Source organism: Hibiscus syriacus, unplaced genomic scaffold (assembly GCF_006381635.1).
Source record: "Hibiscus syriacus cultivar Baekdansim isolate YM2019G1 unplaced genomic scaffold, ASM638163v2 tig00110895_pilon, whole genome shotgun sequence".
Taxonomy (NCBI): Eukaryota; Viridiplantae; Streptophyta; class Magnoliopsida; order Malvales; family Malvaceae; genus Hibiscus; species Hibiscus syriacus.
Window position 1 is genome coordinate 3,953,307 of NW_024062903.1, and position 72,089 is coordinate 4,025,395.

General features: G+C 33.4%; 1 protein-coding gene and 2 pseudogenes across 1 annotated transcript; all 3 read right to left on the bottom strand.

Moving 5' to 3' along the window:
* Positions 1–5,176: 5,176 nt before the first annotated feature.
* On the bottom strand, positions 5,177–7,700 carry LOC120145883 (annotated as a pseudogene).
* A 22,100-nt stretch (positions 7,701–29,800) lies between these two features.
* Positions 29,801–31,597, bottom strand: LOC120145967 (annotated as a pseudogene).
* A 21,446-nt stretch (positions 31,598–53,043) lies between these two features.
* LOC120145994 (protein MALE DISCOVERER 2-like) lies at positions 53,044–57,291 on the bottom strand. Its single transcript, XM_039159672.1, has 13 exons — positions 56,778–57,291; positions 56,512–56,644; positions 56,230–56,301; positions 55,972–56,115; positions 55,743–55,886; positions 55,167–55,304; positions 55,050–55,102; positions 54,543–54,974; positions 54,245–54,435; positions 53,992–54,124; positions 53,744–53,901; positions 53,458–53,649; positions 53,044–53,381 (listed from the first exon to the last, which is right to left on the bottom strand). The coding sequence occupies exons 1-13, from the start codon at positions 56,920–56,922 to the stop codon at positions 53,121–53,123; spliced, it is 2,196 nt and encodes a 731-aa protein (XP_039015603.1). The 5' UTR covers positions 56,923–57,291; the 3' UTR covers positions 53,044–53,120.
* Between the last annotated feature and the right edge of the window lie 14,798 nt (positions 57,292–72,089).

A 72,089-nucleotide genomic window follows, 5' to 3' on the forward strand; every position in this document is an offset into this window, starting at 1 on the left:
CTTTGAGTTATCTGATCTGGTTGGACAGAACCAATCATTGAATTTGGAAGATGAATGTGCTCATAGAATCTTCTGGAAGTGTTCTTTGAGTTATCTGATCTGGTGGACAGAACCAATCATTGAATTTGGAAGATGAATGTGTTCATAGCATCTTCTGGAAGTGTTCTTTGAGTTATCTAATCTGGTTGGACAACCAATCATTGAATTTGGAAGATGAATGTGTTCATAGCATTCTGGAAGTGTTCTTTGAGTTATTTGATCTGGTTTGACAGAACCAATCATTGAATTTGGAAGATGAATGTGTTCATAGCATCTTCTGGAAGTGTTCTTTGAGTTATTTGATCTGGTTTGACAGAACAAATCATTGAATTTAGAAAATGAATGTGTTCATAGAATCTTCTGGAAGTGTTCTTTGAGTTATCTGATCTGGTTGGACAGAACCAATCATTGAATTTGGAAGATGAATGTGTTCATAGCATCTTCTGGAAGTGTTCTTTGAGTTATTTGATTTGGTTTGGTAAGAACTACATAACCAATCATTGGAATTAAAAGATGAACTGCATGATCATCTTCATTAAGAAGTTTCTTTTCAAGCTTCTTTGCTTATTCCTTTCCTAAAAATCATAGCACAAGTTTCGCCCTTTTGTAATTGGGATCATCACATAATGGCTTCCCATCTTTTACCGGAAGAAGTGCGTCAGCATCTTTAGTCATTTGAGCAGCACATATAAAATTTATCAATTCTGCAATTGATGAATCTGGACCACGTCTCTACATGGCTATTGAAGCATCAACATCTGAGAATCCCATTTTTGTCAAGTATAACAGTTTATTCTCCTCAGCAGAATCAGAATTCAAGATTTCTCGGTATTAGAAGAACTATCGATATCTGTGAAATCATCTTGAAAGGTCACTTCATAATCAGATGAGTTGTTATCAGAATCAACATGTTGTATGAATACAAGTTTTTCAAGAGCCTATACTATTGAGTTTTATTCTCAAGAGGTTTTGTTACATAATATCTACATCTACATTTGTCAAAGATGATAGATTCTCTGATTTGAAGAAGAAAGATCTATTGGGTTTTTACAATTGAAGAAATACTCAATTCACCGTCTGAAATCAAATAAATTAACATTCATGCATCATATTTTAGGTGTTTACAAAATAGGTGCATTTTCATTCATTTTCATCTATGTTGAATTTTTAACAGGAATTTCAAAGATTTAGCAAAGATTCAAATCTATCATTTGATGTATTGACATTTCAGAGAAGGTTCATAATGAGAAGAACTCATCTGAAGAAGGAGAAGAAGTTCATAATGAGAAGAATTTGTTCAACCTTTTGTCTGAATTCATCACTTGATGGATTATTTTTGCCAGAGAAGGTTCATAATGAGAAGAACTCATCTGAGAAGGAAGAAGAAGTTCATAATGAGAAGAATTTGTTCAACCTTTTGTCTGAATTCATCACTTGATGGATATTTTTGCCAGAAGGTTCATAATGAGAAGAACTCATCTGAAGAAGGAAGAAGAAGTTCATAATGAGAAGATTTGTTCAACCTTTTGTCTGAATTCATCACTTGATGGATTATTTTGCCAGAGAAGGTTCATAATGAGAAGAACTCATCTGAAGAAGGAAGAAGAAGTTCATAATGAGAAGAATTTGTTCAACCTTTTGTCTGAATTCATCACTTGATGGATTATTTTGCCAGAGAAAGTTCATAATGAGAGAACTCATCTGAAGAAGGAAGAAGAAGTTCATAATGAGAAGAATTTGTTCAACCTTTTGCTCAAATCTATTACTTGATGGGTTATTTTTTTTCAGAGAAAGTTCATAATGAGAAGAACTCATCTGAAGAAAGAAGAGAAAGTTCATAATGAGAAGAACTCATCAAAGCTTATTCAACCTTTTGAATGACTCTATCACAGAAAAAAAGGAGGTCATCATCATCCCCAGCAGAAAGTTTATAATGAGAAGAACTCATCTGGAGAGAGAGAAGAATTTATTCAATATCTCCATTATGATCAAGTGAAGCCAAATGGATAAAAATTTATTATCTTTTCATCTTTGCCCTATTCTTGTTAACAAGAATGAGCAAAGAGGGGCAGCTGAAGATACTAATTTTTACCCATATTATTATTATTATTATATATTATTATATTTATATTATTATTATTAATATTATTTCATTATTATTATTATTAAATATATTAAATACATATATAAATAATTAATTACAGACCCAATTACAACTGGACCGACCCAGTTACAAACAAACCAGAACCGGTCCAGACCAACCATAAACCCTAAACATTTGGGGGTTTCAGTTAGGGTTTCCTAAACCCTAATCCCAGCCGCCTCAGCTTGCTGCCGTTGGATCTGGCAAGATCCAACGGTCCAGATGGCTCCAGATGGAAACCCTAGGGTCTGATACCCTAGGGCCACGCGGCCGCCGTTGCTGTTCTCGCCGCCTCCGCCGTTGCCACGTCCCAACCGAAGGCTCCAGAAGCTCCAACGCCAGCCGTCCACGCCATGGCTACGGGGTGAGTCACCACTGGTAGTCCGGTGACTCACCGAGACCCCCTCTTCGGACCGGTCTGATGGCCACACCGGTGGTGGCTATAAAAGCCACCACCCGAACCTGAAAAAAAAACCAGAGACAGAGACAGAGAGACCAAAAAGAGAAAAGACAGAGCCGGAGAAAGAAAAAAAACAGAGAAACAATAAAAAAAAACTACTACCAACGATCTCAGTCAACATCCCACAACCAGTAACAAAAAAAATAGAAGAAAAAGGAAGAGAGAAACTCACCGAGGAAGCCGACCGTCGGATCTCACCAAAACCTTCGAAAAACCGAAGGTATTTTTTTTAGATTTGCTCCAATTGAGAGCCGTTTAAAGGAAAAGATCATCGGAACCGTCATTAGGACGGTCCGATCTACGTTTCGATGTAAAAAAAAATTTCCGGCCACCGAAGACGGTGGCCGGCGGCGGTGGTTGACGGCGGACGAACGCCGACTGACGGCTGCCGGCCGGCTGGCTTCTCTCTGTTTTAGAGAGAAGGAAAATGAAGAAATGAAGCTGGCCCTTCGGGCCAGCCGTTTTGGACCTTTTATAGGCCTTCCCGAACGACGTCGTTTCGGGAAGGACTATGCGCGTAATTAGACAATAGTTAAACCCCGTCCGCCGTCCTCCTAACTTGTAAACTTTACATTCTAGTCACTAAATCGATTTTATAATACTTTTAATTCATCTTAAATTTTAATTTCTTTTATTTTAGTCCTTTTTTTAAAAAATATTTAGGATAAATAACAGATTAATCCCTTAATTTTAATAAATAATATTTTAATCCCTAGTTTATATTTTTAATTTATTTTATTCTAATATCCGAATTTTAAATAATTTATTTTAGTCATTAAATAAATAAATAAAGAAATAGCATGTTTAATCCCTATAATTTTGATTAATTATAAATTAGATTTTTAAATTTTATTTTTACTATAATTTAGTCATTTATTTCATATGTTTTCATTATTTTACTGCTTTTAAAATATATTGTTTTAGTGGTATTATTTGTTTATATTTTAAAAATTTTTATATTCATAAATATATATATAAATAGTAATTTTTAAATATTTATTTTTAATATCGAAGAAAGGACAGTCTTAATACAACTGGATGTCCTATTCTGATATTTTAAAATTAAAATTAAACAATATTATTTAAATTAATATTTATCAATCAAAGAAAGGAGCTCTTAAGGCACCTAGAAGTTTTTTTGATATTTTTAAATAAATAAATTTTTTATATAAATTTGAAATAATAGGATTATAAATTAAATATATTTTTGAATTTTTAAAATTTTAATAATAGAGACAATTTATAATTAAAAAGTACCAATTTTTGGGCGTTGTAGGGGTGCTAATCCTTCCCTAAACGTAACCGACCACGAATCCCTTTTTATTATTAAAAAGAACGAATTTTTGGTTATAAAACGCAGATCAGTTCATTTTTTTTAATTGATGTTTTCTTAAAACTCTTTTAAAGAAAATAATTTTTAGGTATTCGACCTACCTGATCCAAAGGCGATGGCGACTCATAAATTATTTTCAAAATTATTTATTCACATCAATTTCCCTGCCAAGTATAATATTTCGTGCCCAGACAAAAACCGGTTACGACACCCACATTTATATGTTTCTAGTAGAGTGTCTTATGGGGTCGGATAATATGGATAAATACAAAATTTAATGTTAGAGGCGGATTTATAAAATTCTAAGACTAAAATCAAATTATCAATAGAACTCATCAATTGATTTTAATAGTAAAAGAGAATATTATTCTTCTTAAAAATTTTAGATCCGAATAACTACATATTTGTTGAGTGTGTATTTTCGATTGTTTAGAGATTTTTAAATAAATACCACATTTCAGAGTTTGATGCGATTTTAGGAAATCTACTGTTTTCATTCAGGCAAAGATGCTTTTATTACTGATCTCATCTGATTCAGTACAGAAGGTCTCAGATGAATTCCTAACTCCTTTCCCTCCTGTCTTAAAACATTATTAATATTTTACAGTGGAACAACAACTTGGTCGGTTAAGATTTATTATAACTCCCTCCACTTCTCATCCATTTTTAACTAGTCTTTCACAAACATTCTTGAAGGACTCCGAATTCTTTTCAATGAAATCCCTTGTTGCATCTTCCAAGTTCAGCCAAACCGTTGGATCCGTCTCATCCAACTCCATTCCACAACGTTCGCCGACTGCAACAACGGCATGCATTTTATCAATACACTTTACCAAGGGTTATAACTAACAAACCCTGAACGTGACACGGCAGGATCCGATACTTCATACCTGGATTAAACCGAAAGTAATGGATCTCAGTGTGCATAGGCAACAGCGTCCTCGAGGCTTCCTCTGCATGATCAACCGAGCATGCACCCACAATCAGCACTTGCCCCGCATCGAGATATCGCCAACCACCTTTCGAGCCTACAATACGTCAGATACTCATAAATCTATGGTGATTTAAACTCGGAACATTATTGAAGGCACCATCATACTCATATTCTGCATGTATATCCTAACAAAATGGTAATTTAAACTCCAGCTGGTCATGGTAACTGGAAAAGGTTTTATATGCATTTCGAGAAGATCTAATGACAAGTCCTTTAGATGGCAAAGACACAAACACAAAACAAAAACGATTACCTTGGTAGGCAAGGAACCAGAACCGATTGAAACTATACAGTCAATTTTAGTATCAGGCCATAAAAGTTATGCTTCTCGTATGGAAAAGATAGTTGGATTGTTTGCTAAAGGAGCACCATCGATCCAGCAGAATACACCTATTTAAAAGGTTAAGAAGCTTAAACATACATAAATAAATTGTTAACAAAATCAAGCAGAAGAAAATACCGTCGGAAAAGTCATCAAGATAGTATGGAGCAGCACAAGATGCTCTTATAGCTTGCCACAAAAGATGTTTACAACTTCCAACAAAAGCACTTCTTTTGCAGCCAGCCTGGATACCTGTAGTTGGAGATCCTGGCATGGTGGTTCCGGAACTTTCAGATGTTCCAAGAGGCACCTCCGGCGTTCCCACAGGGTACTGCACATTAAGAAAAATCAATGTATTAACAAACTACTACAGCTACAAAGATATTACCATAATAGACAACTAAATAGTCTACTTATATCTATAGGACCAACATAATACTTGAACTCAATTAGAGTTCGTATGATATGATAGAAAAAGGAACAATTGACCTCAAACCTGATAATTGCGGAATACAAAAAGGCTGAGCGGGTGTAAAACTCGCTAAAGTTGACACAAGAAAAACTTTTGGAATGTTTTTCACAGTTGTTTCGATTAGTAGGTCATCACCGTCTTCATCACCACACATGTCCTGTAGCAACCTCTCTAACTTTTCTGCATCGTGCTGTTATACTAGATGCTACAGTTTGCTGTTGAAAGAGAAAGGACTACTTTGAAAGGTAAACAAACAATAGTTTCAATTGTTGAATGCACCACACCAAAACACCTTTACAAAATAAGAAATATGTCGCAGCAGATGTGATTGCGATGTTTAATGGATTAAAGGCAATATAGATAAAATTTTCATTATTTTGGGATATAGTTTCATATAATTATTCAACCTCTGTTCATACAGATGCACATACATTTTTTATGAAAGACATGAAAGGAACTCTAGCAGCAGTACCCAATAAAGAAGCACAAATTAATATACGTAAGAAGAGAAAATCATACTTTAGATCCTTTTGCAACAACCCTGAAATTCTGCGATGAACTTCTATAAAGCCGGTCCAACTTGTTTCTCCAAGATGCAACTTTGTTATCCTTTGGCACAGGTTCAGAGAAAACAACTTTTCCTACATAGTCAACACAGGAGAAGAGAATAAACAAAGTGAACTACAACCACATATAGAGTGGATGAATAATGATTCTTTATGTAGAGCATATACTTACCAAGGTTTCTGTATATTTCTTCCAATTGATCTGCGCTCATCAACTTAATACCAAGTGCAGCAGAGAAAATGCCACTGGTTGATGTCCCGCATATAAGGTCAAATAGCTCATGCATTCGCTTACCAGTTCCTTTCTAAAGTTTTATTTACTCGTGGCTCAGGTGTAGCTGTCAAACGCACGAGAAGTTACCTCTCAAGCTCTTAGAAGTGACAAGAAGCTGACGATTCTCTCGACAAAATGCCAAATTTCCAACAGCTAGCAAAGCAAGCCTTTGCACCTGATTACACTCAAAAGGCTAATCAGACATAACCTCTAAGAAAAAGAGAATCAACTAAAAACCAAAGAGTTACCTCTGTATTTTTATGGTCGAACAGTTTTTCTAATGAACTCATAACACCAGTAGTTAGCATCTTCTGAGCTACAGTGTCAGACCCATAGGCCAGTGTGGCCACTAATTGCAGCACAGAAACCGGATCCTCAAGGACAGGAGATTTCAAAATAGTTTCAATTGGTTGCACGATGTCGCATCTTATTAACATTTCACTATAAAACATCTCCAGCAAGATTGGCTAAAGAAGAGAAAGCTTGTTCAACCTGAAACAAATCAAAACTGTTAAAGAGAAACAGCTCACATTAAACACTCATAAAAGGAACGTATATGAATCATACCAAACGGAGATTATCACTATTAATCATCCTTATGAGCTGCCGCGCAGTATTCTCATCTTTACCAACAATTAAGCGATTCCCCTGGTCTTGCATTATTAGTCTGGACACTGAAGAGGCTAGCAAAGGGTGATAAGAAGTGGGAGAACGGAATATGAGGAAGAAAAAGGTACTCAGCTTGTGCTTAGATGCAACAAAATAAGAAGTATTCTCCATCTGCAACCCAACTAAAGCAACAGCCTTATAGATTTATCCATGCTAATGTAAAGGCATGACCAGGAAAAGAAGAAGAAGAAGCTAGTCTTTGTTGAACTTGCCTTCACTCCAAAAGAAGACATTGATCTCCAAAAGGTCTCAAAATCACATACAAAAAGATGGCTTTACTATCTCGCGATCGCACTTCAACAACAAGCGTAGCTTTTTACCCCCGATCCTCACTCTAGAAGCCTCAACCACTCTCCCTGGATAACCCGCGCCGCCGTCTCCGTCCTGAGATCAAAGAAAAAACCCCGATTGCAATACCCCTAAACGAACTATGTTCCCGTCCCCGACATACAAAATGAGTCGTGTACATTCAAGCCAAGAAGTTAAACAGTAATTAGACCGCCGTTGACGACTTTCATCCCAAGGTGCTAAGCCCCGCGGACAATAATCGTTAAAAAAGCTATGCTTGTGAAGGCCATTTAAGCAAAGAATTATAAAGAAATGGACACGATTAATCTGGAATTAGATGAAGTAAAAGCAGCCTTTGCATTAATGAATTTGTTGATGATCTGATTCCCACTAAAAAACAGTCAACACTTTGTGTTTGGTAAAATAAACTATTAAGCACTTTCTGATCATTATTACATAATTTAACGAGACAATAAAAGAGATGATTATCTAGCTCATTTGGTAGAGCACAAGGTTCTTAATTTTGAGGTCGTGGGATCGAGTCCCACGGAGGTCATTTCATAATTTGGAGGTCTTCTACGGAAGTTGCTCTCAACCTGGTGTTGGGGGCAGCCTACTATCTTACCTCCCCCTTACCCCATTACATATGGGAACAAGGGACAACCATTTTAACGAGACAATAAAAAAAATAATGGCCAAACTAAAATTTTAAAAATGATCTGATTCCCACTAAAATTATTTCTTTATTGATTTTGAGTAGTATTAAAAATCAATAAAAATTAATTTTAATATCATAGTAAATGTATTAAAATATATGATAAACTACAAATTTAGTAATTAAACTATTACTTTTATTCAATTTGATACCTAAACTTTACGTTTTTTTCAAAACCATGCCTATCGTGGTAATGTTATGTTATCATTTAAAAAATAAAAAAATAATATGTCAGCAATTTCGTTAATTTTGTAATGGTGGAATATTGAATTGAAAATTGAACTAAACGTTAAGTATTATTTTGAAAACAAATAAATATTATTTTGAAAACAAATAAATACCGAAATAGAACGAAAATAAAAATTTAAGTATTAGACGTTTTCTCTCGAGTTGGACTGCTCCTTACTTTGATTTTTTTGGGGGGGGTAAATTTAAGACATTTATTTCGTAGTTGAAAATAATATTATTATATAGTGTATTGATAATATAAATATTTTATTTATATCGATGACTTTTTATAGATGAAAACAGCAAAAATTGAATAGTAGAAAAACGTATTTGCGTTATGTTGATTTTTTATACAAATATAGCCGCTAGTTTTATTTAAAAAATATTAAAAATTATAATGAAATTCAGGAATTAAACATATAATTAGAATATTTATTATAGTTAATAATATAAGATAACTAGTCACTTGAGATCATAGAATACAAGGAAAATGTTAAAACTCATCTATAAAACTAGAACAAAAAATGATACAAACAAATATAATTGCATTAGCAAATGAGTCACAACAAGAGATTAAACTACTAAAAGATTACCGAAAATCGTAAATCAAGATGCAAACCCTGTATCCAAGTCCAAGCCGAGGGTCCGAAGTAGAGAAGATCAATAGAATAATAAATAAGCGATATCTTAATCAGTCGTTAAAACGTCAAATTCAATCTTCAAAAAATTAAACGAAAGAAAAAAGGACCAAATGACCGATAAAGAAAATGAAAAACGTGCTAAAAGACATATGAAAGTGTGCTATAAAGATAGAGAAAAATATGTTATAAAAATAAAATTATTAAAATTTAAAAAAATACAAAATACAAAATACAAAATACAAAAATATAATATAAAATATAAAAAATAAGAAATACAGACTGTAACACCCCTAACCCGTATCCAACCCGGATTCGAATCCGAGGTGTTACATTGACTTTTCAAAACTCTGTTCTTTACAAATTCACTAAAAACTTAATTTCATCAATTGAGAAAATGAATACTTTACAGTAATAAATACAATCAAATTATTTTACAACTCAATCAGAGCATATTCAACTCAATCAATTAGTACATGCCAACTATATTAAAAAATAATCAAATACATTAATTCATCTATTTTCTGATCTGAAACTTTGTAAGGGAGATGCTAACTTGTCTTGCTTCTCTTAGCTTCTCTTCTCGCTTTTGTAACCTACGTGTGAAACAATCACACGCTAAGTTTATGACTTAGTGAGGCATTAAATTTATAAAAGAACTCTAACTATTTAAACATGCATAAGCACATCATCTCATGATGTCACACCAAAACAATATAACATTACATACAATGTTATATACACATATACATATCTCACAATATTTCCATCACTAACCTTATTCCACTATCCATATTCTTATTATTTATGTCTTATAATCATATACTCATATATTCATTCATTTAAACCACATATGATTCATTTAATCAAGCAATATACACATCATCTCATAAATCATATAATACAATTTATATCACAAAAGCATATACTTTACATGTAAGACATATTTATTATTATCTCTTTGTTAGCCCGTGTACACTTTTGAGAACTATAGATATGTAAGTCTATTGAGGTTGTGCACTATGTTGTCAGCCCGTGTACACTTTTGAGAACTATAGATATGTAAGTCTATTGAGGTTGTGCACTATGTTGTCACCATAGCTTGTATAATTGTCCAGAAGGACATATCCAGAGGTTATAAAGAACCTCGGCAACTGTCCATAGGTCTCGAAGAACCTAGGTAAACTGTCCATATGTTCCTTAGAATATAGGTATACTGTCCATATGTCCCGAAAGACATAGGTAATTCTTTCCATATGTTCCGTAGAACATAGGTAAACCATCGACTCTTGGCATGCCAACTATACCACTAGCTCTCATATTACATAACATGGGCATTATCATTTATAACATTTCACATATTCATATAAACACGTAGTTCACTGTCACATATCACGTAGCTTATGTCGCATAACTTGTATCACATATACACATAGACACATGGTTCACTTACACGTAAAACGTTTTCATATGATTCACATATCACAAAGCTTATCACAGATAATTGTATTCTTTTTCGTATAATCACATAGTTAAATAATATTTCATATGGTCTCATAGGTCATATATGTTGGGTTATGGGGTCCAGCGATCACCCTTAGGGATTCTATCGTGTATGGGCATGATATCAGTGCGTGACTGCCCAACTTGCCGAGGCCCACGTGTGCCTTGTGAAGCCCCTAGGCCCGCTCACAGCACGCTATAGATGCGGGGCTCTGCAATGCCGTGGTGAACTGTGGGGGGTGCCCCACAAGAATCCACATTGGCTTGGGGGAACCCAGTGATCACCCACTACAAAGATATGAGGTTAAAATGACACACCTACTTATCACCAACTAGTTTTAAGAAGGAATGGTGATCATTCGCTTTAGAACTCTGTGGTTAAGCGTGCTTGGACTAGGGAAATCCAAGGATGGGTGACCCACTGGGAAGTTGTTTAGAAATGAATGACTCGATCTTAACAACTGGTATCAGATAAGGTTGCAGGTTCGAATCCCCCAAGTGTCGCTGGGGGTGATTGTTGGGTTATAGGGTCCAGCGATCACCCTTAGAGATTCTATCGTGTATGGGTGCGATATCGATGCGTGAGTAACCTGCCGAGGCCCACGTGTGCCTTACGAAGCCCCTAGGCCCGCCCACAGCACGCTATAGATGCGGGGCTCTGCAATGCCGTGGTGAACTGTGGGGGTGCCCCACAAGAATCCACCTTGGCCCAGTGATCACCCACTACAAAGATATGAGGTTAAAATGACCCACCTACTTATCACCAATTGGTTTTAAGAAGGAATGATGATCATTCGCTTCAAAACTATGTGGTTAAGCGTGCTTGGACTAGGAAAATCCAAGGATGGGTGATCCATTGGGAAGTTGTTCAGAAATGAATGACTCGATCCTAACAATATCACATAGATACGTATTCAATACTTATAGTCACATATCTTATCTCTTGTTCTAATAGGTTCATATTTATCATTTAACACATAGATTCTTATTGCATATTTTATATCATATTCTTATACCACTAATTCATAATATAATTTAGGTCATATCGCTTAACTTATTTACTCTTTCACTTATTCATATAATTCATTACACCAATTTCTATAATTTATACAACATCATGCACTCATTTTCCTATAATTGATACATTAATGCCATATACTTTATATTTCTAATTGTTATAACATCCTCATATGATTTCAAGTACTTTGATACTATAATTCATATCACATAATAATTTCACCTGACTATATCTTATGTTCATTTCAGGCTTAAATCGTATAATATCTAAGTCTCTGTTATATAGTTTACGCTACCTATACATATAATCTTATTTGAATCTTATAGGTAATTGCTACTTCTCTTGTCTCATTTCCCTTTTACAAGTTTACATGATTTATTACACTAACCTTTACAATAACATATGACTTATATCACTTATCTCACCATATTTAAATCCTAGTTTACTCTATTTATTTAATTCAGTTTCATATAACACCTATAATCCTTCTCATAGGAATTTTATAGTTCTTCATTTTATAACTCATATATCATAGTTTCTATAGTGCTTATCCTATAGGTTCGTATCACCATTATATAGTCATGCACATATACAAATCATGTATTACATATAATCACAAATATCACATATACTCATCTACACCCCATGATCATGCTCATGATTTTGCATACTACCATAGGAAATAGATCATCGCGAGTCTTGTTTCACTATCAGTATCACATTTGATATACTTTAATATATCATTTCATTAACTGAAATAATAATTTATTCCATTTCCCATTAAAGTGCATCGGTACATTCTACAGTGTATCGATGCATCCCTTAACATATGCATCGATGCACTACCCATGCATCGATACACAAATCACCTTCGATGTTTTAATCTTAAGGGGGTGTATCGATGCACTCCTTATGCATCGATGCACTAATTGCATTCGATGTTTCCATTTTTAAGGGGTGCATCGATACACACTGAAAATTTTCTGGAAATTTACCCTTGATGCATCGGTACAGGTTGAATGTGTACCGATGCACACTAGCCCAGAATTCCATTTCGTGCACGAAAATCCACTCAAATCAACTTAAATGCTTCATCTTTCATCCCCTTTCATGTTCTTAACTCATATAAACCATCTTTAACCTCAAATTTCTATTCCTCATATGTAACTCAAGAATTATACCAACTTTGCAACATGTTTTAATGCCAATTATATGGCTTCTAACTTCTTAATTAAACCCTTGACAAGTCAAATTTAACTTTCAATTTAACTTATCAACTTTCATTCAAGATTTCATTTAAAAACTTCTAATCTTTAATCTCTCTTGACTCCTTTATCTTATAGTTTTAAGATAAATTAAGCTTTCCTTAATCTTAATTATCATCTAATGATCAAAGCCCAATCTTAAATTCGGCTAAATATCAACCAACAAGAGATCTTACCTTTGCTTATGGCTTCACGTGAAGAATAAGAAGAAAGGAGAAGAAGAGAACTCTGGAGAAATCTCTCATCTTCCACGTGGTTCCCTTATCTTATAAAGGAAAAAATAAAAATCTTACTTGTCAAATGACTATTTTACCCTTTAATTCATTCAATAATTACTAAACAGCCTTCAACATATATTTCAAATAAGTCATTGAACTATTCATTTATCCTACTTTAATCACCAATTTATGAAATTTTTCAATCTAGTCACTAACCTGGTATTGAAGATGTTACACAGACAATCGACAACCAATACTTAAAGTAATGTTGTCGTCCATCAAACAAAGAAGAAAAGAATGAGAATAGGGCTAAAGTACTTATAATATAGTTTTTTTAATGTTGTGCAACTACTTAAATGATAATTCGATTTTTCCATTATTATAATATTTTATATTTTATATATTCTATATACAATTACTCGAATTAAGATTTAACTTTTTCAAAATTTAAAGTATTTTGTATTTATATATTTAGATTATTTTTGTATAAAATAAAAAATAATTAATAAATAACAAAAATAAAATATTCAAATACACGTGTCAAAGAAACTAGTATATATTTATTTATTATGATGTTGATGTAATTTTAATATGAATGACCACTTTGATTTTATTTTATTATAATAACTTCGCAATGTATTATAAAAATTAGATTTAATTGCATCAAATTTCTTTAAATTTGATTCCGATTTTAAATTGACTTCTATAGTTCGAAACATTCTGAATATTGCTACAATATTGTCTAGTCTTCTTTATTGTAGTTGTCAGTTATTACGTTTACGTGGAATACCCACTTGTATATGAATTAGAGTATATTTAAAATAGGGTAAAGTACACAAATGGTCATCCGATTATAGGAAATTGTTTTGTTAAGTATCACGATTATTAAAAGTTACAAAATTATCATTTAATTATTCATATGTTCTAAACGCGTCATTTTCCATTAAAGTCAGGGAAAAATTTTGTAATTTTTAATAGTCCAATGACTCAACCAAATAGCGCCCTATAACTAGGATCGTTCCTTTAGGAAACTTTCTTTAAGGAAAGAAGTAAATTCTAAATGTTAAAAGAGATGACATAAAAAATGTAAACTAAATCATTAGTCATTAAATACTTTTTATAAAAAAAGTCAATTTCTGTTATTTTTTAAATTACTTTTTTATTATTACATTATCAAATCATTAACAATAGAATGATATGATATTTTAATGCCAAAATGAAAATAAAAAAGTATTTTTATTAATATGTTGACATGATAATTTTTTTCATTCAACTTATCATATTCTTATCAATTTCAAGTGAATATAAATTTTTATATAATCTTTCCGTTAAAAATGAAATGTAAACCGCATAGTTTTGTATTTGTGTGGTTATCATCAAATGCAAAAGTACCACACAAATACAAAAGTAGAAGTGAATAAAATAAGGATGATGATGTCAAATTTGATGAGTACGGATAAACACCGTTAATGATAAGTACCATTAAGTTAATTTATAAAATATTAAATTATAAAATATTAAACGTATAATTATAAATTAGTTAAAAATCTAAATATAGTTGTCACACCCCAATTTATGGACTAGATTTTATTAACGTAAAGTATTGAATTAAAGTCGTAACAAGGAATAAAATTTGAGGACTAAAATGCTTGATTTCGATGTATGATTGTTGTTTTACAAGCTTAACGATAGTTTAGGGACGTAACCTTAAATTTGCCCATCTCTTGTCATTTTAAAAAAAAGGATAAGAAATGAAGTAGGTGAATCTATAGTGACTTGAACCCTTAACCACCCCATGCCTTAACCATTAGGCTAAGGCATTGTTTATGCTACAATTAATGAGACGTTTTTTTTAAAATTGTTGGTTGAATTTTTAAATCCCCAAAAGCAATTTGAGCCAAATCCCTAACCTAGAAGTTTTATTTTAATTCCATCATCAATCATCGACCTACCGACGTCGTCCGACCGTTATGACGAACACCGCCACCACCGACTTGTTCGTTGTCAACTCGCGTTCAAAACCTCTTTTTGTAAATCGACATTGTTAGTCATGAATAACGTATAAAGCTTTGATGAAAACCCATCGGTAGCCTTAATCTTTTGCAGATTTTAACCAATATTAACATTATTTCGTTACAACGCTGCCACTGGTGGACTTGTCGTCTAGTGGAGGTCATAACCCAACATGTTTTGCACCTCGCCGTGGCCCCGTTGTCAAATCCACCATTGACCGCTGTGGGTAAGCTTCGAATCATTTTTTTTTCGTCGACCTTTGGTTGGATTTTTGAGATGATATGAGTTGTTTTTGGTCAATTATGGTGAGTGCTTGAACAGGGAGCATGAACCAAACTTGTCGCCACCGCCACGCGTCGCCGTACGCGTGTGGGGTTTGTCCACGCCCCATAACTCTTCTAAAAACGATCCAACCGGATTGAAGCGACCTGAACCGGTATGAACCAGGTCTGTTTGACCCAATCGAGTCAACTCAGTTTGAGTCAACTCGTCTGAGTCAACCTGTTGATTTTGACCAATTGACCAAAAAAATAAAATTTTTTGAAAAGTCCTATTTTATGTTTTTCGACATCCTGAGTCCGGATCCGAAGTATGTTTTGTCAAATTTACAATCAGTAAGTCATTTTTCAGTGTTTTATCTTCAGATTCATTTTGGTTTCTCAATTAAGTTAAGTATTTGACGTAAATTTGGTTGCTATGTATCCAGGGAATTATTGGACGGTGAATTCAAGTTCGAGAGTGATCAAATGAAGTTTAAATGTTCGATCAATGGAGCATAAAAATCAAGGTAATACTTTACTACCTCTTTGCATGTTTCATGGAATATGTTGATAATTGATAAACACGTGAATATATACGATTGATCTATATGCATGTTTGGTTATGGATAGAATCGAACCGAATACAGTTTAAATGATAAATTGATTAATACCCGATCGAATTACATAAACAAATTGAAAGACTGATGAGAAATAATTTCAAGTGTAGTGATTAACCTGAAGAGCAAATAACCTCAGAATTATTATTAAATTCTAACTATTTTTGTTAAAAAGTTTAATACTGGAATCACCTAAGTATAAAATTACAAAATTTCCCCTATGGGATAAAATGACATGAATTGACATGAGAGAGAAAGCACTATTCTTTTTTGAATAATTCAGAAAAATTGAATTAAATGAAAAGACTGAACGAAAGGAAAGGACTGGAATAACCTTGAATTGTATGTTAACCAAAATGCCATTGCACTGCAAAATGACCATAATTACCTCTAAGAGCCAAAAATAATGTTGAATAGATACATCTGACCAAATTACCAAAAAATGTACATATGTTTGGATTAATCTGAATTACCAAAATGTCTTTGAGCTACGAAATAACTAAAATAACATCCAACGTTCAAATTAGGATAATACCCATAAAGCGTAAAAAGGACCTTTGATGGCTATGATAATGAAGACGACCTGAGAACTTATATTTTGATTCACTTGAACCTTGGAATCACTGATTAAATTCCTTAGCTATTTAAAAACCCCAAAAATAAACTCTTACGTTTAGAAAATTTTAATACGCCGATTTCATTGTTTTTGAATGATTATTTGAAGACTAGATTATTGGAAGTGCGTCACGTCATTGAAGTATTTAAATGATGGATCTCAAGTTTTTAAATATCTAATGAGTTTGAACCTTGAATGACTAAAATAACCTCGAATACCGAGATGATCTAAATACCTTTATGACTTGGATCAAGTGAATGTCTTTGGATAGACTATGGAAACACCGATGAACCTAAATGTTGTACTGCCTCTAAAGGTTATGGAGCACGACCCAAGTCGTCGTACAAGTCAAGATATTATTACAACATGAAAATGAAATAAATACCAATGAAATGCCTATTCGTCTCCTCAAGAACTGATCAAGGATGATTTTGATATTGATCAGATTAACTGGAGCAGTCAGTAATAAGAAGTGAATAATTGTGAAGTATCACAGTCCGAATGATTGACAAGTATCACAGTGTTAGGATCGTTGGTTCAATTAGACTTGAAATCCTGATAATTCAATATATATATATATATTCTTAAATACCATAAATCATCACTCTACTCTTATTAGGTTAAATTACTAAGAATTCTCCAAGAACCAAATGTCTTAAATGCCCCTGATTTGCCTAAATAATGGGAACACTCATGTTATGTCTGAATCTTCAATAATTCTGATGTAAAAGATTCTGAATGCCTTCTTGATACTATTACCTACGAAAAATATGTGTATATTGTATGATCTTGATAAATCACAACCTGAATTAATGATGTCAATTAGTTATCAAACCCTTTTTTATAGGGTTCTTGATTCTAAAATCCTATTAAATTACAAAAGTTTCATGGTTCACTACCTTATAAATACCAAGTATCTCCAAATAATATATGTATCCTTTAGTGTGTTCCATATGTGGCATGTAAATGTTTAACCTATTTTAAAATGTGATTTTTTGAAATCACTGATTTATTGGTTTATGAACTATGATTACCTGAAATGTGTTATTAGGTTTCATGTTTTCACTGGAAAATATGATTGTTCCTAATTTATGAATCATAGAGTCTATTGGTTTATGAACTATAGTTACATGAAAGGTATTATCTGGTTTTCTGTTTTCACTGAAAAAATGATTGTTCCTGATTTATGGATCATGGAATCTATTGGTTACTACTTGAACTATTTTATTGGGACATTATCTAGGTAGGTTGGAGTATGGAGGTTCATCTCTGATAAAGCTGGTAAATCCTTACAAACCTAAGTTGACCCTTGGGTAGACTCTCAGGCCCCAAGGTACTCCCTTGGGTAAATCATGGGACTACATATGGTGTACAAGTGGAGGGAAGTTATGTGATTTATTTCATGGTCACTCTTACAAGATTTTACTGGATCACCATCCATATATTGTTGTTTACTGTTACATCTGATTTCTACTATATACTACATGGGTAGGATTCTGGAGTATAGAGGTTTAGCTCTGATCAAGCTAGTAAATCCTTACGGACCTAAGAGATACTTGGGTAGGCCCCAAGGTATTCCCTTAGGGTGGCTTATTTGTTGTGTGCTTAGGGTAAGTCCTTATGGATGCAGTTCTGAGGAACTGTAAACGGTGTTCAGTTGGAGGGTATTATGTGTTTTTAAAAAATATGTTTTAAACTATAAATGTTTTAAAGGATTTATATTCGTTACTCTGTTTTGTTGGAACACACTAGATATCCTATTATGATCTCTTAAAATTGGTCATCTGAATGTTTCCTACGAACTGAAATCTTTATTTTTTTTACTCGAAGAAATATCAGTGGAATCTCAGCTCAAACCGAAAACCTGTAAACATCTGAATCAATAAGGAAAATTATGTTTTCCCATTTATTTGCATGTCCTTCAACATCACTTGGTAGTTCTATATTACTGAGCTTCCCAAATCCCATTCTTTTACTCATAATTTCAGGTTAAAAGAATCGTATCAGTGCAACTATCGACATCAGTAAAGGAGTTCCACCAGCGTTGCTAGCGGAGTACGGTGCATGTGATTAGGGGGCATGTATGTTGTATTATGTTTTTATATCAGAGTCTGAAACTTGTATGATTTTAGTCCTGTTTATAACACATTAATGGTTTTATGAATTTGTATTATTTATAAATTATTTTATGATTTTACGCATTTTAACATAATTTTTAAATTTTCTGGGATTTTTATTGTGTGTCGCTTCGTGGCTTTAATGTGACATCTCGAATCGGATCGGGTCACCCGCATCGGTCTGTGAGTGTTATAATAATTTAATTAAAATACAATATTATAAAACATTAGTTTTTAGGGTAAACTATACTATTGACCACCTAACCATTTACCCCTTTTACTTTAACCACTGATTTTTCAATTTTGTCAATCGGGCCACCTAACTATTTAAATTTTGTCAATCAAGCCACCTGTCATTAAATATTAACGGAGGAGATAATGTGACAGTTAATAAAATTTTTACAACTACAAATTTAGTCCTTATTACTTACACATTCTATTAATTTGGTCCTAACTTTTATTTAATTCAATAAATTTAATCCTCAATCTGATGGTGATATGTGTCACTATGTGATTGATTTTTTTAAATATTTTTTTTAATAATTTTTTCATCAATCAAATGGTGCCACATGTCACCAATTGAATGAATGGAAAATAAATTAAATCAATAACCACTTCTTGTGGGGTTTGATCTTGGGACACAAGTCGAAAAACTGAGCACGCTAACCATTCAATTGGACCACTAAATTTGTCTAGTAAATGGAACATAATCTATATAATTTATAATATTGATAATGGTAATAAATGACCTTATAAGGACTCAAACATGAAATAATTGAATAGCATGAAAATATAAAAAAATATATAAACAAATATTATAATTGATTAATAAAAGAATATTTTTATTTATATTTTAAATCACAATTAATACAAAAATTAAAATAAAAGTGAATTTAATATGTTATAATTGAAATGTATCATGTTACATATTTTAAATTAACAATTTTTCTTCATTATTCTAATTTTATTGAACTGAAATGTATCATATCTTATATTTTAAAATATTATAATGTCGATCGGATTCTAATCTTATTTAACAACTCTATATTAAATTAGACTAATTCAATAAAATCAAGTTTCCCCTAAACTTTGCTTCAAATTTATAATGAATAATTAATAAAATATAAAATTCTTACTCTAACCGGGATATAAATAAGTCAATGCATCAGTTAAAATGCTTACTACGATAAGCCTTCAAATATCAGTAAAATTCTAAGTCAACGAAACTCTTTGTTATATTTCAATTATAATATATTAATTTTTTTTTATTTTTTCATTAAAATGATTTAAAATATAAATAAAATTCATTCACATATCAATCAATTATAATATTATAATATATATATATATATATAGATATATATATATATATATATATATATATTATCGTATTATTCAATTATTCCATGTTAGAGTTCTTATTAGGTCATTTTCCCTTTTTTATTGCCATTAACTATATATATTATGTCGTGATAGGTTTGTTATTTGAATAATGCAACCCAATGGTTAGGACATTTGTTTCCTCTCCTTAAGTCTTGGGTTCAAACCCCACTAGCAATAGTTATTGATTGAATTTATTTTATATTCATTCAATTGGTAGTTCAAACCCCACTAGCAATAGTTATTGATTTAATTTATTTTATATTCATTCAATTGGTGATATGTGACACAATTTGATTGGATGGAAACTTTATTAAATTAAATAAAAATATTAAGAAAAAAATTTAATCACATAGTGACACATGTCATCATCTGATTGAGAATGAAATTTATTGAATTAATTAAAAGTTAGGACCAAATTAATAGAATATGTAAGTAACCAGGACTAAATGTGTAATTATAAAAAATTTATTAACTGTCACATCATCTCCTCCGTTAATATTTAGCGATAGGTGACTTGATTGACAATATTTAAATAATTAGGTGATCTGATTGACAAAATTGAAAAATTGGTGGTAAAGTAAAAGGTGGTCAATGATATAGTTTATCCTAAAAACTAATGTTTTATAAATATTATATTTTAATTAAATTATATTTAGATTTTTAACTAATTTATAATTATACGTTTAATACTTTATAATAATATTTACAAATTAATTTAATGATCTTCATCATTAACAGAACTCATCCACGCTCGACGAATGTTGTAAAATTTTTCATAAAATAAAGAATTGCAAATAATAAAAACAAATTTAATAAAATCTTAAAAAGTTATAAGTTTTGCTTCAATTTTTTAAAACTTGAAAATATTTTCTGTTTTTCATAATGGATCTATATTTATTGAAATTCATTGATAGTTTATTTATGTATCGTTGGTTTATAATAAAAACCTTTCATAATGGTTATCTCATCACAATATTAACCATTTTAAAAAGTAATTATAAAAAAATTGAAGCAAAACTAAGTTTGACTCGACTAAAAAATTCATAAGCTTAAAATTTTAGGTGACTTGATTGACAATATTTAAATAATTAGGCGATCTGATTGACAAAATTGAAAAATTGGTGGTAAAGTAAAAGGTGGTCAATGATATAGTTTATCCTAAAAACTAATGTTTTATAAATATTATATTTTAATTAAATTATATTTAGATTTTTAACTAATTTATAATTATACGTTTAATACTTTATAATATAATATTTTACAAATTAATTTAATGATCTTCATCATTAACAGAACTCATCCACGCTCGACGAATGTTGTAAAATTTTTCATAAAATAAAGAATTGCGAATAATAAAAACAAATTTAATAAAATCTTAAAAAGTTATAAGTTTTGCTTCAATTTTTTAAAACTTGAAAATATTTTCTGTTTTTCATAATGGATCTATATTTATTGAAATTCATTGATAGTTTATTTATGTATCGTTGGTTTATAATAAAAACTTTTCATAATGGTTATCTCATCACAATATTAACCATTTTAAAAAGTAATTATAAAAAAATTGAAGCAAAACTAAGTTTGACTCGACTAAAAAATTCATAAGCTTAAAATTTTCAAGTTTGACTCGAAAGCTCGCAAGCTTAAAATTTTCAAGCTTGTCTTGAAATAAAAAAATTGAAGCTCGACTCGAGCTCGAAAAAACTTGAACTCGAAATATTCTCAGACTTAGTTCGATTGAAGTTCAAAATCGAGCTCAAATCGGAATCTTAAATACATAAAAGCATTATATTATACTCATCCCGTCACATAATTTGTGTCATATATTAACTATGCATATAGTTTTAAGAGATACATTTGACCAATGTAAATGAGAAATTGTCTCTAAAAAGTGATTGATATACTTAATAGATTTATTTTGATAGGTGCAAAAGAATGAGACTTATAAGGGTAAAAAACAAAATATAAATATTTTTCATTTGTTAACTTTTCCAATAGGATATTTTAAATGAGATAATTTTAAAAATCAAACGGGACACATTTAGTCGGATAGAGGGAGTATATTTTAAAAAAAAGAAACAACATATAAATTTGAATATTATTGATAATTTAAATTTAAATATATTATTTTTTTTAGTTACTCGTGAGCTTTTCAAGTATAATATCAAGTATCATGTTTTAGTTTGTTAAAAATTCGAACTCTAATTGAATTTATTCGATTTAAGAATTAACTAAACTTTTACTAAATCGATCTCAAATAACTCTCGATTTATTTTTCTCATTTACATATCTAAGTAGGATAAAAGCATTAAATGAATTTTGAATGAATTTAAACAATCTGCAGTCTCCAAACATATAGTAGATGATGGGTGGTCACAAGCGACAGCGCCGGCGGAGCTTGGTGGATTCTGTGTAAACCTTTAGTTTTCCGGATAAATTATATGTTAGTACCTTAACTATCATTTTTATTTCGTTTTAGTCACCTAATTTTTTTTTCCAAATCATATTTAACGTTAAGATGTAGTTTCATTTTGATATCTCTCCTCTAAAAATTAATGGTGATGTTGATATGTCATTGTAAGATAATACTATGTAACATTGAAAAATTAAAAAAAAAGGTTATATCAATAATTCTGTTAAATTTTTAATAATGAATGATCAAAAGAAAATTAAAACATAACATTAAATATGATTTTTAAAAAAATAGTTAAGTGACAAAAAAAACAAAGGTAATAGTTGGAATACTTAGTTTAGCCCAGTTAATTTTAATAGTTGGGTAAATATTTTAATTTATTGTGTTTTTAGTTTAAAGCGGAGGAAAGAGAGAGGAAGCTAGGAATGGCAGAATGACCCGAATCCGACGGGGAAACCCGAAACTCGGTTAAGTTCGGGTCGGGTTTGAATAATATCGGGTCGGGTATCGGGGGTAAAATTCAAGGATTTTTTTGGGTTCGGGTTCGGTATCGGGGCAAGGTATCCCCGCCCCGATTATATATATATATATATATATATAATATTTTATATTTTTTATATTAATTATATATAATACAAACAAAGCATTTAACCTAGGTTTACCAGTTCTCACTTTCCCCTTTGTATTTGTTATTCCTTCGCAGCCGCAGGCAGGTAAGCTTCACTGCTTCAATCTTCGATTCTTCGTTACCGCCGCACAATTGATTGCCTACCGCCGACCGATGATTGAAGACCGGTCGCCGTCCCCGTCGCCTGTCATCGCTCATCTTTTTATGTTTGGTATAAGGTAATATCGCAGCCTACAACTCTTCGATCTCTTCCTGCAGCGATTTATAAAATGATTTTTTTATTTAATATATCAAGAAGAATTGAAAGTATATTATGTTTTACCTGCTTTAAGAGGAAAAAGATGCCATTTTCCTTCACCGAATTTCTCGATACAGTTATTGAGAAGCATATCTTCTTTGGCAGTCCCTGCAACTTTCCTCAATACTTTACTTGCATTAACACCTAGTCTCATTCGTTTGTACCCTATGCTGGGGTTGTTGTACATTTACTTGGTTTTTGAGTATTTATTTGTAGCAAGATGAAAGTCTAGCTTGCTCATTTTAGAGACACTTATCGAATTAGATGTGCCACAGTTCCTTGCTCATTTTACTTGTTGGATTTTGTGGTTACTGTAGAGTGATAATCTTATAAAATGGAAGAAAGGACTTTGGGGAAACCATTTTGTGGTTACTGGCTTACTGCTCATATTAATGGAATCACAAGGTTAATTGTTATAATGTATCATACAGCTTTATGTAATTCATTTTTAGACACATTAGTTCTTTTTTATGAATTATAAATGGTTAGTTCTACAGTTCTACTCTTGATAATTGTTATAATGTATCAAAGTTAATTGTTATATATGATTTTTTCAGGCCATATGGAATCACAAGGTAATAAATCTACATCAAACACTCCTACTCCTAGTCCTTTAGCAAGCAGTTAAGGGGTAAAAGATTCCAATCAACCACTCCCATGTAACTCTGCTACACAAAACGAGTCTGATACTCAAAATGAGTGTAATACCCAAAACGAGTCTAATACCCATGAAACTTTCGATTATGCTGAAAAGTACGACGTTAAAAGCAAAAGATCAGTGGTGTGGAACCATTTAAAAAAATGAAAGTGAATGGTGAAGATAAGGCGGAATGTAACTATTGCCAGAAAAAAATTAGGAGGAAATAACAAAAATGACACAAAACATTTACTAGACCATTTTGAACGTTGTCCAAGACGAACAGTAAGAAATATACGTCAAAGCATCTTGGTAAAGGAGCAAAAGAATGTTGATGGTAGTTCATCATATCTCTCCAACTACACCTTCAATGCATACACTTCAAGGAAATATCTCGCGGAGATGATAATTGTGCACGAGTATCCTCTTTCAATGGTAGAGCACCATGGTTTTAGGAAATTTGTTAGAGGCCTTCAACCTTTGTTTAAGGTTCTATCTCGAAATACCGTCAAGAACGACATCTTAAAGATTTACGAGTTTAAAAGGAAAAGAACTATGAAGTTATTGGGGAGGAACACAAGTAGGGTAGCAATTACTACTGATATGTGGACAACCAACCATAAAAAAAAAGGGTTTATGGCATTCACTGCACACTTCATAGATGAGCAATGGAACTTGCAAAGTCGAATCTTGAGGTGTATTATAATATAAAGTTAGTTTAATTGTATTTTTTGCACTTATACTAACGCATTAATTTGTAAACATGTTTATTTATGTGACATGTCCACATACAACTGATGTTCTTGCTGAAATGCTCTATGATTGTTTATGTGATTGGAATCTCGATAGAAAGTTGTCTACTCTTACCATTGATAATTGTACCACAAATGATGCAATTATTAACAAGTTATTAGAAAAGCTTCCATTAAGATCACTCATGTTGAAAGGCCGATTGTTTCATATGCGTTGTTGCGCACACATTCTTAACTTGATTGTTCAAGATGGCTTATCTATTATCAAGGAGGGGATTGAAAGAATTAGAGATAGTGTTTCGTTTTGGGGTGCATCACAAAATAGGGAGCAAAGATTTGAGGAAGCAACTCATCAGCTAGGAATAGAATACACAAAGAAGTTGATCATTGATTGCAAGACTCGATGGAACTATACTTTTTTGATGCTTAGTGTCTCTATACGTTATAAAGATGTTTTCACGCGATAAAGCTAAGAGAGTCAAGGTATACTTGTTTGCCAACAGAGCTTGATTTGGAGTTAGCAAAGGAGATATGTGAAAGACTGCAATTATTTTTTGAGGTAATTCTTATGTTTTCTGGTAACAAGTATCCTACGGTGAATGTCTTTTTCCCATTGATATATGAGTTTGGTTATTCTTTGCAAGAGTGGACAAAATCTGGAATTGATGAGATTAGTTTGATGGCGTATAAAATGCTTTCTAAGTTTGATAAATATTGGTCTGTAATTAATGGGATTATGGGGATGACAGCGGTTTTAGATCCACGGTACAAGTTAAAATTTGTAGAGTTGCTTATACCTGTACTTTATGGACCTGAAAAGGCAAAGGTTGAGTTTCAAACTCTTGAGGATTTTGTTAGAACTTTATTTAAAGAATATGAATCTACCGATCCATGTGCAAGAAGCTATGAAGGTATTACCGTATTACCTATAAAATATCAACTTTATACTTATTTTTATATACTAAATTAAACATTACTTCTATTAAACTATAGGTGGTTGAATGGTTCATCTTCCATGAGTTCGAGATTGTCATCTGAGTATCGTGGTAGATTCAAAAAACTCTTGTCCGACATTGCTTCAATAGCTAGTGAGAATGATGACTCGGGTGATATGGCCAAATTGGACAACTACTTGAAAGAGAAGCTTTTGCCTAAAGACGTGGATCTTGATTTGTTGGCTTGGTGGAAGACGAATGGAGGTAAGTATCCGACACTTCAAATGATAGCAAAAGATATTTTAGCAATTCCCGTTTCCAATGTTACCTCAGAATCCGCATTCAACACTAGTGGAAGATTAATAAGTCCACATCGAAGTCGACCTCATCAAAAAACTTTGGAGGCTTTTAATGTGTACGCAAAGTTGGTTGTTGAATGAGATTCGAGGTAAGTCGATAACACTATATTCTATATTAATTTATATGTCATTTCCTTTTTGAATAATATTTGTGTTAAAGGATAATTTATGTTATTTTGTTTATAGAAACTTGTTCAGAAGAGATCGATGCATATTGTCGCTCAAATAATGTTTATAAAAACATTATTATTTTGGTAACATGCTTTCATAATTATTACAGTAAAATTTGGTTGATTTATTTGATGAATTTCTCAATGTAGGGAGCTACCAAAGAAAGTGACAAAAGTGGCACGATGATTTTGGATGACTTTATTTGATATAATATTACGTATGCATCTTCGTTGTATAATTTGAATATCGGAACAAGTTTGTATTTAATTATGTATGTGTTTTATTTTGGACTTTAGACAATTATTTAGAATTGAGTTTGAATTTGTGACTGTAGTTTGAATTGTAAATCATGTAGACTAATTTTCCAGTTTTTTGTGATCGTTTTTTCTATTTTTTTATGAAAACTACGACTGCTCGATTTTTCTCGGGATCGGGTCGGGTTCTGGTTCGGGTACAATATTTTGGGTCGGGTTCGGGGTCGGGGTAAAAAAATCCCCGACGGGGATCCCCGATAAAAAACCTGACTGGGAATGAGATGTGGACGGAGACGGGGATTCATTTTGGGGACGGGAACGGGAGAGCAAAACCCGCCCTGAACCCGCCCCATTGCCATTCCTAGAGGAAGGTGGAAAATGTTGACGTGGAATGAATATTTTATTGTAGGACTTGTTTCTCGATTGTAACGAAATCTAACACGTATGAGTAGGATAGCATCTCTCGTGATAATAAAATCTAATATTATAGGGTTATGTGATATTCTAACTTATCAAATTATGATTAATTATTATTTAATATTTAAGTTTTTTTTTAATTTATTTTAATCTCTAAAATCTTAATTATGATATCCATTATTTCATTATAAAAAATTATATGATACTTTAAGAATGTGTTTTATGGTACACTATTACCATAAGAATATTATAACATCCGAAATAGCTATTATCTTGAGTAAATGTATTTTGGTTTAAGCGGAGTGATGAATATTTGCTTTTAGGGTGCTTGTAATGGATGTAATCGAACGAGCTTTGTTAGTCAATAATAGCAATAGCAAATGTTTATTTATTATTATTATTTTGCTTCCTTTTGGGCAGCGGCGGAACTAAGTGGAGGCTAGCGGGGGTCACGCCCCCCCCCCCCACACAATTTAAAAAATTATAATTTAGACCTTTAATTTTTTTAAATATTTAATTTGGCTCTCTTAAAATTTTTAGAAATTCATATTAATCTTTACCTTTTTTGGAATATTTCTCAATTAAACTCCTCTCATAATTTTAAAAAAATCTCATTAAGCCTCTCAACAATTTAAAAATTTTAGTTAGAACCCAATTTTTTTTAAAATGTAAACCGAACCCTTCAAAATTTTTAAAATTTTAATTTAAACTTTTAATTTTTTTAAAAAATTTTAAGTTGGCGGCCTTCCTAAACTCTATTACCAATTTTCGTCACTGCTTTTAGGTTTCCTCGAACGGAAATGAAAACAAAGTAAAAGAAAAAGTCAAAAATATAATTGAGTCCAAAATTAGTTCAGAATAAAGCATGACGAATAAAAATAGGATATTACAAGGATCATAACTTGTAAACTCCCAACGTGCTTTTTCCATTTTAAACTTAAGTTATCATTACTATTTTGATGGTAAAAGAATTATTGTTATTTCTTAAAGTTCTAGATTCGAGCATTATGAATGCTAGGAGTGAGAGCGTTCAATATCAAATGATTGAAAGTTATCTTTGAACAAATATTACCTTGTACTTTTCACGTACTAATAAATTATATTGAGTTACCTTGTACCATTTTATAACTTTTAATAGTCGGGAGACTTAACAAAGTAATGCCCTATAGTCGGGGGAACCACTTGTATACTTTATCCAAAAATAAATAAAATTGTTAGACATTTTTTTTATTTTTTTTTTCGTGGCATTATCTTGTGGTGACATGTCAACAACAATATTATTTTTTAATGGTAAGTGATCAAAAGGAAATCAAAATTAAATATTAGATATGATTTTGAAAAAAAATAATTAGGTGACCAAAACAGAACAAAAGTAATAGTTGGAGTACTAAATGTATAGTTTACCCAAAGAAACTAATCTAAGCACACACAACAACAAAGGTAAAGTGAAGAAGGTGTGTAAACACACCCACATGAGCAATGAGCCCAAGAACAAGCGTGGTTGTGAAAGTGGTATTAACTCCGACTCTTCCTTTCCGGGAGAACCTCTGGGTCCACGTTTAGCAAGAGGCTCAAGTAGGGAAGGCAACTCAGTACCTGTCTCGACATTAATCATTGTATGGTTGGCTGGCTCGGTCAAGACATGACTTGATTTCAGGAATCAAATCTCCCACAATTTATCATTCAATGTTCTTTGTTCAAAGTTCATTAAATGTTAATCTGACTGATTGGTAGCACAATGATATCGACTTCCTCACTTGTAGAAAGGGATGCAAGGTAGACGGTGTTGTTTTCTTTGAAGATCTCAAGTTTAAATAATTATGTTATAGAGTATATGTGTATTGTGAATAATTTTGATGCGTCCATCGAGTAGTTTGACCCAGATTTTTTTTTTGTTGCGTGTGCTCACCGATCTTGAGGTGTTGGAAGAGATCCCGAAGGCCTTTTAAACTCGAACCCAAGAATCCACGCCGCATTCACCACATCTATCCCGTTGAAGCTCTTTATCATAAACCCATTTGTTTTGGCGGTTTCAAATGTTCATAGGAGAATACCAAGTTTGGTAAGGTTCTGACAGTCCAAAACAGTAGGAGCCTCTTGAAGCCCAACTTATGGATTGGGATATAACAATCTTGTGATCCAGCCCCCAGAATGTAAGGATTTGGTCGTTTGAGGGCTTGCAAAATCGTCTCAATCCATTGGTTACACATAGGGAAGCTTGCTTGTCCCAATCCCGCAGTTAAGAGCTTCCTGTAAGTAATACAACCCAAGATTTTTAGGGAGCTTCGCAAGCACTTTCCAAATTGGCGACCCATCTCGCTCTATGCTTGTTCTGATATCTTCTGGGCAGCATTACATTATATATTGTTAGAGATTAATTCAAATTTTAATTGACAGTATTTAGTTAAAATTATATTATAATTCTATTAATTAAAAATTAATTAAGTTATAAATTTATTATTAATTGATAGAAAATCTTAATAAATAAATATTGGTGATTAACTACTATATGATTATAAATAAATAATATATTTTCGTCATTGCGAACGTTATAATCTTATTGTGAGAGGAGTTTATAATTTTATTTGTGCATGAATGATAAATTTAACGTAATGCTATTTGTGAGTATAGAGATAGAATAAATTTTATTTTCTTTAAATAAAAGTAATTTTTTAATTTTCTTTTATAGGTTTATTATTTTTTAACCAACAATTTTTCAAACATACATAAATATATAATTGAAGACACAAAAAAAGGAGTCAAATTAAAGCAAAGCTGTTAAGGTAGATTAAGTGTCGATTCTTTGCTGCTCTGATCCTTGCCAAGCCCAAACAATGTCCTTCAACGAAGGCTTGAGTTCTTGCTTACAAAACTTCTTATATTCCAACGTATCCCCAGACGTTTTGGTCATCTCCACCACATAAAAAAGATGGCGTAACCTCGAATATCTCTGCATCAATGGCCAGCAGTCCCTTCCTCCCTTCCTTAACGCCCTGCAATTTCACCTTCCCATCTTTGTTCATTATCCGAAAGCACTCGCTCTGGGCTATTTCTTGGAACTTGGAAACAATATCCGTCGTCGGTTTTTTCGTCGTGAATCGGGAGCAATCCCTTTGATCCAAATCTTCCTCGAACAAACCCGATAAGTCGAAACCTTGTGAGAGTGCAGTAAGATCGAATGCATTGAAAAAAATTGGTGTCATTATGCACCCTTGTGTCTTATCTGAAAGGAAGAAAGATTTGACAAACTTTGTAAGCCCTATTTAGTATTTATAATAAACACGTAATATCAAAAAATACTTCAAATGTTTCAATTAAATAGTTATTTTAATTCTTATTCTTTTGGAACCGTTTCACTCTAGAATAAAAAAACACTAATATTTGACTAAATAATTACTTTAGCCCTTTTTTTAGAACATTTTGACTTTTAATGTTCAATTCTAGAGCAAAAAATACTATTTTAAAGCGTTAATCATTTGTTGACTAATTAATTCTATTCACTGAAGAATCTTTTTATCCTAAAATGAAACATTGGGAATAATCTAACATAACGTTAAAGAACATCTTTTATCGTTATACCTATAATAAAATAACAAGAAATTATAAAAGAATGGAATGTGTTCTATTCCTACAGAAACTAAAAACAAAGGGATTGGTTTAAAAACTACCGTCGCCATCATCCTCGTTTCCTGATGGCAAAGAGGACCAGTCGTCGAAAGCTGCATGAACGTCTTTGATTATCGAGTCATCATTCCGATCCCGATCCGGTGTCGATATGTTTATACCCTTTCTTGTACCAACTATTTTCCATGATTTTGGCCACTGTGATTCTATGACTAGGGTTAGGATCAAGAATCTTCTAAAGAAGCTTACGAACCTCCGGCGGGAACCATCGCGGGCATCTAAATTCACGTTTGCTTATCTTTTTATACAATTCCATCAAATTTTCATCGTGAAATGGAAGAAAGCCAGCCAACAAAACATAAAGAATCACCCCACAAGACCAAATATCTACTTTGGCACCATCGTAGCCTTTCATGTCAATAACTTCAGGAGCAACATAAGCTGGTGTTCCACATGTTGTATGAAGAAGACCATCTTGTCTCCTTGATTCCCTCAGAGCACTCAATCCAAAATCAGAAACTTTAAGGTTCCCGTTTTCATCGACAAGGAGATTTTCAGGCTTTAAATCACGGAGATAAACGCCTCGACTATGGCAATAATCGACAGCCGCGATTAGTTGCTGGAAATACTGTCGGGCATCGTCTTCTTTGAGCTTACCTTTGGCGACTTTACTGAAAAGCTCTCCTCCTTTAACATATTCCATCACGAATCTTCGACTTGCTTGCCATCACCTCGTACAAATGAACAACATTTGGATGTTTCACGAGTCTCATAACAGAGATTTCACGTTTTATTTGGTCGATCAAGCCGCCTTTCATTATCTTTTCTTTGTCAATGATTTTAATGGCGCAGCTTTGGCCTGTTGTGGTGTTTCTTGCGTAGTAAACCTTGGCAATGTTCCTTGCCCAAGTAATCTCCCAAGCTCGAACTTTTCCATTACAACTCTCCCTTTCTTCTCCATGATTGTTAGAAGAGAAAACTGATGCTGAAGCTTCTGCTAAGGTTCAACAATGGAGATTAATCGTTAAAACTTAAAGCCAGCAAAGTTTTTTTTTCCTAACAAAGGAGGAGAGGAAGCCACAGGCGGTAGCTGATTTCAAAATTCATCATGCATGCCAATTGACATTAACCACGGCTACAAATAATACTCCCCTTTGAAAAATGGCATAAATTATGGTTTATTCTTTGTTGCATAACTACTAAAGGTGTAGACACTAATTTTTCATTTTAAAATTATTATAATTATAATTATAATTATTATATTATTATTAATAAATAAATTACAGGGCCTAAAATCAAAGCCTATTTACAATCAGACCCAGATGACCCAATAGAACCCTAAACTCAATTAGGGTTTCATCATTTCCAGCTCCAGCCGCCTTATCTCACAGCCGTTGGATCTGGCCTTGATCCAACGGTCCAAATAGTCCCAACAGGAAACCCTAGGGTTATGATACCTTAGGGACTATGGTCGCCGTTCATCAGCCAGTTGTTGCCACTGCCTCGACCTCTACTGCCAGGAGCTCGAACCCGCCTCAGCCAGCTGCTGCCACCCTCGCCAGAAGCTTTCAGAATACCCAAACGGCTGTCCACGTCGCATCTATGGGGTGAGTCACCACATAGTTCAGTGACTCATCGAAATCCACCTTCAGGACCGGTCCATGGTGAGCACCATGGTGGCTATAAAAGCCATCATCTCCTGTGAAATAAAAAAAGAGAGGACAGAGACGAACACAACAACCACGACAGCAAAAAGAGGAAGAAGACAGAACCCAAAGCAAGGAACAACATACCGAAAGGAAAAGAAAAGAAGAAAATAACTCACCCCTGAAGTTTTGCTCATCATCGGAACCCAAATATAGTCGGAGATCCAAGTTTAACCAAAGGTAACCACTTTGGTATGTTTTAGATCTAGGGTAAAATACAAGGTTTTAGGAAAAAAAGAAGTCATATTCGATATTAGGGTTAAAAAAGAGAAGCCATAGTCGGAAAACGGTGGCCGGCCGGAGCTCGTTTCCCTCTGATGAGAGAAACTAGAGAGAAGGGAGAGGTTCTCTCCTAAGGAGAAAGAACCATAATTGAGAAATGAAGAAAATTGGGCAAAATGGCCGGTTAAATAGGATATTTATACCCCTCCCCGAACGACGTTGTTTTGGGGAGGGGTGTGTTAGTAATTTCGCGAGTGGAATAACCATACCCGCAGCCATCGCAGTTTTGTAACTCTGCATTTTAGTCATCGAAATCAAATTCTAAACATTTTAATTCGGTCTTTAAATTTTATTTTATTTTTAATTTAGTCCATACCATGTTTATATATATTTTAGGGTAAATATCATATTTAGTCCCTTATAATTTTTATAATTTATATTTTAACCCGAATTAATTAATTAAGGCTAAATTACATTATTAGCACTTAGATTTTTTTTATTCGAGTTAAAGCCTTTAATTTTAATAATTATTATTTTAATCACTGATTAATAATTAAGGGATAATTACAGTATTAGAAATTATATTTTTATAATAATTTGAATTATGTCCATAAATTTAGATATTTTACATTTTAATCCTATAGTTTTTAATTTTATTTGTTTTAGTCATTATTTAATTGCAATTTATTTTTTATTATCCTTTTAATTTCAATTATTATTTTATTCGTATATATATATATATATATATATATATATATTTGATTAAATAAAAATGTTTATTTATTTTAAATATTATGAAAAGGGCTGTCTTAACTTAACTAGAAGTCATATTTCAATATTTTTAAATAAATAAATATCTTAGTATACATATATAATTATTTTAGTTCTATTCAAATTATTATTTTTTATTTATTTAATTTTTGTCAAATTAATATATGTATATTAATAAGTATTATTTAATTAATTTCACCAATTAATTAAATAATAATATTTATTTATTTTTAATTACTAAGATAATGCAATCTTAAAATAACTAGACGTCATATTCTTATATTTTAAAAATAAATAAATATCTTGCTTATAAATATATATATATATTTACTTCGTTTTTTATTATTTTTAAGAAAAATATTATATTCTTATTAATATTTATTTATTAATTAATATTAAAGAAATAGACTGTCTTAAAGCAACTAGTAGTCATATTCCGATATTTTTAAATAAATAAATACTTTATTTATAATTTATAAAAATTATTTTAATATTTTTCTTTCTTATTATCCAATTGAATATAAAAACAGGACCAATTTTGGGCCAATTTATAATCGACATGGACCAATTTTGGGCGTTGTGGGGGTGCTAATTCTTCCTCTAACGTAATCGACCACGAATCCCTTTTTTATTAAAAAGAACGAATTTTTGGTTAAACGCAGACTAGTTTTTCTTTTAACTGATGTTTTCTTAAATACTCTTTTAAAAGATGATTTTTAGGTATTCGACCTACATAATCCAAAAGGCCGATGGCGACTCCCAAAATATTTCTTTAAATAAAAACCATTTATTTATTCACCTTATTTTTCCCGCCAAATAAAATTTTGTGCCCGGACAAAAACCGGTTACGACAGCTTGGCGACTCCGCTGGGGACCCTGGTAAACCAAAGTCGATTATATATTATCTCTATAGTTAGAAATTGAGAATCCAATTTTATTTAATTTATGATTCTTTTTTATTTCTTTCAATTTATTTTTTACTCTTGTATATTAATACTTGATTGTTTTTTAGATATTAATTTTTGTGTGAAAATTTCTCCTCACACACAGCACTTGCATTGCATAACATAAGATCTATAATTGAGTTCTTTTCCTTTTAAGTGGGAGTGAAAGCGACGTCTTCGTGAGAATTTATTCTCTGTGTCAGACCTAGTAAGTAGCTTTCGGGGTTCATATGCTCTATGTCTTCGTGAGAATTTATTTCCGTGTCAGGCATAGAGAAATGTGTCCCCTCGAATTGAACTCGATCCGCTTAAGTCTGTAATGGACTAAGATTGAGGGTTTGGCAGCCCAAGGGGCACCAACAAGGATAATTCGAGTACATTTACTCCTAGAACCAAAACCCTGCATATAATAAACCGTAGAAATTCACCCTATCTAAGACAATGTTAAAACCCTGTCCGTAGGTGTACACAAAGGAGAAATAAGTTCTAACTTTTGTTTTTTTAATTGATTTTATTTTTTTCTTCTAAATAAATGCCTGCGAACTAGTAATCATGCGATTAGGTTAATTTTTCCAAACAAAGCATGGAACTAGAATAGAAAGCATGAGGTTAGGATTTATACCATGATAGGTAGAATCTTTTTTTTCCATTAATTGATATTAACTATTTTATTTTTTTCTTTTATTGTTATCTATTTTGTAGATACATTTTACATTGCTCTAACTTGTTTATATTGATTTCTTTTGTTTGCATTGCATGATCATAGAATAATCCAAAAGGTGCTGATTTTGAAAGACTGTTCATCAAATTGGAAAGTTTTCATAAATGGACAAAAAGTTTTATGATCAAGCAAACTATGAGGCAACCATGGAATGGCATCTTGAGGGAACTCCGAAGATAGATGAGAGCTATACACCCAAAGATCGTATGCCCATTGAAGAGCAAAAAGAGATACGAGAAATAAGAGAGCAGATGTCCAAGATGATGGGTAGAATATCTGTTTTGGCCAAAGGAAAAGAGACTCCTGCACAAAAAGAGAGAGAGGTCAATAAACATAACCCTGCAATCTCAGATATACAAGGAACTTCATATCTTAACCAATTTGAGAAATTACAGACAATCATCATTCATATTCACAAATTGTCTAGAGATACCAAAGAAATGGTGACAACTGTAAAAGCTCCCAGAGATGAGAAAAAAATCATGTAATCTGAAATTGTCGAAGTTTAGTCTGCTCCCGACATCTAAAACTCAGGTTCAATCCAAGAAAAAAGGCGGTTCTCATTTTGATGATATCCCTATATCATATAAAGAGTTATATGAGAAGCTACTTGAAGCGTGAGAAGTGGTTCCATACTACATAAAACCGTTCCAACCTCCGTATTCGAATTGGTATGACATCAACGTTTATTGTGAATATCATGCCGGAGCTCAAGGACATTCCATTGAAAATTGTCTTACCTTCAAACGTCGAGTCCAAAGTCTTTTGGATCATAGAATCTTATAGTTTATGGTAAATGATCGACCTAGTTTGGTAACTGAAGGTCCTGCTAGATTAATACCAAAAGTGGTCAAAGGTAAGAGCATCAGTAGGGGCACCCGGAAAGAAGAAGATTTGCTGAGGTTCGAGGCTCAAATACGTCATTTAAAGATTGAGAACGATAAATTGAACACCAAAATGGAAACTATGCATGAAGATTTTCAAAAGGTCAGTCAAGCCTTTTAAAATGCTGGCATAGGAAACACCCCAAAAGAGTGGATAAAGGGGTCACCAAACTAAAAAAGAATTGAAACATAAATAAAAGACGAGCCAAGAAGTTTTCTCATGATTTAAGAGTTGCAGAAGAAAGACGCAATACAACTGTCATTGAATTGGGAAAATGTCAAGTCAAAAATCAAAGGTTGAATAGTGCTATGACCAAAATGGAAGAATCATATCAGATCCATCAGCTTGAGATCGATACTGAATTAAAAGCTACTATGGCCAAGAACAAGACATTGAAGAAATGTTTAGATGATTATGGATATCTTGTACGAGAACTTCTTGAACACAAAGATTATCTCACAAGAAAAAATGAACAATATTGTTTACAACTCCAAGAATTGACACAAAAGATGAAGGAAAAAGACAATATCATGAAGGAAGCTGCTGCTCAAGCAAACAATTTGGCTCATAAGCTGGTGGACTTAGCTGCCTTTACAAGAGAATTAAGGCAGATTGATAACTCCACACCTGAGCATGAGTGGAAGTTAATTTTGCTTTTAAGGGAAATAGCTACATGTAAAAATTTTGTTCGATGCACCGAAACTTTTGTGTTCAATGAAATCTGTTTTAAGATGATCACTCTTGAGTAACACCTTTTTATACATGCATTTGCATTTCACATCTTTGCATTTTCATTTTGTATTCATACTTTTATGTTTGCTTTTGCATTGCACAGTTTGCATTCTTATTTTTTGCATTTATGCATTGTTTGCATTTACATTACATTTTTTATTTATTTAAGTATTGTTTTATACATTAATTATAAAAACATGTAAATAATTCATGAAAGGTTTTGTAACAGTAAAATCGAGACCATTCATTCATATTATTGTACCATCATCATAAAAACAATGGAGCAATCTTATGAAAGACTACAAGATCAGTGGCCAGAACAATTGACAGGGTTACCTCAGGATACAAGGAAAGAAGCATCACAAAATGGATCAAATCAAATTATTCAGGGGATGACATCTAATAAAGAAGAGATAACTGATAAAGAGCAACCATGCTATCAAATTGAAGAGTCGAGAATGTTAACATACCCTGGGGCATCCCAATCGAACCCAAAGAATAGCCTCATTAATTATTCACAATATGAGGAGAGATTCAAGAGGGCAGATGAATCAATCAGAAATATGAAAGGTGTTAATACCTCCCACAAAGAATTAGAAGCAATAGAGCTCAGCTTGGTTCCAGATTTGGTTATTCCCCATGAATTCAAAATGCCTAATTTTGAGAAATATGATGGCACCAGTTGTCCCCTAATCCATTTGAGAATGTTTTGCAGAAAAATGGAAGGATATTTAAATTCTGATGATTTGTTAATTCACTCCTTCCATGATAGCCTCATTGGACCAGCAGTAGTATGGTACAATCATTTGACCCAAGAACAGATCAAGAGATGGGTTGATCTAGCTGATGCATTTTTGGGACAATATCGTCATGTTAAAGGTTTAACTCCAACACGTATGGATCTTCAAGGAGTAAAAATGAAAGCCAATTAAGGGTTTTATAAGTATGCCTTAAGATGGAGAGGAGTTACAACACAAGTTCAACCTCTAATTTTATAAAAAGAGATATCACATATGTTTCATGATTCCCTTCCCGCTCATTTCTTTGAGTTAATGCTGGCAAATCCAATGAAGGAATTCGAGAATCTTATGACAAATAGAGAATTAATTGAAAATGTGATCAACAAAGGAAACTCAAAAGTCACATCCAGAAACCCAAAGGATCAGAGAGCAAAAGCTGATGATGTGAATGAATGTAGCATCCAGAGTCCTTGCAATTGCAAAATAAAAAGAGCAAGTAGTTGTTCGGATCAACCAAAGAAAATCACATGATCAAGACATTCTTTGGAGGTGTTCCAAACTTCTATTTCATACTTATACCTTCATTTGATTAAAGGTCAATACATCACACCAAGACCAATGAAAATGCCACCAAACCCTTCTGCTCATAGTTATGATCAAGATAGTGTTTGTGATTTCCACTTGGGGGTATTTAGGCATTCCACGGGAAATTGTAGGCTATTGTTAAAAGAAATAGAAATGCTTGTTGACAAAAGAGTCTTGACACAAGAAATGATCAAGAAATGGGGGGCAAATAAGGATGAAAATCCTGGGCCAAGTACACACCCAACATTCGAGGAATGATAAAGAAAGATAAAATAAACAAGTGGAAATTGTTATCTACTACTGTAGTACTTTCTACTTTCAGCATCTTGTTTGAACATGTTTTTGTTCCTTTCTCTGTCTTGTTGTGATAAATAAATTTTTGTTGCTTTTATGGTTATGAGCAAGTAATTAAATTTTAATATTGAAATTTTTTAGTATCAAGTAGATTAAATATTCTTTTCAAGAATTATAGATCTTTGGCAAGTGGTAAAATTATACATTCCATATCCCATCCAATGCCAATTACTTGACTCTTACCAAAACCAAATCCTGACACCACAAATATCTGAGACTCTGAAGTAATGTCTCTACTCGTTTTTGAGACACCAAATCCAGATGTTTACCTTTTTGGGTAGAATTGATTGGTTTATAATATTCCACCATATACACGACTTCAAAAGTCACACATTTGTCATTCCAAATACAAAACCATCATAAACCAAAAGACCTGAAAAGAACCAAACTTTCAAATTATCTGTGAATCTTCCTACAAGAAGAGACGAGATGAGGCATCATGGATCAACTTATCAAAGATAATTTCGAGTGATTGGGGAATACTCAAAAAAGAAGAAAAAAGATTGATTTAGATAAATATATCATGCATTAATTACATTGTTTTCAGGTAAATAAAGATTAATCTTGAATATTCATCCTACTGGGGATATATCTTTTTACAAAGGCTTCTGTGTATGAGATGACGAACGACATTGTTTCATTTATCCTTTCAAATATATGTATATATATATATCCCTTGTTGTCCCCTTTTGAGCCTATAATATTTTTTTCTGATTCAACCTTAACCAAGGATCACCCTCCACATTGGGGGGGGGGGGAAGAAGAAGGATATCTGCTCACAGGAATAAAGATTGTCAATTACGAAGACAAATCTTCATGAAATGTAGAGAGTTTTGAACTACAAGGTAGTTCAAATACAAAGTGCTTGAAGATCAATCCATTCAAGAATAACGAAAGAATTTCCAAAATACAAGAAGAAAAGGAGGTGCTCAAAGCAATTGAAGTCCTATACTCATTCATCAAAAAAGAAAAAAAAGAAAAAAATTTGAATTAAGATGGGTGACTCATTGAGCCTCAAGCTACAAAGTTGATCAAGTACAATTAGTTCAAAGATTCATATTCAACAAAAAGAGCGAGAAATGATGAAGATATGAGAAAATGGAAATGAACCAAAAATTGATAGTCTAGAGGGAACCAAAAGAAGAAAGATGAGTAGCAAAGCAGATCCAAATCAAGCAAGGCAAGATTAAAGATGTCAGAATGAATTGATTCTTGGTTCAATTACCCTTAAACACTTGTTTGGGCCTTTTTATCCCTTTCTTTCATAACCATGAGCCCTGACCTACATTATGTACCTGAAAAGTCCATTCTAATCATACATGGATTTCTATGTGAAAGAGACTATCTTCAGATTTCATTTCGCTTCTCAAGATTGATTTTTATTTGCAAAATTTGGTTTTTAAAATCTTTAATGCATGATATGAAAAATGATAAAAGGAGGTTCAAGATTGTAAATTTCTAAATAACGTCTTGAAACCAAAGGAGGATTCGAGTTGAAAACATGAAAAGGCGGCTCGAATATTGAATGGTGCAACAACAACATAAGAGACGATCTTAAGCTCTTGATGAAGCACCGCACATCCCAAAGACATTCATGATATTTTGGAATCAATAAGTATTTCTATAAGATGAGCATATCAACTAATTCTTCAAGTTAGTGGAAGCTCAAAGTGACATATATGCTGGATCAACCTGATAGACCTTACTTTACCAGAATCAACCTATACCTTAAATCAGTCAATAATTTTGACACTTGCCATAGGACTATGATTTTTTATTTAAAAGTGTAGTTGATTTATTTGATATTCATTAAACTCATATTTTATGATTTGATTTTATTGTGAACCTGCAACAAACAATACTTTACAAAATTCTTTCATTCTTTGATAAAGAAAGGAGAAAAAACATTTTCAAACAGGACAGTCTCAAATGAGGAAGGTCCTTGAAGCAAGTTGTTGCCTATTATACTTCTATTAAAAGAATAAGCAATGCCAGAATGATGAAGCCTTTCACATTCTTGAAAACAAAAATCCTCGAGTCCATTCAGATGATGTTTATTTGTTCCAGTAAGGTTGTTATATGGTATGCCACCGACAACAAGGTCGAATCCGCCAAATCTACTAATCAATTGCTCCAACCGATCATCATTCAGTTCTTGCACATCTTCTTTCAAAAGTAAGCTGAGTTGGTAGAGGGTAACCTCTGCACCACCGATCCCATAGAAAAGAGACAGAACATTGATACCCCTGTGGAACATGTCTCTTAAAACCGAAAGATGATAAGCTATTGTGTCGACCTGGAATGGATTACCAAGCGATTTATATCACTCTGTCTGACTAGATCCTTCCAGATCTGAAAAATCACCTCATTTAGAAGAGGCACATATCTCAGGCATTTCTGACAGAATGATTGATTACTTCTTAAGTTTGGGACCACATGAAGAGAATTCCTCAAGTTATAAAACAACACCGTTGTTTAGTGACACTAAAATGAGAGTATTCATGATAAATAGATTTGGGGCATGAATAAAGACACAAGTACCCACAACAGTGCATTGTCAAAATTGGACCTCGTGGGGATCATGATATTCAAGTCAAGCAAACGTTGAGAGTGAACCAGAAATAGAATATTGGGGCATCTTGAAAGCCCATTTCAGACAGAAATGATTCATGTGAGGTATTTTGAAAGTTTATTTTGAGGGCTCATATCAGCAAGAAAACAATTTTGAATGCATTTTGAACGTTCACATTAGCAAATATTGGGGGCATATTGAAAGCTCATTTTAACCAGAAATAGAATGTTGAGACATTTTTAAAAGCTCACATCAATAAAAAAGCAAATGTTGGGGCATGCTGAAAGTCCATTTCAATCAGAAACTGGAATATTAGCGCATTTTGAACGTCTATATTAGCAAATATTGGGGAATGTTGAAGGCCCACATCATCATGCATTAAAGATCATTAACTTGAGCAAATATTTCCAATGAGACTGAAAGCTATGAAGAATGCAAATGGTGATACAGTGACAGTGGAGCTGACTATACATAATTGCTTCGTTCATCAGGCAGTTACATTAGGGTTCTATTATTGAACAAATATCTACTCAGCAAGTATGATTTCAAATACCCAATCTTCTTAACCATGTGTCACATAACAGCTTGTTCTTTGTTAAGCTACATCACGGTTGCATGGATAAAGATGGTTCCCATGCAGACCATTCGATCCATGGTTTAATCCCTCAAGATCTCAGCTTTGAATTTGGTCTTTTATATGTTAGTAATGATTGGACATATTTTTAAGAGATTCCTGGCGGTTAGTTTCAATCATGCTGTTGGGGCTACGAAGCTGTTTTTCACAACAGTTTTTGCTTACTTGATGAAATTAAAGAGGGAGGCTCGAGTTTACGTATATTACCCTTATTCCCATTGTTACTGGGGTTATCATTGTCAGTGAGGATGAAATGAGTTTTCATCTATTTGTTTTATCATGTACGTTTCATCTACAGTAGTAAGAATTCCATGAACCTCTTTCTGTACATGGCTCCTATAGCAGATGTGTTTCTACTTCCTACAACGCTCATTATGGAAGAAAACGTGATCGGTATCACACTTTCCCTTGTATGAGATAATATAAAGATCAGTTGGTATCTCTTATTCAATTCGACACTAGCAAATTTTGTGAATGTTACCAACTTTTTGGTCATGAAAGATACCAGCATCCCATTTGTATTCCCACTGAGTTTTTTTCTCAAGTGATCTTGTGACATCATAAAAAAGCTTTAAACACTATGCAAAGAGCTTTATCGATGAAAAATCTGGGCAGAAGCCACAAGAAATAATGAATGTATTGTCAAATGTTTTACGAACATCTGGACAGAAGCCACAAGAAAGGATGAATGTGTTGTCAAATGTTTCATGAACCAGTGATTATGGTGATGAACCAATGTTGTGATCATATGGTTTTCATTTATTGATGCAAGATAAAGCCTGTCTTATTCAACCCCAAGGTTAGAAATGAGATATGATGAAAATTTCTTTCCACAGAAGGGAAGCTGGAAATTTTAACAACAAGAAACTAGTGGAGCCAACTAAGATTGAACAATATGACGTTGTTAAATATCTCGACATGATATGGTCTGAATGGTTTTATTCGAGATCCAATTAGATGTGGAGACATGAAAGGAATTAGGATAAATCCTCCTTATGATGTGTTTCAAGAGTCAAATCAGAATAGACGCTGATCTCCTAATTAATTTACTGAGTCAGGCATATCTACATCTACACTCTTCAAATATGACAGATTCACTCTTCAAAGATGATAGATTCTCTTTTCAAAGATGAAAGATTTATTGGATTTCTACACAAGTCCAAATGAAGAAAGTTGATTTTATCCACGATAAAATGAGGCAACAAGATTGTAATTCCGATTACGGCAAGAAGCCCATAAATGAAACATTTCTTCTGAGACTTTAATGCAAATGAAGAAGACACAAATATGCAGATTGATCAAATGGTTCTTCAGAAATATAGCATAAGTTGCTACACTCAAAAGGTAACCCTGGAAATAAATGATCAAGTGAAGGAAGACCAAGTTCACCACTTTGAAGTCAAATGAAGATTGCATCAACATTCATGCATTCATAAGAACATCATTTGCACAATAGCCATTGCATTACATTGATACATTTGATTGCATTCAAATATGAAGTTTTACAGATCTTTGTATGAAAAAAGAAGATTCATGATGGAAAATACCTTACAAAGAAGAAGGTAGAAGTTAAACCTCAAATCCAAAAATCACTCCAGGAGAAGTAAACGTCTGAAGAATAGATGGTCGCAATCCACAAATGAAACATTATTTTGAAATGGGGCATGTTACCCAATCAACAAGTTATTTAAAAAAATTGAGAAAACGATTTCCAAAGTTTCACATTTAATCTTTTTTGAAAATGAAATTATTGAATATTAAGAAAACAATTTCCAAAGTTTCTTACTTAGTAAACTATTTTCTACGTCTGTAAGCCCTTCAGTGCATGATGTTTTCAAAACCTTCGGGTCATCTGTAAGCTCTTCAGTGCATGATGTTTTCAAAACCTTCAGGTTATCTGTAAGCCCTTCATTGCATGATGTTTTCAAAACTTTCGGGTCATCTGTAAGCCCTTTAGTGCATGATGTTTTCAAAATCTTCGGGTCATCGGTAAGCCCTTCAGTGCATGATGTTTTCAAAACCTTCAGGTCATTTGTAAGCCCTTCAATGCATGATGTTTTCAAAACCTTCGGGTCATCTATAAGCCCTTTAGTGCATGATATTTTCAAAACCTTCGGGTCATCTGTAAGCCCTTCAGTACATGATGTTTTCAAAACCTTCGGGTCATCTGTAAGCCCTTTAGTGCATGATGTTTTCAAAACCTTCGGGTCATCTGTAAGACCTTCAGTGCATGATGTTTTCAAAACCTTCGGTTCATCTGTAAGACCTTCAGTGCATGATGTTTTCAAAAGCTCCGGGTCATCTGTAAGACCTATAGTGCAAGATGATAAGACCTCAGGGCCATCCATAAGACCTCCAGTGCAGGATGTTTTCAAATGAGATTTTAAGAAATTGATTTTCAAAGGTTTTTTGATCTTAAATCCTTCGGATCATTCATAAAACCTACAGTGCAAGATGATAAGACCTCAGGGCCATCCTGTAACATCCCAAACTACGAGTTAGTGATCAAATTGTAAAATTTTAGAATTTGGTGATTAAAGTGGAAAAGTTAAAAAGTTCAATGATTTATTTTAAAGTATTTCCTGAAAGGTTGTTAGTAATTATTGAAAGAGTCAAAGGGCAAATAGGTCATTGAATAATAATAATAATTAAATAAAATTTAGTGGGTATTATAATACCCATGTGATGCATGTGTGAAGAGATAAGTTTACAAACTTATCTTCTTCATCTTCTTCTCTTCTCCAACGTGCCCAAGCTAGAGCAAAGGTGAGTTTTATATTTTGTTGATTATTTGTTAATTTTAAGAGTGAGTTTTGATCATTAGATGATAACTAAGCTTAAGGAAAGCTTAAGTTATCTTAAAATCAAAAGATAAAGAAGTTACGAAAGATTAAAGAAAATGGGGTTTTAAGTGAAATTTGGAATATAAAGGTTTAAATGAATTTGGAGGATAAATTTGACTTGTCATCTATGAGAATAAGAAGTTAGAAGTGTTAGAATTAAGTTTGGATAACATGGAAAATTCGGTATGATTATTGATTTCTATATGGAGAATAGAATTTTGAGGTTTAAGATGAAATAAATAGATATAAATGAGTTTAAACATGTATATTTGAGTTAAGAATATGAAAGGGAATGAAGCTGCGTATATCAAGTACGTAGTACGTATTTGCAAGCTCAACTTGGAATCCTTCAACTTATGGACTCCCCTTTCTGAAGCTACATAGTACGTAAGTCATGGTTTTGAGTTCATATTTCAGCTGGCAAACTAATGATACATCGGAGCCGATCTATCATGCAAAAACAGCAGAAGTCGAGGCCGATTCTCATCTTGTTGCAACATGAGATGATCTTAAATGTAACTTGAATGCATTTGAGTTTTCTAATCATTCTCTTCTTGATTCTTACATTGTCCCTTATGACCCTTTAATTTCATTCACATACAAAAATTTGAGTTCATATTCCTGCTCCAAACGCCAGAAACTCATTAAGGACCAATACTGCTCAGATATGATGCCTGGTGTCTTCGATGGGGTTTCTCTAAGTCGATTTCCCGTGCTTGAATATCAGCGAAGCATGAATCAGTTTAACTGTAACACGATAAGTGATGAAACGTGTGTGTCTGTGCAAAGCATTGCAACGAGAGAGAGAAGAGAGGGACATGAAATCTGAGATTTTTGCTAACCATGTTTCTGCTATTCTTTACTAGAAAAGATTTGGTACATACTTCTGCCAACCTGTAATTGTTGGATTAGAAGATGAAGACAAACCCTTCATTTGCAACATGGATTCCAGTGGAGCCAAGTGGAAGACCAAATTTGTTGCTAGAGAGGTGGCGACATGAGGGCCTAGGGACCCTAGGTTTTGTTTTAAATGTTCTTAATTTTATTTATCTTTACTTATTTATTTATTTATTTTTATTTGATTTTATTCTTTTTTTATATTTATATATTTCATCATTTAATATTTATCTTGATTTTTTAAGGGAATCCAACCAATCAAAGGTAAGCAATTAGAGTTGAATTTTTAAATTTAAATTTTAAATTTAAATTTTCATGATTAAGACAACCGAAAAATTAATTAGTACCGAAAGGGCACTACAAGAGTGCTAATCCTTCCTTGACTGTAATAGACTCCCAAACCCGACATATTTATGGTAAAACGCAGATCATGTAAAATGGTGTCCGACCTACCTAAATGTTTTTAAAATGGTCGGTGGCAACTCTAACCTATTTTTTCAAGTTGAAGCCCAATTTCGAGGCACAACCGAAAGACGGTCGTGACATCTTGGCGAATCTGCTAGGGACAAGTGAGTTAGGTCGAAATTAATTTCTGGTTGTTTTTTTTAGCGAAAATTACAAGTTTAAATTTTAATTAATTTATTTGATTCTAATTATTTATCTTTGATTATTTTTCAAATAAATAGTTGCACTGACGTTTTTTTTTCAATGATTTCAGATTTTCAAAATTTTCACCTTAGGCTTTATTCCCGAGATCCAAACCCTTTTCAAGTGGGGGTAAAAGCGACGTCTTCGTGAGAATTTATTCTCCGTGCGGGCCTAGCAAGTAACCTTCGGGATTCATATACCTTATGTCTTCATGTGAATTTATTCACCGTGCGGGCATAAGGGAATGTTTCCTCTCTTTGTTTAACTTAGTCCACATAAGCTTGTAATGGGCTTCGAACTAAGGGTCTGGCAAGCCCAAGGGGGCACCAGCAAGGAGAACCCAAGTACCTTTCTATAAAACCTAAACCGGGAGACTACAAGGAGTTAGAGCCCACCCCAAAACTTCATTTCAGACCCTAGGCTATTTTGAGATTATTTCCTGCTTTATTTTCTGTTCAAAGCATGTGAACTAGAAATTTATGCAGTTATGACTTGTTCAAAATTAACATGCATGATAGAGATCATGTCCGAGTAGGAATAATAAGCATGTGAGGTAGATATCATGTGGGGTAGGACTTTTTATTTTCATCATTCTTTTGATTATTATCTTTACCTCACTAACTCTTTTCATTTTTGTTCTCTTTGATTTTATTTTCATCTTTTTCACCATTCATTCAAAAGAGGTGTTGATCCACAAAAAATGTGTTCGTTAAATATAAATAACTTGCATTAATAGACAAAGGGTTTATAATACAAGAGGTGAAAAGCTTAGAAGTTTGGCTATGGTTAGAAAAGACTCAGAATGGATCGGGTTTACACCAAGCACAACAAAAGTCAACTTTTTGAGCTGGCAAAGGTTGCAGGGGCAGACAAGAAAAAAGGTTGATGACATGGAGAGTCTATTCAAAGAAAACAAGAACTAGATGACTGAAACTGAAGACCACTGTTGACGAATTCAAGAAATAGGCCAGTATTCGATGGGGGGCTCTAATGGCGTTTTCGTTAGGGAACATGACTCAGCAGAGAGTAAAAACTATAGATGCAACCATTCGAGATTTCTTGAGACAAGTACTAAAAGCAACTCGTCACCTGTACGGTTTATCCAGAGAAGTTGGAGATGTTCGATAGGGTATTCAACCGGTAACAGACGAAGGCAGAAAACTAGTCAACCTGTGAGAAGTTGTTCGGAGTCTAGAAGACATAGTGGTTTTTTTTTCTCTTAAGAAATAACACTTTTGTCCCCAATAAAAGATTATTTAAAATAACAGACACATTTTTTGATCAATGCCTTGAACATTTCATGCATCATGCATTCTTGAATATTTCGCATTATTGTTTTTCCTCATTACATTAACTAACAAGAGATATCTCATAAAATGGATGAAAGTAAGGACACTTCCGAAGCAGAAATTCGTGTGTCTGAGGGTATTTCAAAAGAAGCCATGACAAGTGAAACAATTGAGAAATGGGGAGCAAGTGCAGATTAAGTCCCTAATCTAACTCGGGGACATCCAAATAAGGAAGAAGATCATTTCATTCCATTTTGCAGCATCCTGTTTGAACTTTGTTTTTTACTTTCTCATATTTATTTTTGTAACTTGCTCTTGAACTTTCTTTTTAAGGATATTTAAATGAATTTATGTTGAACGTTAAACCAAATTTACAACTTGAAATTATTTGAATATCAACTTAATCAAAAACTCTGTAAACGATATGAGTTATAGATCTTTGATATTGTGACGTGATAATAACCTTTTTCCCAAAAAGACACATTCGAACACTATACCCTTTTTCTTACAAGAACCGACATAGCCTTATCCTTTCATAAGGTAACAAACAAGAGGCTTGGTATTAAGTATGCATAGGAGCGAACAACATGGGGCATCTCTTGTGTATGACATTACTATACTTTTATTGAGGATGTTCAATGATGATCATGATCTTTACAGATGGAATAGCCGAGTAGGTGAATCTAGTTTAGGTCAGTTGCTTAGAAATTGAACTCTAAAAATGAACGTTTTGACTTTCAACAAACACCTAAACTATAGAGGTTTCTTCTTGACAATCTTAAGAAATTAACTCCGTAAAAGCTGAGTTATTCCACTAAGGCAATTGGTTATAGAGGAAACTCGAAAGCCTTGGCTTTATGAATAGATTACGTTCAAACCATGACATTGTTCAGACACTTGGCAATTCGGTGTTTGCTCCACTACTATTGTCAAGCCGAAGACTTTATGATGAGATGAACCCTTAAGTTAACCTGATAAAAATAATTATAATATTAAGATGTCCCTCTAAAGCAATTGGTTAAACGCCCCAACTTTATGGATTCGGCTAGCCATCTAACAACAAATTAAATCAAATTTATCTAAGCAAGAAATTTTCGGTAATGATAAGGGAGTTAAGGAACACCTGTTATAGTCAATTTCACACGAGCACTCAGTAATTTCATTTTTAGACCGATATTTCTGCACTGCCTTTGTTAGAAGAGCCTACAAAGCTTGAACAAATGGAAGATTTCAGAGGACTGAAATAAAAGGTCTAGTGATTGATTATGCTAGTTGCATCATTTTATCCGCATCCAATTAAAATGCCAAGTCAAGAAAAAGGCATGTCGCAATGACAAAAAAAGGACATTTTTTATGGCTGAAACCTTAGAAAATAGGAGGCCAACCTAAAGCCAACTCATCCATTTGAATGTTTTTCAAAGAGCTATAACTCTTAAAGCATTAAAAGAGGTATTGATTCCTTTGATATTCTTTGAACTCGTGTTTATAATTTGATTCGATTTGATTGCGAGCCTGAATTAAGGGACAATGTTTTATAGAATTCTTCTATTTTCATATCCTTTTTTTCCCTCCAGAATAAGAGAAAGGAAAAACATTTTCAAACAGGACAATCTCAAATATGAAAGGTCCTGAAAGGTGCTAAGGCTCATTTTTCCTCTATTGAAGAAAGAACGAACAATGCCAAATTTCGAGCATTTCACAAGACAATCAGTCCAAGAGATCAGATAGAACTTGTGACATTACAAATAACCTGAGAAGAAAATGGGGCATGGTCGATTCCAAGGACAAGACCAACAGGCAAAAATGAGGCTCCATCTAAGGGATAAAACAAAATTAATTCATGTTGCATGCATCTTAGACATACTTAAGAGCATCACATTTATCATTTTTAGTAAACATAATTTTTTTACAGCTTTTTGAGTCAAGTTTCAACTTCAAGATGAAAGATACTCGATTCAAAAGCACATTCAAAAGTTGATGGTGGTTGCTTGACCTCATAGCGAAGGGGAAACTGTCTGACAACAAAATAACTTTCTGAGTCTCGTTCAGAGTCAATTTCAACTTAACAGCGAAGGATATTGAACTCGATCCGACATAATTTATTCGAGATTGGATTTCAACTTCACAACAAAGGATATCCAACTCAAAGCAACATACAATACTTGGATTTCAACTTCACGACGAAGGATATCATGCTAACTCTAGATTGGATTTCAACTTCACGATGAAGGATATCCAATTCAAAGCTCAACTTCACGGTGAAGGGGTTTCCCAGTTTCATTCAGAGCCAATTTCAACTTCACGGCGAAAGATATTGGACTCGAAACAATACAAGCTTGGATTTGAACTTCACGACGAAGGATATTCTAGTCAAGGCTCAACTTCACAACGAAGGGGCCATCCACAATTTCAACTTCACGATGAAGGATATCGTGCCAACTCTAGATTGGATTTCAACTTCACGACGAAGGATATCCAATTCAAAGCTCAACTTCATGGCAAAGGGGCTTCCCAGTTTCATTCAGAGCCAATTTTAACTTCACGGCGAAGGATATTGGACTCGAAACAATACAAGCTTGGATTTCAACTTCACGACGAAGGATATTCAAGTCAAGGCTCAACTTCACAACGAATGGGCCATCCATGGTTTCAACTTCACGACGAATGATATCGTGCCCACAAGCTGCATCCACCTCTAGATTGGATTTCAACTTCACAACGAATGATATCCAATTCAAGGCTCAACTTCACAATGAATGAGCCATCCACGATTTCAACTTCACGACGAAGGATATCGTGCCCACAAGCAACTTACTCAAGATTGGATTTCAACTTCATGACGAATTATATCCAATTCAAGGCTCAACTTCACAACGAATGAGCCATCTATGATTTTAACTTCACGACGAAGGATATCATACCCAAAAGATTGACCCAACTTCACGACGAAGGGTCATCTACCACAACAACACCGAAGTCTTCAGGTCAAGTTCCAGGCTTCACGACGAAGTATTTTGAGCTAGAAGACAATCCAGGAGCTACTTCCCAATACTTTGAGCTCAACTCAACTTCATAACTAGGGATATCATGCTCAGGAGGTCCACGATTTCAACTTCACGAAGAAGGATATCATGCCCAATGGATCGACTTAGTGTCACAACAAACACTATCAAGTCTCCAACCAAAGAGAACTGGACAAAAACTTGTTGTCTTTTTTTTATCTTTGCCCTATTCTTGTTAACACAAAAATGTGCAAAGAGGGGTAGCTGTAGACACCCGTTTTTATCAGGGTTTACAAAAATATTATATTATATTATATTATTTATTTATTTATTACTATTATTATTATTATTATTATTATTATTATTTATTTTTTGTAGGCCCCATGTTCAACCCACTCAAACACTACCCAACAAACAATTGATTTCCCCTTCCATCGTGCCACTACCGCCACTAACTAAAACAAATTCCATTTTCTTTCGCTTTTTAAAGGGGGCCACTAGAAATTGAAAGGTGGGACACTAGGCGTGGGGTTCTTTCCCTTGGCCTTCTTTCTCTTCCTTCCATGGTTTCCACTTTCCAGTTCCCAGCATCAAATGGCAATTTCATTCCCACATTTTATTGGCGTTGGTCTCACGCTCTCTCAGGGGCTTAAATATCAAATCAACTTGGAGCCACTGGTGGGAAAAAGGATAACCCTGTTCCAATTTACTCTCTTCTCGTAACCTTATTTCATCGACAAGTATTAGTGCATGGCTGTCATAATCGAAGTAATCATACAAAACCCCTGGTTCTGTTAACAAATACTCATCATAAACTTATCTCCAACCAGCTCCATCTTTCGACTCGGTTCAAAGTTGAGCTTCTTTGTTGGGCTGAAATCCGAGAACAGAAGTTGGTAAACAGAGAGAGTGAGATTCTTTGCCAGAATCATACCCGGAAATCATTTGAAGATGCGATAGTCGTGAAGGATCCGACTTTACAAAGTTGGTAAGAGCATAGGGACCTTCGATTCTGAAAATGGGATGATAGGCACAAACGAAAAAGTGAAGAGGGAAGAGCTCGGGAAGCTTGTGCCCGGTGGGAGTAAGATGAATACTGCTGAAATGCTTCAGTCTGCCTTCAAATATGTCAAGTATTTGCAAACTCAACTTGGAATCCTTCAACTTATGGACTCCTCCTTCCCGAAGCTGCGTAGTACGTAAGTCATGGTTTTGAGTTCATGTTTCAACTGGCAAACTAATGCTACATCGGAGCCGATCTATCATGCAAAACAGCATAAGCCGAGGCCGATTCTCAGCTTGTTAAAACAGAAGATGATATTAAATGTAACTTGGATGCATTTGAGTTTTCTAATCATGCTCTTCTTGATTCTTACATTGTCCCTTATGACCCTTTAATTTCATTCACATACGAAAATTTGAGTTCCTATTCCTGCTCCAAACGTCAGAAACTCATTAAGGACCAATACTGCTCGGATATGATGCCTGGTGTCTTCGATGGGGTTGCTCTAAGTCGATTTCCCGTGCTTGAAGATCAGCGAAGCATGAATCAGTTTAACTGTAACACGATAAGTGATGAAACGTGTGTGTCTGTGCAAAGCATTGCAGCGAGAGAGAGAAGAGAGGGACATGAAATCTGAGATTTTTGCTAACCATGTTTCTGCTATTCTTTTCTAGAAAAGATTTGGTACATACTTCTGCCAACCTGTAATTGTTGGATTAGAAGATGAAGACAAACCCTTCATTTGCAACATGGATTCCAGTGGAGCCAAGTGGAAGACCAAATTTGTTGCGAGAGAGGCGGCGACATGAGGGCCTAGGGACCCTAGGTTTTTTTAAATGTTTATAATTTTATTTATCTTTATTTATTTATTTATTTATTTTTATTTGATTTTATTCTTTTTTATATTTATATATTTCATCATTTAATATTTATCTTGATTTTTTAAGGGAATACAACCAATCAAATGTAAGTAATTCGAGTTGAATTTTTAAATTTAATTTTCGCGATTAAGACAACCGATAAATTAATTAGTACCGAAAGAGCAGTACAAGGGTGTTAATTCTTCATTGACTGTAACCGACTCCCGAACCCGACATATTTCTGGTAAAATATAGATCAGATAAGATGATGTCCGACCTACCTAAATGTTTTTAAAATGGTCGGTGGCGACTTTAATCTATTTTTTCAAGTCGAAGCCCAATGTCGGGACCCAACTGAAAGATGGCCGCGATAGTAGGATAACAGAAAAGAAAATGATGGCTTATCTTATAATCTCAAGGATCGAATGGCTCAATTTTGTTAGAGAACAGTAGCAAATTTTTACTTGAAGATTGATCGTGAATTAAAATAACACGCAATCAGTTTCCAACTTGAATTCCCGTACGAATGAAAGGCCTACAAAATAACACGACCTGTTGAGAAATTTCGTAATGAAAACGTTAAATGGAGTATCAGATATCTTAATTTTAATGGTCTTCACTGTAATCCCAAGAGGTTGTGATTTTAATTTTTTGAATAAAATAACTCTTTTTAAAGAATTAATCCTCTCATTTAATCTGGTACTATACAAGGAACTGGATGACTATTTGCAATTAATATTTATTCCGATAATATTTCTACAAAAATCTCAACCCCTGATTGTATTGCATTTAAGAAGAAGAATAGCAAGTATTTTGTTTATTTTCTTTTAAAAAAACTTAAATAATCACAAAATACATACATCTATTACAATTTGTTACACACTCCCCATTAGCAAGTAACACACTTTTTATTACAATAAAGTGCTAAGAATGAATGGGGTCTACAGAGAGATGATAGGAATATGATTTACATATATATTTATACGTACGAAGACAATGTGACCAAAAGCTATATTCTTCCATTTTTGATACAAAGTAATATGTGAATTTGACTTGCAAAGATATCTTAGAGAAAATCAGGTAGCTTCCATTGATAAAATCTCAAGTTCAGCCCACCACAATGGCGAGAGTCTAGGCGTAGCTTGTTCTCGGCCAATATGAATCACTTCTCCCAATTTTGAAATTATTTCTTTCATGGTTGGTCTTTGCCTTGGATCTGCTATGATGCATTCTTTGATAACCTCACAGATTTTCTCAAGTTCTTCAGTTTTGAACGATTCAAGCGTTGGATCAATCATCGAGCTCATCTTTGATTTATCCATCAGGTATTCATCTGCCTGCGGAGTTTCATTGATTTTGATATTAGGGATGAGATTACAGTATATGAAGTTATCAGATCATACCAAAACATACCCATTTCTCGATCGGTCCTTGTCCTTCGGAGTACGGAAGCTTCCCGGAAATGGTTTCGAGTAACAATACTCCGAAGCTATAGACATTCGCTTCTAAATCAACAAAAGGTGGCAATTCAGATGAATGTTGTGATTCAGCACCACCTAAGGTCTCAGACTTCAGTGCAGGCGACAAACAACCAATTTCCCCTAGCTGCGGAAGTTAAAAGAGGAATGATAATGAGTCTTGTATATGAGTTATCGACAAGAACAAAATGGAAACAGGATTTAAACCAAAATCGGTGTACCTTTGCAGCATAATCGTCCGCTAGATAGATAGAAGATGAACTTAAGTTTGGATGCGCTAAGGGTGGATTTAAATCATGGTGCATATATTGAAGACAATAAGCCACCCCCATGATGATCCTCATCCTTGCATTCCAATCAAGATGTTCCATTTCTTTAACTGTAAACAATGAATAAATATTTTAAGCTCTTGAAGAATCAATATCAAGTAAAATATTTGTTACAAAATATATGTAATTGGCAATATTACCATGCAGATGCTCGAAAAGGGTTCCATTTGGAGCATATTCAAACACCATCATCCTGTTGAAAGGTTCATCCTCCTCACAGTAGCCAATGAGGTTGACGTAGTTCTTATGGTTAATTCTCGACAATTTATCGATCTACGGTAAGTTCCAATATGAAAAAGTTAACAACCAGGAGATTCTAAAGTATAAAAATTGGTTTCATTTATGGCTAAAAAGTAGTAATGTTTAGGTTTTGTGAATTTAGAAACAACAAACCTTTCTCCTATAGGCTTTCTCTGAGTTTTTGGACCAATCTTTTAAAGAAGAAGTGCTAGTAGCTGCAACAGCGATCTCAACCCCACTGGAAAGTGTCCCTTTGTAAACTCTGCAACCTCCAATTGTGTCAATTATATTGCTAAAATCCTCGCAAGCTGTTTCGAGTTCCGCTCGGTTTAGCTTAGGCACTCCTGCGTGTCCAATATATTTTAATCGGTCTAGACATTATCTAAGATCGAAACATCTCATGCTAAGTAAATTAAAATGTGCAACATGAACAATATATATTTGAAATTACCTGTAACAAAAGCTTTCTGAAGCTGTCCACTTAATCCGGTTTTCCAGGGACCGATCGTTTTTGCAGCTCGTTTATGATACATGAACAGAAACACCAGAAACACAAGAAAGATGACCACACAGGGAATGATAATGAGAAATTTCCATGAACTACTGGAACCAGACCCTGAAGGTTGTTCAGCATCTGCTTCTACACCCGTTGTATCAGTCTCAGGAGGAAGCAGTTCAACTGGTGAAGGTCGATGTTTATTTTTTTCCTTTGGCACCGCGGGGAAACTCCCACTACTTCGGTTAGTTGGCAGAGAAATGATCTGATTGTTGGACGACATGCTAGCAGAAGGTAGAGCTGGGAGGTTCTTTGACTGCTCAAGCAGCCTACGACGTGCAGAAGGGACATCTTGTATGTTATGACCCATTTGTTGATCAGACAAACCTACTTAAGAGAAAAACCGTCATTCTTTTCCTGAAGCCATACTCGATTTTTCAATTTGGTAATTGTTATACTCACCAGGCACATTCTGGCAGCAATCGTCTTGATGTTCGGCCAGCGAGTCCTTTTGCCTTGTAAGAAGGTAATTCATGTGAACAAAGAGAACTTGAGAACACAAATAACGTAAACAACAACATGGAGAAGAAATTAAAAAGATATACAAGTTCATACTGTGCTAATGGAGAAGCATTGAGGTAATGTATGAGAGCTCCTCTGATCGGCATGAGCAACGAACCCACTCTGCTCAGTTGTTTCAAACTGCTTTGCCATAGGCTGTCAACTTAGGCAATCAAGTAATCAGGAAGATAGAAGAAGGCTTGGACTTATTAATAGGTTTAATTAATTATTTAAAACCACTCCATAAACTGAAGCTCTTAATCTCCAACATGCTACATATCAGTGCAAAATATGGAGAAGTTTTGCAGAATTGAGTTCAATATCCTAACAAAATGTACTAATTCAAATTGCTTCATAGAAATATCAACTCCAACTGTAGAATGAGGTCTAGAATGTGTGATTCCACAAAGCCTGGAATCGACATGAGCACTAGAACTAACAGATTAGTTCCCAATACAAACCAAAGATATAGGCATATAAATGAAATTTTAGGATGATGAACCTAAAAAATGAATCTGCTTTGAGAAACATATAATCTTCTCTTAACAACAAAGTTCAAATATCGAATTCTACAGCAATGAATATGGTTCTTACCATAGTCCAAACTTCCTATTTACACAACCAATTCCGGTAGCTGACATCGATGTAAGGTTTTCATCAAACTGCAGTTCAGAGAGCAAGTTAAGCCTCTCAAGACCTGAAGGGATGCTACCCTCCAACTTGTTGTCACAAAGTAACCTAAGGTGTAAGGTGTTTTAGTTAAAGCTAACAACGAGCAAAAAGCATAATTCATTGCATAAAATATACTAAACACGACACTTACAAGCGTTTAAGAGATAACATTTTTCCTATTTCAGCTGGAATTGTTCCACCCAAATCATTTTCCCTCAAATCTAATAGCTCCAGCTTCGTAAGCTCTCCGAACTCCTTTGGAATGGCACCGGAGAAACGGTTTTTGTAGAGAACACTGGAATATGTGTTGGATAAGAGGGTACAAGATTACAAGAGACCCGAAGTTGAAGTAGATAGACAACTTGAGATAAAACACGAAAAATCCACAGCAAAGATTGTGAAGCATTACAGTGATCTTAAGTGGCTTAATTTCCCCAGCTCAGGTGCCAATGTTCCTTCCAAAGAAAGAGCAGCCAGATCCCTAGAACAACAAAAAATGACCTTAGAAGATTCATGCATTCAAAGTTTACACCATACACAGCTTCTAAACTAAAAACTCTTTAATTATGCACCATACTCTCTGTTAGGCCATTCACATGCTAAACTCGAATTAGCTATCCAACGAGGAACATATCGACGATTCTTCTTTAAGAGATTATGCATATTTCTTATATATTTAAGAGGGACTTACAGCATTTGTACTTTACCATCGACACAATGAATCCCCCACCAGAAGCATGGGGTGCTGTCATTGGAATTCCAGTTTGCAAACGCACCATAAGGATCAGAATCGATTCTGGCTCGAAATTCCAACAAAGCCAAACCTTCATCTCCAAATCCAATTAAAATCAATGTAAAACAAGAGAGAAAAAGAGGAAGACAAGAAATTTAATGGAACAGAAAAGGTAAACAAACCAAAAGGAAAAATAATCAAACAGAAATACCCGAAGGAATTACCATCAGAATCAACGGCCAAAGACCCTTCAGTCATGAAGCATTGAATCAAGAACAAAAAGGTTATCACAATGAATCCAATTCGTTTCCATCTATTCATCATTTCTTTATAAGCCAAACGCTGCAATGGCCGAGGTTGCAAAGACATCTGCCAACAGCCACAACGATATACAAAATCGCCAGGTTTTTTTCCCCTTAATACAAAACACCAAACTCTTCTAAAAACTCACTCCACAAAAAGAAACAAAAATGACACCCCACACTAACACAAACACCAAAAGAGGAAACAAAAAGAATCTCTACGTTCCTTTTGGTTGACTAGAAAACTTGACACAAAAGCAATCTTTTTATCTTTGTTTTTTTATGCTATTACAATTTTATATTACAAACAAATGTAAATTCACCGCCTTCGATGACGATCATCGCATCCGGATCCCTCATTTTTTCAGTTTTTAATTTGATCTTACAACACTCTTAACATATTCATGTTAATTTATCAACGTTTGGAAAGCTCAACTTCTCTTCTTACAATCTCCAGAGAAGCTGAAAAACCAAAAAAAGAAAAAGAAAAATCAAAGAACATGAGAATGACTTTGATAGCAAGCAATCCAATAAAAGGAATAAAGGTCTACAAAATGACTTATGGAACACACACTCTAACGCTAGCTTTTACAGGTGAAGGACCTTTCCCTCCACATGCATGAAGAATTGAAATTAGTATCATAATAATCCACCATTCTCAAGAATGACGAACTTAATTTTATAGGGGAGTCGAAAATAGATTATCAATAAAAAATATAAAGAAAATATCTAAAATAGATGATAATTTAAAAATTTTAAGAGCGACTGCCCGCTCGCTGTCTGTTCATCCCTGACCATTCTCATAATTCATTGGTTCTGCAGTAGCTTAATAAAATTGAAATAAATATTACAATGTTGATGTCACCTTCTAGAATTGCAATGTAGTATAATATCCATCCACGATGCACATAATACACATTAGCTTAATCTAATCAGAAAAAACACTGCAATATACCGATGGTAAAGCAGAAATGCGAAGTAGATATACGATTGAATACGAACTCTTAGAACACCCAAAACAAAAATCTATAATTTCCCATTCGAAAACAACACAAAACAATGAAGGAGGAGATGGACTTACCATAAAAGGTGCAGAAAGATCAAAATTCGTACCTGGTTTGAAGCTATTGTTGCAATTGTTAAGATTCCGTCAGAAAAATGAAAAGAACAATGAAAGTACGGCGTTGATAGATGCGGTAATGGACGGTAATGGTGAAGAAAGAGGTTTCTGATAGAAGATGAACTTGAAAAAAAAGGCAGCAAAGAAAAAAAATATGGAAAAATTTTGGAATTTAAACAACAGAAACTAAAATAAAATAAAATAAACAATTCCCAGATTTTTTTTTTCTATTACTGCCCTTTTTTACACGATGAGCTCAGAGCAGCAATTCCTTCTCTTCGACCATCATTGCTCTGTTTCTCATCGATAGAGGTTTGTATTTTTTATTTTTTATTTTTCTTGAGAAATTTTCCAGTTCTTTTTAATTTTTAATTTTTTTTATCATTAGCTGGAGCTTGAGGGGCCCACCAGCTACCCTACAAGCTGCGTTCTGTTTTACTTTTTTCCCCCTATTTTTTCCACTTCTTTTTTTAGGATTATAATTAAAATTTGCTATTTTTTAGGTGTATAATTAATTAATTTGTTCATAATTAGTGTTGGCGGGAAGGATCACGGAGAAGACAACTGTCAACCGTGGCCCCCACAAAACATATTCAAAGGAAAAAACGAATAACGGTAGTGGTGGGCCCCACCTCCGTTGTTTTCGGACGCGTGTTTCTCTAATTTTTTTTATGAATAAATATTACCGATTGACCGGGCCAACAAATTGCGTTCGTGCTTCTCTCTTTTATTTCTAACGATGTTGAGGAGAAAATAAAATAAGATTGAAACTCTCTTTGTTTCACTTTGTTTCTGTGTGTAATAGTAGAGATGGCAACGGGCCGGGTATTGGTCTACTGTCTCCGTTTCTGTTTAAAAAACTCGTACTGGTCTCCGTTTAAAAAATCGCGGGAATTTAAATGGGGATCCCCATCAGGTAATCGGGGAAAACCGCGGGGAAACGGGTATCTCCGTTTAGCATACGGTTATTTAAACGAGTATCGGGCCTGGTATATATATTTAAATTAAATATATAAATATTATATATATATTTTTAATTTAAATTAAATTTATTAATATTATATATATATATATATATATATATATGTATGTATATATAATAATTATTTTTAATATTTATATGGTCGGGTATCGGGCCGGGTAATCGGGGCGGGGATTACTAAACCCGTCCCCGTCCCCGTTTAACATAAACAATTTTTCCTAATCCCCATCCCCGTTTAGCTTAAACGGTTTTTTCTCGTCCCCGTTTAATTCGATTTTCAGTTGTTCCCGTCGGATTCGGATTTTTTTATCATCCCTGTGTAATAGTTTTCCTTTTAAAAAAAACAAAGTGAAATAATCATTCCTCTTCATTAAACATTTTTAAAAAAAATTAAATTATTTTATTTTCTCTCTGACGTAATCACTTTTATCATAAATTGCTCTTTCTTAACGGGAACAAATTGATTAGTGGTTAATCTATGTGAGGAGAGGATCGAAAGGGGAGGGAGATACGAGTGCGAGAGTTGGAACCGTGAGAGAGAGTCTGTCCTTTTCCCGGGTATGGCTTAGGGGTATTTATAGTGATCTTAATTGGCAGTGTCAAATATATGGTCATGAAGACTACTTGTAGGTCAACAGGTTAAATAAATTTGGTTGTCAAATCTTAAATTTTGCTCTAGTAGATCATGTGAGACTATTATAGGTCTAATTATGGGATTGTAGCCATATGGGGAGTATAAGACTCTAGTTAAATTCATTGGTGGAAATACTATATCTAGATTGTATCTATGGAGGTATAATAATTGTCCCCCTTAGTTGAAAGAATGCCATAAAGTGTCTTGATCCAAGAGTTATGGTGAAAAATATGACGATTATCTCTCGATTTTGTCCAATATTTCCGAAAGACATTTCCAGAGGCATCAACTCACTTGGAGGATAGAGACTCTTGCAAAGGGTGATGTTTCTCACATAGTAACATCTTACGTAGAGGATAGCTTCTCTTCGTAGAGGATAACATTTTATGCAAATGATATGAGGATGTTAGGATCGAAGATGCTCAATTTGAACAACTGAAAAATTAACAAGAGGGGTGAATTGGCAAAAATTGTTTAGGGAGTAAGGAGAACTAAAATATAGAAAGTTTTGCACAGCGATTTATAGTGGTTCGACTTATCAACTAAGTCTACCTCCACTACCTTAGCTTCTCACTAAGGATTTTCCAACAAATCCACTAATTTGTTCTTTCTTTTTCAAGGATCAAGAGTAACCTTTACAAACTCCATAGTTTTTCACTTGGCTAAACTAGAACCAATCCCCTTTACAAAAAGTAAAAAGAAGTAAACAAATAAAACCTCTTAAAGGTAAGGTGTTTACAAATTAAAGCTCACAAAAACAAAATATTTACAAGAGACAGTAAAATAGGAATAAAAAACTCTTCTCTTGTGTTTGATTGCTTGGATAGGTGTTCTAACCCTTCTTCAAGTGTATTGGACTTGTATTTATATGTTGGAATGAGTTTGTGGCTGTTTCTAGCCGTTTGGGATGATTTCTAGCCGTTTGGGGATATTTTCTCTGCAAAATAAAATTGTCAGTACAAAGGGTATCAGTACTCCTATAAGGACTATTGGTACTACCTTTTTTATTTTTAAATAAAACTAGACGTTACTAGCCGTTGGGCTTGATGGTATCGATACTACTATGTTGAGTAGTATCGGTACCCCTTTGGGTATCAGTACCATTTTTGCATTCTGGAATTTGAGCAATGCTGGTAGTATCGATACTACCAAGAGAGTATCGATACTTCTCTTACCTAGGGTATCGGTACCACATGAACAATATCGGTATTGTTCATATAATATCGATACTGTAAGAACATTATAGGTACTACGTATGTTGAAAATCAGTTTTGTCCTCAAAATCACTTTTAATGGACTTTGAATTATTTTTGAAAACTTTGAATAAATTCAATTCAAGTCCAAAAACATTTTGCCTTAATTTTTTATATCAAAATATAGTTCAACAATCTCCCCTTTTTTATATAACAAAACATTTGAAAATTTGTTTTTGACAAAACTCCTCCTTAATAAAATATTTAATGAAAAATATGCTAATTGTTGGAAAATGTTCAGCTCCCCCTTTTTTATTGAGAAATTGAAAATTTCAAACCATACTTCTCCCCCTTTTTGTTATATAAAAAATAATTCAACTTTCAAGTTCAAAAATAACATTGGAGAGTAAGTGGTAATTTTGACATTAAAAAACATTTGAAAAATCCAAGCTCCCCCACAAAAGGTGCATTCCAAACAAAAATTTGACTTTAAGAGCTTGACGCTTAAACAAAATTGAATTTTAACAAAGAATAACAAATATGTTAGTAGCACATGAAATTCAATATATCTAAGTCTAAAATACTTTGCGCAATACCAATTATTGAAATTACATGTGCATAAAGTTATTCAAAAATGTTATGCATTTGAAAAATAGATATCTATTGTTAGAGAGATATCATTTGCAATAAATCATATGCATAAACATTTAAATTTAGGTAAAAAATTAAAATTTGAAAAATCAAAGCATTTGATAAATTGTTAGAGATATATCATTTACATTTAAAAACAATTTTGATCAAAAATCATTATGATTAACTAAAAATTATGATAAAGTATTAAAACTTTAAAATGTTCATCATAACACCTTTTTAACATACATGAGATAGGAAACATGAAATCATTTAAAATCAAAACTCATGCATGCATAAACCTAAATGAGCAACTAATTATGCAAAATCAAAAAGCTTTTAATTTTAAAGGTTACCCATTCCTTTTCAAGTGTGGTTAGAGAATTTGAACATCTTCATTTTCATAACCATTGCTCACACACACCTACAAAATACATTTAAGTAGATTTTGGTATCCAAATTGCTTTAGATCCTTGAACATTAGTTTCAATGCCCCTTGTTCCCTTAGGAATCCATACTTGTCTAATTTTAAAACGTTTTCCTTTCTTCAAAGGACAAGTATGTTCCAAATGACCATAAAAATGGCAATGTGAGCATTTTGCCATTTTAAACATAATGAGTTGTTTTTAGAAATTAATTCTTTTTCTTTTGTTAAGCTCTCAAGCTTAACTTTCAAATCAAAATTATCTTTTTCTAAATCATTGATTTTGACTTTTGAAAGCTCTAAATCATTTTTCAAAATTTTATTTTGTTTTTCAAAATTTTATTTTGTTTTTCAAAATAAACTTTTTCTTTTAAAACCAAATCATTTTCAACTTTAAGTTTTGAAATTAAATTCTTATATTTGGAATTCATGGTCTCAAATTCCAAATATAACTCATTATAAGAAACTTGTAACTCATAAAAAGAATAATAATCAAATTCATTTGAGTTAGAAGTTACCATTGAATCTTCTTGGATGGCCATGAGGCATAGGCTGGCTACTTCATCTTCATCATTGGAATCATCTTCATTATTCCAAGCTGCCACAAATTCCTTTTTCTTGCTTGATCCCTTCTTTTTTAGGAGGGGACATTAATACTTGACATGCCCCGTTTGACAATTAAATGACACCGAGTGACTCTTCTTCTTGCTCGATTTATGCTTCACTTTCTTAGAAGTCATGAATTTCTTGAATCTTTTGAAGGGCCTGGCCATCTCTTCTTCTTCATCGTCTTCATCCACCTCTTCATTTGAATCTTGATTGCTCTCATTGGTGGACTTGAAGTCAATGCCTACCTCCTTCTTTTTCTTGTTTTGATTCTCTTCATCTTTTTCCCCTTCCTTCACCATCTCCTCATGAGTGATAAGAGAACCAATCAGCTCATCAAGAGTGAGCGACTTTAAATTCTTAGCCTCAATGACCATCGTCTTCTTTAATTGCTAGGACTTTGGAATAAAGTAAATCATCTTCCTCACAAACTTCTCATTAGGGATTACTTCTCCAAATCCCTTGAGACCGTTGACAATCACGAAAAAACTATCCGTCATAGCTTTGATATATTTATCTGGTTTCATCTTGAAATTCTCGTAGCTATGGTTGAGAAGACTTATCTTGGTTTCCCTCACTTCATCGGTTCCTTCATAAGTGACTTGGAGCTTATCCCATATCTCCTTGGCATTGGAACAAGAGAATACTCTTCCATATTCATTCAGGCCTAATGCACAAAAGTATATGTGCATAGCCTTAGCATTGAGTTGAAACTTCTTATTCTCTCCATCACTCCAATTGTAATACCCCAAATATCAAATCAGAGACTTTAGTGAAAAGTTTTAAAATTTGAGGATTAATTTGATTAAATGATAAAAGATGAGAAAATGCTTTGGAATAGTGTTTTAGATTAAATTGTAACAATAGATGAATAAATAGGGCATTTTGGTCCTTTAAAGGAAAAATGAATTTAAAATTCATTCTTAATAAGGTATTAAAGTAAAAGGGAAGAGCGGAAAGTAAGTTACCTAAAGTTATCTATTTTCTTCCTCTTTCCCGTGGAAAAACTCTCCTCCATATCTAAAGGTAAGATTTCATTTGGCTAGCTTTTCTTTCGTTTTTGGTTGGTTTTTGAAGCATTAAATATCATAGAGGCTTAAGGAAGGGTTAAATAAAGTCAAAACTAAGAGATGGAAGAAATATTGTAGATTTAAGAAAATGGGTTTTGGAATGATATGTTAATATATGATTTTTTTATTGATGTTTACTAGTATATTTGACTTGTCAACGAAGTATATGAGACATTAGAAGCATTGGATAAGTTTAAAAACATGTTCGCAAAATTGGGGTGATTCTTAGATTGAACTGTTCTTGGGGGAATTTAGAAGTTTTAAGAAGCTAAATGAAGGAAAGTTAGTGGGGATAAATAGAGAAGAGTTTAATAGTATTGTTGGGTGTAAACATAAGGAGATTTGACCAAATTTGGGTAAGAATCGGGCTAAAAAATGGAAAATATGGGTATGGGTATTGAATACTGATAGAACAGTACCGATACTGTAGGCTTAAAATTTGAAGAATAAACAGAGCAGTATCAATACTGATGCAAGTAGTATCGATACCGAGAGGGGTATCGATATTATGAGAAAGGTATCGATACCATTAATAACAAAAGTAGAAATGGTTTCGATACCGTAATAGAGTATCGGTACCATAGTATAGTAATATCAATACCATGGTAAGGATATCGATATTATTGAGTCAGAAATTGTAAGATGTGATATGATTGTTACAGAAAATTTAGTAAAAGTACTTTTGAGTATTGTTTTAGTATAAATGTTAGGGGATGTACTAACAATTGATATTGTTGTTTTTAATGGATGGTTGATTAGATCGAAATCAAGCTCCCGAGTCAAGCAAAATGAAGGGCAAAGACATAGTAGCTGAGTAATCAGATTTGCGTTTTGGGATATAATAGCGAGACAAACAATGTGAGTGCATTGTATTATGTACTTATATGCGATGATAGTCATAGATGTATGATTTCCTAAAATATGTATGGTGATTACCAAATGGAACCATGTGTACAAAACTAAGAAATTCATAATAAGTTATGAATTTCCGTATGGGCACTATGTGTGCAACTCATGGAATTCATCATATGTTTGAACAATCGTTTCAGCACTATGTGTGCAACTCACGAAATTCATCATATGTTGATGAACAACCGCTTCGACACTATGTGTACAACTCACGAAATTCATCATATGTTGATGAACAACTGTTTCGACACTATGTGTGCAACTCACAAAATTCATCATATATTGATGAGCAACCGTTTCGGCACTATGTGTGCAACTCACAGAATTCATCATATGTTGATGAACAACTGTTTTGGAACTATGTGTGCAACCCACGGAATTTATAATATGTTTATGAATGACCGTATAGGCACATGTGTGCATTGCAACGAGATAATAATAACATGAAAGTAATGAATTGGCATTTGATTGATATGAAATAATGATATCATGATTTCATTGTACTATTAGTCTTGCCTCACTAAGTAAATACTTAACGTGTGTTGATTTCACGCGTAGGTTATAATACAAGAGGAGTAAGGAGATCATCAGACATCAAAGAAATTGTCGCCTCGTCAGTAACAATACGACATTCGTGTATACTTTTGATGTATTTAGTTGGCATAGAATAGATTTAGTAAAAACGCTTTGAAAAGTAATTTATTTCACATGATATAAAATGGTGAAGTGTTTGAAAATTACTTTTTGTTTATTTATTTAAGTTTAATGCATGTTTTATTATTAGTAAATTAAATTGTTTTATAAAAAGGAACAATATTTTTCTGGTTTTCAAATGCTGAACTGTTTTAATTGTGATGTGACATCTGTATCTTGTGTACGAAAAGGTATACAGAAGATGGATGTTATATTTATTGGTATCATAACTATAGGTTTAGCTGATTCTCGGCCGAAATCGAGTATATTTTAATGTAAAAAAGGGTTTACATGCCACTAAGATGTCAAGCTTATTGATAGGGTATAGAAAGATTATGATAGATGTCTCTCCTTACTAACTTAGGTATTATCTTTATGTATGTTATACTAGATGTCGGATTCTAAGAATTCAAGAAGAGCGACTAAACGAGAGAATATAGATGGATTGGGTAGTAAAAGTTATGAAGATAATAGTGGACATTCGATTCCGTCTGAGAACGCCTGTGCACCGACACATCAGGGTATGCCAGTGTTAGAGTTTGGACCTTTTATGCAAGCTATTGATGCTATATTGACAAGTTTTCAACCTCCTCCGCCTCCTTCTGCTCCTCCAGCATCATAAATGTTAATCCCTAAGGAGTTAAGAAGTTTAGGAGCTCTTGAGTTTTGGGGAGAAGAAGGTGAATGTCTAATGGATGCTGATTTATGGTTGAACAATGTTATGATGATGTTGAAAAATTTGCAGTGCTCCTATCATGAAAAATTGGACGGAGCTGTATCGTTACTCTAAGGATCAACTCGTGTGTGGTGGTTAAATACGACGATGTATGCATCACCTGAACAAGTGCACTGCCAATTCTTCCAAGATGAGTTTAAGAACAAGTATATCGAGGAACAATTTATGAGGTCAATGTTGTTGAAATTTCTTAACTTGAAACAAGGCGATCGAGTAGTGCACGAGCATGAGGCTGAATATAATAAGCTTAGTCGTTATGCTACCGAGGTGGTTCCTAATGATAAAGCTTGATGGGATTGGTTTATTGAGGGTCTAATGCCTAAGTTGAAAGAGATGATGTTGGCCTTAAAATTTCCTATCTTACAAGAAGTTATTAACTAAGCTAAGGCTATTGAAAGAGCTCAAGAGGAGACTTTAGCAGCAGAACAGAATTTACAGATGAGAAAAAGAGTGGGAATGTCTTCAACTTTCCATCATGTTAAGAGAGGCAAGGGCTCAAGTTCCCGATTTACTAACAGATATAGTTTTACTGTCGCTTCTCATAAAACTAAATAATCTCAATCTATTATTGCTAGCTCGGGTAGAGCTTATGGAGAAAGAAGTAATCCATATCAGACATTTGGTAAATTTCACCAAGGAGTATGTAGAGTGCTCTCTGGCGCTTGTTTTCTTTGTGGAAAAATGGGTAATTATGCTTGGAACTGTCCACAGAGATCCAGAGATAGATCAGTGCAAATTGAGAGATCAATAGTAGCACCTAGTAGAAGTAGAGGAAGAGGAAGATCAGGCGGTTAATCTGAGGCTGGCCAGCGACAAAAGACTCGGGGAGTGGCCCGAATTTATAATATAAAGATCGGTGAGGATCAGTATGATCCGAAGATCATAACATGTACATTCCATCTTTTTGATGAGCCTGTTTTTTGTTCTAGTTGACCATGCTTCTACGCACTCTTATATTAGAACAAAGTTGGTTATAACTAGAGGAATTCCTTTAGAACCAATTTCTAGTGAAATGATAGTGGTAAACCCTATGGGTTATAGTACAAGGGTCGCTTGGGTGTGTAGAAAATGTCCAATTAAGATTCAAGGGGTTGTGTTATCGACAAATTTGATGGAGTTGTCGTTTGATGAGCTTGAAATCATTTTGGGCATGGATTGGTTATCTCTACATCATGGATGGGTATATTATCTCCGGAAATGATTATTCTTAAAGGATACGAAAGGCTTCAAAATTATAGTGATGGGTGATAAAGTGAAATCACCACCCAATGTGATATCGACCATGTAACACCCCCAAAATCAAGGCTAGTGACTAAAATATAAGTTTTGAAACTTTGGGGTCTGATTTCAAAGAATTAAAAAGTTTAAGGATTTAATTGGAAATTTTGTAAGTAGGAATGATTAGTAAAGATGGAAAGATAGAAGGGTATAATGTTCATTTGACAAGAAAATAATTAAAAATTCATTGGATGTGTTATATTTAACACGTGGAGATGATGAGGAAAAGAAGAAAAAATTATCTGGAGACATGGAGAGCTATTTTCTTCTTCTCCAACGTGACTTCATGGATAAGGTGAGAATATTTCTAGTTGGTTAATTCTTGCACTTTAGTTATGGGTTTGATTCTTGAGGTGCTAGGAAAGCTTAAGGAAATCTTAAAGTAGTTTAAAACTCAAAGATGAATAAGTTATATAAGATTAAAGGTAAAGAGGTTGTATGTGAAATCTTGAGAAAGAGTTAGAAAATACGTTTTGAAGTGAAATTTGACTTGTCATAAGAAGGATTAAGAAGTTTAAAGCATTAGAAATGAACTTAGAACACATGGAAAGTTTAATGAAATTCTTTGATTCAAGAGTTATAGTGAGATATTGAAGATAATGAAGTGTTGTAGTGTTAAAAGAGGGTTTAAGTATGTATAGATAAGTTTTAAGGTATGAGGAGAGATAAAATAGTAGAGTTTAGGGGCAAAATGTTGAATTTTTGGGTTTAAGGAACTGATTTTTGGATCGGTAGTATTGGTTTTGGTTGGGTAGGTATCGATACTACAAGGTAATTTATGAGGAATTTATGCATGGGGTATCGATACTTGCATGAACAGTATCGATACCATAAGGAAAGAGTATCAATATCAACGTGAAGGGTATCGTTATCGGGGAACATCGAAGCTAATTTTGGTATCGATACCGGGGTAGGGTATCGGTACCCTAGCATAGAAGTATCGGTACTGTGAGGGTATAACCGATACTACTTAAGTGAAAAATATGGAAATTAGTTCTTTATTTAGTTTGGTTTGGTTTGAATATTATCGAGTAATCCGAATCCCGATACTCATTGGAATATATTCATGTAGTTATCGATAAAAGGCAAAGTTAGGATAGGCCATCGGAGTAAGAATTTTGAAAATGGAACAAGAGATTTGTATTGGCAAGTAACCAAGGTGAGTACATGCTATTAGGAATAAGTTATGTAAGGGAATGAAGACTTGCGATGAGTCTAATTCCAATATTAGGTTATATGGATGCTGGAACACAAGCTTATAGTGATATGATGCTAGATGTATATGATTAAATACATATGTTTAGATGTTAAGTGCATATCCATATACGATCTATGTGAATGCATGTATATGTGATTGCATGTCTATATGAATGTCAGAAAATGTGACTCTATAAGAATGTTATACCATATATATATGATATGAACATGTGATATGTGAACATAAGAAATTAAGTGGCATGAGCTATGTGACCATATGAAAGTAAGAACATATGATATGAGATACATGATAAAAGATATGAAACTCCATGAGAGTATTACATGATATGTGATAAGAAGCTATGAGTTATATGCTTATGTGATCTGAAAATGAGAATGTGTGATAAATATAATTAATAATGCCCATGTTATGTGTTATGAGAGCTAGGGGTATAGTTGGCATGCCAAGAGTCGAGGGTTCTACGTGGTCCTTCAGGACATATATGTAATCCTTTGGAACATATATGTGGTATTTCAGTACACTTATTTGGTACATTGGAATATGTATATAGTTCTTAAGGAGTTATCTTTCGAGACATATGTAATATGTGGTCCTTCGGGATATAGTGGTCATTCAAGACAAATTCTACGCGCACCTGGTGGGAATTATACGAGCTATGGTGACAGCTTATGTGCACAACCTCTATGTACTCACATACCTTAAGTTCTCAGAAGTATACATGGGCTGTAAAGAGAATAAATAAATCAATTGGTATGATATTATATGTGCTCTTTTGTGAAATGATATATGTGTTCAATGATGTGTATAAGAACGTTAAGTATATGTTAATATGATAAAAAGGAAGTAATGATAAGCATGTTAATGATGATTTATATATGTATACAAGCATTGTGTTACATGATATGTACATGCATTTATTGATTAGTTGTAGTTTACATTATGTATTTATATATCTCACTAAGTCAACGACTTAGTGTGTGAGTGTTTCACACGTAGGTTTTGACGAGCTTATGGATTGATGAGGAGTAAGACAGGTCAGTTTCTCCTTACCGAATGTCAGATCAGAAGAGAAATGAATAATATGTATTTTATTATATAAAATCTAGTTGGCATGTAGTTAAAAGATTTGAATTGTATAAGGTCTGATAAATTTTGTAAACTCTTTGATTTAAATTATATAAATTATGCATTTAGAATTAATAAAAGTTAGTAAAATTCATTCTTTTGGAATAAGTAATAGTTTTGAAAAGTTAATGTGACACCTCGGACTCGTATTCAGGTCGGGTACGGGTTGGGGTGTTATATTTAATGGTATCAAAGCTAAGGTTTAGCCGATTCTAGGCTGAAAATCGAAGTTAAATGAGTTTTAAAATGTGTACATGCCAACATAAAGTGAAAACTTTCTGATCTGATAGGGTAAAGAGTATGTTGTCTTGCTAATAGAATAAGATTAGTATGATATGGTAGAAATCTGATTATGAGAATTCCCGAAGAAAAACGAGAGGTGAAACTGATGATGGTAGCAATTCACCTGCCCTGGCCAGGCAGGATGAAGAGCGGACACCTCAGGAAGTGCCTCGTAAGATCAAAAGTTGATTTCAGAAATTTGAAATCATGTTATAATAGCGTTAGAAGTTTTCTACTATTTTGAATTGTAAAAGTAATAGGGGTAGCCTTGTTATTTCATGGATAAGATAGAATATGGTGAACAAGTGTCACCATAATAACGTTAAAAGATCAAATGATGTGGTTAGAATTTGTAGAAGAGTTCAAGAATAAGTACATCAGTAACAAGTTTATAAGATAAATGAAACTATAGTTATGAATTTGAAACAAATGAATACTATTGTGGATATGATAAGAGTTTGCATTCTAAACGGAAAGAGTTAGCTTTGGATAACAAGATTAGGTGATGGAAAGTGTATTAGAGTTATAAGATTTTAAGATATTGTCAGGTTAAAATAACCAAATATGAAGTGAATCTGGATATAGTTGTATATTTTGATCATGTAAATGTGATATAGTGAAGGAGGTGAGGATTCGTATGTTTGAGTGAAGCTAAGGATTGATAAGAAGAGTTTAAGATGATAAAAAGGGATATATGTATTGTGTTCAGAACAAGGGTTGTAAAAAAATAAGGTTTATGTAACTAGTGTTAAATATCAGAATGATGAAAATGCGATAAAGATTGGTAATTAGGGATAAGTATAAGTGATATGAAAGGATTATGGGAGCATGAAGGAAAAGATATGACCTATTTTATAAGGAGATCTTGATTTATGGAAAATAATGAGATAAGGAAATGAAAAGGATGAAGTTTAAATGATCAGATATGATAAAGGTTATGTTGAAGTATAGATTATAAGGTTGACTAGAAGTAAGAAAGGTACGTCGGGTGATATGAAAGATTGTTTGATTATGTAAAATATATGTCTTAATCATCTATGATGAATATTTGAGGTTATGTTTCTTGGTCAAGTAGACGTAGTCAGAAAGATAAGAATGATTTATATGTATTAAGGAAGTTTTAAGGCAGTTAAATGATGATATAATAAATGTTTGGTTATTATTGCAAGGTAATTAGAGATTGATGAGGAAATTGATTGATTTATGATTTTAGTGATAAGAATTGATGTTATTGTCATGATAAGTGACAGTAGAGGGAGGTATAAAAGAGAAAGGTGGTTGAAGAATTAAAGGAAAGAAAAACAAGTTTCTGACGGTGACAGAAATGATTAAGTAAATGAAGGAACATGAGAACATTAGAAGATATGTTCTTATCAATGTGTGTAGTGAAAATTCGAGGACGAATTTTCCTAAAAGGATGGGAGATTTGTAATACCCCAAAATCTGGGCTACTGACTAAAATGTTAGTTTTAAAACTTTGGGGTCTGATTTCAAAGAATTAAAAAGTTCATGGATTTAATTGGATTATTTTAAGAGGATTGATTAGTAAAGATGGAAAGATAGAAGGGTATATTGGTTATTTGATAAGAAATAATTAAAAATTCATTGGATGTGTTATATTTAATACGTGGAGATGATGAGGAAAAAAGAAAATAATTATCTGGAGACATGGAGAACTATATTCTTCTTCTCCAACATGACTCCATGGATAAGGTGAGAATATTTCTAGTTGGTTAATTCTTGCACTTTAGTTATGGGTTTGATTTTTGAGGTGCTAGGAAAGCTTAAGGAAATCTTAAAGTAGTTTAAAACTCAAAGATGAATAAGTTATGTAAGATTAAAGGTAAAGATGTTGTAAGTGAAATCTTGAGAAAGAGTTAGAAATACTGAGAAAGAGTTAGAAATATGTTTTGAAGTGAAATTTGACTTGTCATAAGAAGGATTAAGAAGTTTAAAGCATTAGAAATGAATTTAGAACACATGGAAAGTTTGATGAAATTCTTTGATTCAAGAGTTATATTGAGATATTGAAGATAATGAAGTGTTATACTGTTAAAAGAGGGTTTAAGTATATATAAATAAGTTTTAAGGTATAAGGAGAGATAAACAAGTAGAGTTTAGGGGTAAAGTGTTGAATTTTTGGGTTTAAGGAACTGATTTCTGAGTTGGTAGTATTGGTACTGGTTGGGTAGGTACCGATAATACAAGGTAATTTATGAGGAATTTATGCATGGGGTATCGATACTTGCATGAGCAGTATCGATACCATAAGGAAGGAGTATCGATACCAACATGGAGTGTATCGATATTAGGGAACATCAAAGCTAATTTTG

Bases quoted from the DNA above. Each gene is read 5' to 3' on its own strand.
- LOC120145994 (XM_039159672.1), bottom strand. From the start codon at position 56,922: ATGTCTTTGCAACCTCGGCCATTGCAGCGTTTGGCTTATAAAGAAATG. The intron at 56,116-56,229 runs GTAATGCTTCAC...CACATATTCCAG, and splicing joins TTAAGCCACTTAAGATCACT to TGTTCTCTACAAAAACCGTT. The intron at 55,305-55,742 runs GTAAGAACCATA...CTAAGTTGACAG, and splicing joins AATAGGAAGTTTGGACTATG to CCTATGGCAAAGCAGTTTGA.